Source organism: Paramisgurnus dabryanus, chromosome 13, assembly GCF_030506205.2.
Source record: "Paramisgurnus dabryanus chromosome 13, PD_genome_1.1, whole genome shotgun sequence".
Lineage (NCBI taxonomy): Eukaryota > Metazoa > Chordata > Actinopteri > Cypriniformes > Cobitidae > Paramisgurnus > Paramisgurnus dabryanus.
The window spans coordinates 7748176-7809123 of record NC_133349.1 but is presented as its reverse complement, the minus strand read 5'-3'; the positions used below and the strand labels follow the sequence as shown (position 1 = coordinate 7809123).

Below are 60948 nucleotides of genomic sequence, written 5' to 3'. Positions count from 1 at the left end.
ACACATCCAGGGGGATTTAAAAAAAATTTCAAATCATCATTACATCTCACATTATTTTAATAATTTTGACAACTGCGTTATTTCAGCGTTAGCTCAAAATAGGAATGAACCTATTGGGTTGTAATTTAACCTATGCTGGGTTATTTTAAACCATTGGGGATCAAATATAAAAAATTTTGAGGGGTAAAATTAACCCAAAAGCTGTCCCCTTATGGTTTTAATAGTGTAACAGTGTTCCTTCCTTCGGAATGCTGGGTTATGCAGGCTGCGAACTACATCAAGACTACTACAATTACTTTTTCCAAAGTATGTATTTGTATGGTGCAGTTGGGGCCAATAACTTTTCCTGATTATTGCCATTTATGGCGTTTGAGAACCTGTCAGCCCAGGTAAAAATGAAGGATACTTGAATGTACTAAAAAATACATAAATACTTTAGCAATTGAAGTACATCTTACTTGATCTTAAGTACTAAAGACCAATTATTTGTATATTAAGTACAAAACTAGCGTGTGAAAAAAGTACATTTGCTAATGGTAACAAAGTGTATTTTAGTGCACTTACAGCTGGGAGGTAATATCTCACCATGTAAATTAAATGGACACTCCACTTTTTGAAAATATGCTAATTTTCCAGCTCCCCTAGAGTTAAACATTTTATTTTTACCTTTTTGGAATCCATTCAGCTGATCTCCGGGTCTGGCGCTAGCACTTTTAGCATAGCTTAGCACAATCCATTGAATCTGATTAGACCATTAGCATCGCGCTCAAAAATAACCAAAGAGTTTCGATATTTTTCCTATTTAAAACTTGACTCTTCTGTAGTTACATTGTGTACTAAGACCAACAGGAAAATTAAAAGGTGTGATTTTCTAGGCAGATATGGCTAGGAACTATACTCTCAAACTGGCGTAATAATCAAGGACTTTGCTGATGTAACATGGCTGCAGCAGGGCGTAATGATATTACACACTGCCCGAAAATAGTCCCCTGTCATTGAAAGTTACTAAGGGGACTATTTTCGGCTGCGTAATATCATTGTGCCTCCTGCAGCCATGTTACGGCAGCAAAGTCCTTGATTATTATGCCCGAATGAGAGTATAGTCCTAGCCATATCTGCCTAGAAAACGGCAACTTTTAATTTTCTGTCGGTCTTCGTAGATGATGAAACTACAGAAGAGTCAAGTTTTAAATAGTAAAAATATCCAAACACTTTGGTTATTTTTTAAGCGCGATGCTAATGGTCTAATCAGATTCAATTCAGTGTGCTAAGCTATGCTAAAAGTGGTAGCGCCAGACCCGGAGATCAGCTGAAGGGATACCAAAACGGTAAAATTCCAAAAAAATTTAAAGCCAATTATTCAACCATTAATATTTGCACGGTGACATTATTTACAGTAATTAAACCCACTGTATTATAGTACCTTTTACTCTAAAATAGATTTTCTCAGCAAATAAAGTGAATTACAAAATGACAACTAAAATATTCAATGTGTTACCTAAAAACAAATCGTATGAAAAGAGATTAATTTTCATTTGGCTGCATACGGTATATACTTATACAAACTAAACTATAACCGACACAGATACGCAGTCGTACAAAAACAAAAACCCACTTTATTTGACAGTGTTCAGGTCTCAGTATCAATGTGCCGGGTAAAAATCAAGAGAAAGCTACAAACATCCAAGAACAGAGATAACTGAGTCTACACAAACTTTATTTTCTTAAAAATACATTACCATAAAATAAAAAGCAATAAAAGATATATATTGGGGATGGGAGGGCAGGGAATCACCCCTATCTCCTGTGATATACAGCCTGGAATATTTTGGAAGAGGAAAATCTGTGTCTGTGTATGTGTGTGTGTGCGGGCACGTGTAGTGTGGCGGGGTGGGCCGTGATGAAGAAGGGCTTGGTTCACCTGAGGAGGAAGAGGACGACAGCCTCCACACAGCAGTAATGCAGCAGTCACATGGGCACACACAAAAGAGAGATAACAGCCGTAGAAAGAAAAAGAAAAAGAAAGAGAAAAGAGGTAGTAAAGTGAGAGAGGTAGAGCGAGGCAGGGCAGCTATTCGGTTAGCACCTAAGGGAGGAGCACAAAGGGCCATCTACACCTAAAACAAGCGAAGTTCCTTCCTCCACCATTTCAGTGTGATACCTTTTCACCAACGAATGAAGTTTGCCATATGGTGCGTTCTTGTATGAAGCCAAAAAAAGGTTTGTGTGTGCGGGTACATCTCTAAAATCATAAGTTTGGTGTGTCTGCTCTTTTAGGGAAATACAGTGCTCGGGACTGGGTGAGCGGTGTAACGGCACAGTGAGGCTAACCAAGCCAAAGACCGTAAAGCAAGTCCGAGCAACGCAGTTAAACGCACACATGGAAAGCGATTGGACTGGCGAGGTAGATTCTTAGCAAGAAGAGGGTGCAAATTTAAAAGGAAGCTCTAGAAAGCCGCTGGGAACCTGTTGAAATGAATACTGCACCATAAACGCGAGGCGGTGGCGAGATCTGGTTCTTTGCGCATCACAGACCTGTGGCGAGGAACGGCTGCCGGACGGCTCTTAACTACAGTGTGTTCTCAAAGAGGGAGCTAGACCACTAAAATCACAGCAGGGCTGGTCTCAGATGGTTTAGCTTACATGAATTAGCACAATATACACATATTATTCTATCAGTCACATTACAAGGAGGAGCCGGACGGCGGCAACAAAATCCTCAAACACAGGAGCCTGTTAGCGTTAGCAGCAGAACGGTCTACGAGATCACAGAAAGAAACAGTATCCAATGCTAATACTAGCCAAGAAATCCAGAAACAACGGCACTCCTGGACTTTGCGCCCTGAGCGTGTGAGAACAACTAAGAGAGGCGAGTGCTTAGCCGGGGAAAAGGAAGCTTTAGAGATGACCCACCCATTAGCAAGGCAATCGACAGGGGGAGATAACAGCAGGTCTGTGTGTCACGTTTTTTTTTTCGATTTAAACAGTAAAAGTTGAATGCTCGATTGAATGCGTGTGTCTGTGTACGTGTGTGAGGATGGGGGAATATTTTAGTTTTCAGCAGCTCGAGAAGTGGGTGCAGATGCAGGAGGTCCCACTGGGACAGGAGGCATCCCTTCAGGCTGTGCAGGGTGAGGAGGTGGAGGACCTAGGTCTGTAGGGAGTGCAACAGAATGTGGTTTCAATAGGCTATAAAACAAAACAAAAAATAGTTTGGATAACGAAACTGAAAGCATACTCACACATGCCGTTGGGTGGTCCGGGGTGTCGAGGTCCCATCATGGGAGGCATGCCACCCTGTGGGGGGCCAATTGGAGGAGGTCCAGGCATCATCCGGCCTGGCATGGGCTGACCAGGTCCAACCATTGGTCCTGCATAAAGCAACAGGAGACATGTATTGACGTGAAAGGCCCAACACCCAAAACGAACATTCGCCAAGCTTTTCAGAAGTGCTGACCTGTCTGAGGGCCGTGATGGGGACCCATGGGGTGGTGCATGGGGGGATATCCGGGACCGGGGTGCCCAGGATGTCCTGGGTGCATGCCCGTAGGTGGGCCGTGTGGGGGAGGTCCGTGATGCCCTCCTGCGTTCTGCTGCGCGGCTGCGGCCGCCTGCTGTTCCATCTGCTGACGAGCCTTCATCTCGGCATACTTCAGCTGCTCCATGTGGAACGCCTGTCGCTCGGTCAGGAGCTGCTGTCTCTGGAGCTCCAGCTAAAGACGGAAAGATCAAACTTGAGTTTAAAAGCCAGATCGTGATGGAACGTGACATTAAAATATTTGATTGGACTGCATACAAAGCTATTGACTCTAGTCAACATCTGGATATTTACATTGGATGCTACAGTAATGAAAAAACTCAGGAAATGCATGGAGCAAACAGCTAATAGTCTAACAGCTTAAAATCAGAGGGACATTCAGTGAATTTGTGGACACTGGAAGAAAATAAAAATGCCACTGTGCTTGGCTATACAGAGACACGTCCTTCATGCACTATGAGGCTGTTTACACTTGGCATTAACATGCGTTTTCGCCGATCGGATCACAAGTGGACGACGTTAATGCCAGGTGTAAACTGTGTTCAAAACGTTTTGAACGCGTCCACTTTCGACCACTTTCAACCACATCCAGAGGTAGTCGAAACCACTTTCGATTGGATCGCTTTGAAGTTGCGGAACGCAAATGTGGTTGAATGTGTTCGAACAGCCACACGCGACCGCCTTCTCTCCGCCCATTTATCTAATCTGAGGTATTAAACACAAGTTTTACGTCTTTTTTTGACTTCTGGCGTTAACATACGGTGAACAGCGCTATTTTTAGCCTTTCATTGATAAAACTACTGCAGGTGTTCTCCGTAGTTTCGTTTTGAAAGCGTGAAAGTTGCGCGATCCTATTTCATCAATTGCGCTGAAAATTCAGAGAAAGCTCCAACATATAAACGTACAAAACACTGTGCAGCATGTATACTTGCTAAACAAGCAGCGGACTCCGACATAAAATTAGTTTGCGTCCATATAAACTCATAATTACTCCCGCTCGCGTTTGAATGACAGCAGAGAGATTCGCCCACCTTCTCACGGACCATCCCCTCACAGTATTCAGGACAGAAGCGGTCGAAAGTGGACAAAAGAGACCGATTTAAATACCAGGTGTAAACGTAATGTGTCTCTCTCGTCCACTTGTGATCCGATCGATGAAATCACATCTTACTACCAAGTGTAAACAGCCCCTATTTATTGTGGTTAAATTGGGTTACTATATTTGCTTAAGCATTCTGTGGGGCTCTTGGGTGTTTTGCGGAGAACGCCCCTGGTGTGCAGAGACAAGACTGCAGGATACAAATAAAATTCAGATGCTATTTTCGCACCAATTAATTTTATGTGTACGATTTTCACTAACTCTGATTAAATGGCAATAAAAATCATCTTTTTCCCAGAATGCTCTTTACTGTCACTATTAAAACTGCATCACAAAACAATGAGGGTGTAACTCACAACTAATTAGCAGCTTCTGCACCACTGCTTGACACAGAAAGACAATTTATTGGCAGTATTGTTTAAAGAAAAAAAAGGTTTTATTTTACGACCATTTAGATTTCTTTCAACTGATATTTGTGCCGTATTCACGACAATCAAGTCTCTTAAAAAAAAAGAATTTGATATTAGAGCAAAAATGACTTGTTCAAAAAAGCTTTCTCACCGCTTCCTTCTCACGGTCCATGATGGTCTCCAGCTCCTCAAAGTGTCGGAGTTTGATCTCCAGCTTCTTCATCTGAGTCTCTACCAGCAGGGCCACGAGAGACTTGATCTTCCTCTCCTCCACTGCAGCCAAGTGCTGAGACACAGAGAGACGATGAATGAAATTAACTTGACTGTCATGATAAAAAATTATAGACTGAAACCAGCAGCATAAAGCTCGCAAATCAAAAAATTTCCTCCGGCAGTCCGAGGTGCTCTCGGATTAAATGCTGTACCTTTGCTTTGGTTGCAGCAGATGCCAGGGCAGCTGCAGCAGCGGTGGCGATGTTGCCCTCTCCGATATCCAGCTCCAGCTTCTTTCTTTCCTCCTGCTCCTGCTCGTCTTCTTCATCCTTTCCTTCCTCTGTGGTCTCCATGGCCTCCTCTTTGTCTTTTTCTAAAATGGCAGTCATTTAAAAAGTCACCTTCCACACAATGCAATTTTATTTAAGCCAGGCTTTTTTATATTGAGTATGTACTGTTCATTACATGTCAATGTGACATTTTGTTTATCAGGTCTTAAAGGGATGTTCATCTGTTTTCTAGACATGACAAACTAAGCAGCAGACGAGCCTATTGGCGCTTTTCCATTGCATAGTACCTCACGGTTTGGTTTGGGTCAGCTTACTTTTGGGGGCTTTTCCACTGGATACTTTGAGTACCTCCTCGGTTCCAAATGACCCAAGCTGATACCAAAACGTGACGTGAAAACACTGTAGATCACTGATTGGTCTGAGAGAATCGTCACTACCAGCGTCATTGCTATAATTTAATAGTTTAGCTTTACCTTCATGCTAGCTCGCGCTGTCTCGAGGAAACATGTTGTCATCTGTGCTCTGCTGTAAGTTCCCAAACTCCCTTTTAGCGATGAAAAACATCCACAGGTTGTGAATCAGGAACACCATAACAGTGTTTTCCCAGACTTGCAGTTTGTGGTGGCACATTCGCGACGCGCACGTCCGCATATATGCTTAAATGCAACTTCAATGAGGCTTAGTGGAGCGCGTCGACTGACGCCACGGGTGTTTGTACAGAAACTGTCATGTAAGACAGAGGTAGTGATAAACGTGATCTATTTGTGGTGGTCAACATTAATTTTGTGGTGGACTGAAAGAATAAATGAATGTATGGGAATGTACAACGACACTCTCATGATGTCACAGCATTAGGCAGCGCAAATATAACGACACGCCTATAATCCCTCTCACTTCCAAGTGTTACTAAACTCGATGAAAAAGCCAACCAAGCCAAAGTGAGGTGAGCTGACCCAATCTGACCCAAACCAAACCGTGGGGTACTATGCAATGGAAAGCACCAAATGAGAATCCAGAACTGATTTGGCTGCCAGTATCTGTACCTGCTGTCTTGGTTTCTCCCCCATCACTCTCTTCCTCATCCTGCGGCTCAGTCTTTTCTGTTGTTTCTTTCTTTTCATTTTCTCCCTCTGCTGGCTTCTCTTCAGACTCGCTAGGTTTCTCGACTTCATCTTTAGACTCCGTCTAAATCAGAAATCAAACGTTTAGGTGACTGTATAACAAGAAGCACAGTATCCTAGAATTTGGCTGCTAAGTCCAAAGCTGACCTTTTCGGGTTGCTGGGAGTCCGAGTCTGTTTCCGTCTTCTCAGTCTCTGTTGTCTCTGTAAAGAAAATAAAATCATTATTAAAATACATTTCAAATGGTGGAAAGCACCACACATATGAAATCAGGAAAGTGTAAAATAAGTTCAGCAACAATGCAAGTAAAGCATAAATAAAGAAATATAGGGGTGGTTTCCCAGACAGGGACTATACTAGTCCTAGACTAAAATAAATGAAAGAGCTGTCCAAACTATAAACAACTTGCACTGACATATCTTTAAATACATCAGTGCCCTTTGTTTCACTTAAAAACGCATACAAGTAATTAGTGATGCACCGATGTATCGGCCATCGATATTTATCGGCCGATTTTTTATGAATTTGAAACCATCGGCATATCGGCAATAGCACAAGAAAGGCCGATACCGATTGTTTATTAATTAACTGCATAAAGAAATCCATTCTATGTAAAAAAAATTGTTAATGTTGTTAATAAAATAAATGCTGAATAGCAAAAACCACCTTTGAAGGTTGTCATGCTGTCTTATTATATTTGTTTTAGCTTAATTTGTGCCTCTCTTAGTATGTTGGTCAGTTGAATGTTAATCAGATCCAATCCATGTTCAGTAAAAATAATTTGATGCAGAAATAAACTAGCTAATAGACCAACTGTATAGTATTGTATACAAGTGTTTAATATCGGCATCGGCCAGAAGTTGTCTGTTTAAATCGGTATCGGCCCAAAAAATCCTATCGGTGCATCCCTACAAGTAATGTTTTTTTAGGAAGGCATATTTGTTAGACCTAGTTATATTTCCTAATCAAACTAAGGCCTAGTCCTGATTTAAGCTAATCCCTGACCGGGAAACCACCCCATAAACAATAAAAATTTTCAGTCATTTCAGTCGAAAACAACTGATTGACAGGGAATAAAATCAGATTTCGAGCCCGTAAAGTTAATGGTGCTATGATGAGCTTCGGGCATACAGGGGTCAACTATCAGCGAGCGATCATAGCTACGCATAAGAACACACTGTGCCAGGCCTACGTCGCCCGAATACGCTGAACTATAAAGCACCTGACAGTGCACACAACAAAGGAAAACCGCCAGCCATTAGATAAGAAACCACAGCATGACATAGTGGAACGTGACGACCTTACGAACAAACAGAGCATTGTGACTAAATAAGGAAAATAGACGCATATGAAAAAAGAAATGGAAGCTTAAGTGTGCCGTTTTGTGAGCTTGTAGTGATAAGGGGTGTGTGTGTAGCAAAGCCAATGCTGGCACACAGTGTCACACTAGGTCAAACTTAACTGACCCAGTTTCAACCCCTCCCAAGTCTGCGCCCCATCTGCCAGCGCTGCATTGAGCCATGGGCAACCATTGTATTCAGATGCACAAATATAACACGAAATGTGTTTATACATAAAACTATCCAGGTGTGTGCATGGGATAAAGCTTTCCACCAGCACATATCCTTCATTTGTCTCAATCCTATATCTCCATTACGACATACCCATTCATGTCTGATCAGGGTCAATGAGTTCTTCACAAACCCTGTTGTATCTGCTGGTGCACAAATGTACCGATTTGATGCCACCTGGTGGCAGTGGATAAAATGACACGATGCTGCCACACTGACTTCAGCCTAATATTCTTCAATTCTGCTTGTATTGAACAAAATTATGATATGACTATTAATGATGGCCCTAAAATCAGGGTTCCCACACCTTAGTTAACTTCAAATTCAAGGACCTTTCAATGACTTTCCAGGTCCAATACCCTCAAATTCAAGGACTTAATGTGGGGACACATTTCAAGTGAGAGCGAGGTTACATTGTGTTACCTTTTAAGATACATTGTTACAGTTCCCTTTCGAGGGAACTCGCGCTGCGTCACTGTGGTGACACTTTGGGGACGCCTCCAGGGGTAAGTGCGTCTGAATGTGTATATCAAAATCAACCATTGGTGAGGCTAAACGACAAAGACAGGGTGACACGGGAGCCAGGAAGTATATCGCTATCTGAAATATTGCCAAAGATGGCGTTATAGGGACGCAGGAAGTATGGCAAGGGTGACGTAGCGTCTTGTTCCCTTCTCAGGGAACAACAGTTACATACGTAACCCGAGACGTTTTCATGTGTCAAACACAACTATGCAAAAAAGCATTTTGGTATGAATCAACATTCACATACAGAAGATAAAAGCATTTAAACGGAACAGTTTAGCACGTGTGCTTAAAAAGTCTAGAATTTTTATATTATCATCCTACACTACACAGGGAATAATATGGATTTTATTTTTCAGAAAACTTCTTGCATAAAATATATTCAAGCACTTTCAATGACCTGTATCTATGCATGTTTATTTGCAAAAACTTCCCAGGGCCTTGAATTTTTCCCCCAGATTTACAAACTTTCAAGGACCCGTGTAAAATCTATACCCAGACTTTAATATTGGAAAGTAGTAACCTGTCTTTTCGGGCTCATCAGGGGCGGTGCCAGCAATACCACTGCTCTCAAGACCAAACGAGGGGTCCACTTTTCCCGTGCTGCGTGCTGCCTCCTGGACTTTCTTCACGTGAGCCTCAACCAGCTCCATTGGCACCTCCTCACGTACACGTGAGAACTCCTCTGCAAACACAATAGCCAAGATTAACATTAAAACACATTTAGAAATGCGACATACAGTGCATTACAAGGTATACACTGCGACATCTGGGATCAAACCCGTGACCTTTTGCACAGATAACGAATAATATAGTGCTTTTACCCAATGATTGCTGTCATCTGCTATGAGCACCAATAGAAAGCTTAAGTGTTTATGAAAGGGTCAAAAACAAGACACACATACCTAGAGCTGCTTTGGCAGCAGCTGCTGCCACACGCGGGTCCACCACAGAGGCGAGGAATGCAACGGTGCTCATGACAGGATTTCCCGATTGGCTGAAAGGAATTGGTTGGTAGGCCAGAGGGCCTAGTGATGCCTCCGAACTCTCCAGGTATGGATCTTCTATTGGCAGCCGCAGGAAGTGCAAGATGCATTCGTCCTGCGTGCGGCTGCCAACGTGCTCCGAAACCTTATTCCAGTCATCTTTGTACATCTCCAGAGCCTGGAAACACAAAGAGAGGTTTAATATTAGAAAATTGTACAAAGAAAGAAAGATAAAAAGATGGTGGTGCCACACATTTGATCTTACCTCTAGCAAAAGCAAAGTTTCTTGCTCAGTCCACTCTCTGCCACCAGCAGTTCCCTTAACCTGTAAATAAAACATAGCAAATCACATCTTGAGCTATGAAATAGAGTAAATGTCACAGCAGCAACCATCAACAGGGGCCACTTGCCTTGGGGTTTTTCTTTGAGTATATATCTGCACGAAGACCAAAATTCTGCAGGTCGATTGGCTTCTCTTTGCCCTTTTCTGGGAAATTCATCATCTGTTGGGCAGGAGGAACCTGCAGAAAACACAGACTTTATGATATTGCACAATGGCACATGTAACATTGAGGTTTAAACATCAGTTTAGTACCAACATGAGAGAGAGTAAATTACAAAATTTTCATTTTTGGGTGAACTATCCATTTCATCAACTGACAGGACCATAAGATGCTTTGGATGGTCATTCAGCCTCACCTGCGGGGGGCGGTGGTGCAGCGGTACCAAACCAGAGGGAGTATCAGCTAGCACAGTGAAATGTGGGGTTGGTGGTGGGCCCATAGGGAGGGGTCTACTCTCTGCATCAACCTGGTAGTTCACCAATCCCCACTGCTCCAGGAAGGCATGAGCCCTGGGAGAAACAGACCGGTAAATACCACAAACCTAAACAACCAGCACAACAGACCACGAATGCGAATTCTCACCTCATGACCGCGCAAACATCTCCAGTGAGGTTCCTCCTGCAGGAGGTGGAGGTCAGGTACTCCTGAGGATTCAGCCGGTACGTGTCAATCATGAAGTTACGATAGGCAAGATATCTAATGAAAATTTGAAAAATAAAGAAATAACAGTCAGGGCGGTTATAAACATTCATGAGTATAAAACTGGGTCATCATGGGCTATTTAATGTGGTACTCATATAAAGTCACACTTATGTTTTGAGGAAAGTTTAAAGAAGCAGTGAATTAAGGAATACATTTTAACTTGAGCTTTTGTTATGTATGATATATGATGTCGTACTTGAACATCCTGTAAGCTTTAGAACTGAAAAAAGTCCTTGTTACTGAAATATGAACGGTTATTGACACTAAACTCATAAAACACCAGGTTCTGGAATGTACCTAGTTATGAAATAGTAGGCGATTTTTTAAACACCGCCTCCACATAACTTTTACTTTGGTAGCCCAGTCTACTGGTTCATGCAAACCAAATAGCGCCTAAACAACAAACATGCCGTTGAAGACTGTAAAAAAATTTCACAGTGCCTGGTTGTGGAAGAACACAGTCGCTACATAACCTTCCCTCGGAACCTAATATTAGGGAATGCATGGTTAAGGTTTATTTTTAAAGAAGTTCCAGCTCACGTGGGTAAAACATTGAGTGAATAAGTCACAGAAAGACTCTATAGGTGGCGCAGAGAGACCAACATCCATAGCCAACAGCCACCAAACGCCACCAGTAGAAGAGATCGCCTCAAACTTAAAGCGCGCTTCCTGCTTTGGCATTCACGCTAATAGTGTTGTAAATAACGTTCAGTTTCTTGCAAAAACTGATTGATTTGCTTCACAAGACGTCAATATGTCACACGGAGTTATGGGGGATTACTTTTGTATTGGATATATATGCTTTAGCTCTTAGAGTGTGCGGATCGGTTGACTTGCATGACGAAGCACTGGGGTTTCTGCAAAATATCTTCTTTTTTTGTTCTGCTGATGAAAAAACATATTGGATGGTGAAAGTGTTATAAATAAACTTGATTTTGAAAGTATGGTACCGTTTTAATACAGTTAGTTGAATTTTGTTTATTTATTTTCGTTTTTTTACTTAAATAGCCTACCCTTTACGTTGTCAGTATTTACTATGCTGCTAATTTCTGATACGGGAATGTTTGTTTGTTAGAAAAATGTTAGGCTACCTTATTAAAAGTATTGCTCTTGTGTTTTGTTTCACTAATGCAGTTCTCGCAGGACGCGTGACAGGCACGCCGCTTACGGCTTGCGCGGTTCTGTAGTATTTTTAAAGTTTATTAATTCTAAACGTGTCACATGTCCATATTGCACTACACTCCCTTGGGTCCGCAGCAACACATCCGCCACATAATAAAACTGTAGACAGACAGACACACACATACATACAGAGATTCCTGCCTTTATTAAAGAGAAAAATATGTTCAGCCCCTCCTTCCGAAGCTTCAAATATTCGATTTGATTTCTACTAGAGCTTCGAAGCTCAAAAAAATGGTTTTCGGAAGAGCCCTATCAGTGAGCCTTTGTTTAATTTACTGACACAGCCCAGTATGGTAAAATAATTATTACAATGTTTTCCTAATAACCCCCCCCCCCCACACACACACACACACACACACGTTTTCTGCATACTGACATGGTTCGAAATCTACATTAATTTGATTTTGTTTTACTGATGTAATAAAAATCACATATGTATAAGCAAGGAAAAAAAATTTTTCTTGGGGTGCATGCCCTACAAAATACATATTTGGACCTTGGCATTTATAAAATGTTTGCGAGTAAAATATTTTAGTACTATGTATCACTATTGCTTTGTTAGAGATTGCTTGATATGTCCTGGTTGTGTGTAACATCCGTGTCTAACCACAAAGTTAGTGATAAGGACTTACCACGTTGCCACACACTATGGCATCCTTGGCATTACGGTGTCTGTGGTCAAGACAGCTGTGGTTTTTGAAAACACAGTCAAGCGATTTCGATTCTCATGCACGCTTACAGTGTCATTTATGGTAATTTCTAGCTCCATCACATTTGAAGATTTGTTATTTGCTAGTTCACCCATACGCATTGTTATTTATGTGTATCATGTCGACTTAGAACATGAGTAAATAGAACATCATACGGCTTGAACATATACTGGTCAATCCCTCCATTTTCCACATTGGAAGTTTTCAAAACAATTCCCCATGTAATGACGGAGAAGTTGAGATAGTTTCTTTCTTTCCTTTTAAACACCATACCAGCTTCTGAGGCTATATTCATGGCGGGAATAAAGTGTAATTTAAAAAAGTGAGACTAGAAAAGAGGTTTAAAAACCTTAGAACTATGTTTGGATTCACTTGATTAAAAACTTTTTCAAAAGTATTAATAGAAGAAAAAGGTTTAGTTGAGCTAGTTTGCTACGAAAAACTTATCCAATCATAGCAGTGGGCATTAACTTCAAAAACTAGTGTATAAAATAGCCTATAACATATTGCTTTTAATGTTTTTGAATGTAAAAACCAAGCGAACGTAATAAGTAGACCTCAGACAACAGATTTACTGCACCTTTAGATCAAAAAGTATTAACTTACATCTCTGGAGTCTTAGATTTGTTTTTGCCGTTGAAGAATTCTGGCAGGGCACGTCTTTCAATTTCATGTATACTGCAAGAGAATATCAATAACTGCTTTAAAACATAGTCTTAACTAGTAAATAGATTTAAAATAAACATATTTAACTTCTGTAATGGGGATACGCAATAAAAATTAATTTAAGGAGGAACTTAATTTTGTCAGATTAGAACTGGATTGTTAGCTATGCTATTATTGGTGAATTTTACCTGTTGTAGTCGAACCAGGCGGCATAGCTGGGGATAACAATGTGATGGGTTTGCTCAGTCACGTTGTCCTCAGAGTCGATCAGACGATTGATCTCCATTTTGCCTTGTTCGTCATCCTCCTGTCACATATAAATTGCAAACAATCTTAACTCACTAGCAATGGTCTAAAATACATTTATATTTGCTTAGAGTATTTTACAAATAATGTATTGATTAAAGGCACAGGCTGTTTTTTCTCTTTTCTTTTAAACGCCATGTTATTGTCGAGAAATAGATGTATTTATATAAAATAAAAATAAAATAAGAAACTGTACCTTGCCACCAGATGCTACTGAATCCTCTTCCTGGTCATCTAAGACAAAAAGCAAATGTTTTTATTTACAGTGCCTTAAGCAATACATGTTACATTTATGTCAGCAATAAACAGTACAAAATAAATACCCAAATCTGTGACTGTTCCCCCTTTTACTGGTGTATTCTCATTGTCTTTTTTCTGATTGACTGCAGACAGAAAGACAAAAACGGTGATGTCAGAAACAATTTAAAAACATTTTAAAGCTTTTAGTGTCAAGTAGGACAAAGTATAAGTTGCCAGGTGCCCTTAAAAAGGCAAGCCGCTTCAGTTTTTTGCCCACCAAACGAATGGCATGTCATAGATAAGCAAATAAATAATGAAACACCAAGACACTATCATTTATCAGCAATCTCACTAGGGACAATAAAGCCCAACACTAATCCCTAATAAATAACAATGACTGACCATTTTTTGGCAATGCAACCTCCTCCATTCCTGGCACAGGGGAGGGATCTTCCAGGTCCTTCGTGAGGTCTTCATCTTGCTCGTCATCATTTTGATGTCCACGACGCCTCCACTGCCCAGGATTACTAATTTAAAAAAAAAGATAGTTGGCATCTAAAACTAATGAGGGCATACTTGGCCCTAAAACTTGAATCGAGTGATTATTTTTCAGATTAATCGACCAATCGGATAAAAACATAAATATTTACTCAATTAGATTTTAAATAAGGCACTAAATAAGGGTTTTCACATGTAGAAGTGTACTTTAAAAGTGCAAAAGCTACACACTACTACAGAGTTTTACTAATTTCCTGTCAGGGTTGCCAGATCCATGTAACAACCATCCCAATGGCCATTCAAAATTAGTTCAAAAGCATCAAATACCAACAACTAATAAACAAAATCCTTCCATCTCTGACCCGCAGAAAAACATCAACATGCAAAAACAGTTTAAAGGTTGCCAGAGGATCTGGCAACGCTGCCTTGCTTTAAACCAAGATGGTCGCACGGTGAGAAGCGCCTGATAAACGTGCAGCTCGCGTTTTATGAAGAAACCGTTAATGACTGAGCAGGCAGCTCGACAGCGGTGTTTTAACAGATACAGCAATACATTGGTCTTAGTAAGCAAACTTACCCTTTCTTTCCCTTCTTGCGAGATTCCGCAGGGGTGCTGGGTGGGGACGGAGAGCGTCTCCTCTTCTTACCACCAACCAGAGACTTGCGGTCCTTACGATCGGGTGTACGGGAAGACTGATCAGAACCATGGAGGGGTGAAGGATGAGAGAAAGAGCGAGAGAATGAGAGAATGGAACGAACTTACACACAAGGGGGAGGGGAGTGCTGAGGGAATATGCGGGAGGGTGAGGCACATGAGGGTGAGGTAGCAAGGAAAAGCTTGAGAGGATGACTGACAGACAATGACACTTCAATGACAATGACGAGACCTACCACTTCTTCCCCTGGGAAGATCCGCTGCCGGAAACTCAAGGACTTCTTGTTCTCATCCACTTCATAATCTTCCTCGTTCATCCACTCGTTGAAGGCATCTGTGTCCATGACCCACTTAGCATGCACCTAAGGGCATCAAACAGAATGTACAGAGCAAATTCTGGGATATTTAATCGCTTACAATACAAATAGCAAAAGTCACATTGTATGGTGTCTTTTAACTCAACAATGCAATGTTTACTGAAACAAGCTTCTCACCCGCCATGGTTTCTCAGAGCTCGGTGGATCCTCAACATCTGCATCAACATCACTTGTTGATACCCATGTGTCATAGCTGCAAGGATTATGTGAATAAATTAAATACAAAACACAGCACTTCACAAAATTTTGGTCTGCACAGTTATTATATGATTTTATACATTTACATTCATTCATTACTACTAACGTGCATTACTACTAACCTGTCAGGGTAATAACCCCAGTGAACCAACACCTGCTTGTCTTTGCGCATAACAGGACGCAGCCACTCCTCTTAAAGGGAGAGACGAAATTTACATGGTTAGGTGGTACATGAAATACCAAATATTAGATCAAATCAAAATAAAGAAGACAGTCATTGATATTCATATTAAGGAACTTTGCCAACCTTCTTCCTGCTGAGCTGGGGACGGGTAGATAATATGGGTGGCCTTTGACTTATCTTCAGTGATTGTTCCCTAAGGATGGGAATGAAACAAGACATTCAAAACCCGGATTGATAGACTGTAACTCTAACAAACCTGACTAAAATTATTTTACCTGATGCCTCTTGATGATGTCTTTAAGCTTAGTGGCTTGCTTTTGCTCCACATCAGACATGATGTACACAATAGGTCGAGTCAAACTGTTGTTCTGCAAAAAACAATGAGATATGAATTAAGTGCATGCAGAAACAGTCTGTATTTAACACATTAAGGCCTGTAATAAACACAAAAGGATCTCTACCTGAACAAGAGTCTTCTCAATAGTCATAAACATCTCCACATTTCTGTCCATTCTGGATGGGTTCTGCAGATCAAACCTCCTCCTGAAAGAACACAAAGGAATTTATATTACAGGTAACATTTTGGATTATTTTCCAATCCCAGTTTTCACCAATATCCTACTAAGATTCAACTCACCAGCCCTGCTCACTCTTGAACTTGTATGCCGACCCAAGAATGTGACAAAGAGCTCCACCAGGTTTGAAATCCAGAAAGCTCTTAGCCTAGAATGGCAATGAACAAAAAAGGCACATTTAATATGGAATAGTGACATGTATGTTACATAGTAAAACCACACAATCTCTGTTAATTTAGGCAGATGAACATATTTGTAACAGCATAACATACATGACGTGCTCACTTTGCGTCCAAATACCCACACTCGCAGTCTTGGCCACTCGAGAGCGCGTGCATGCGACAGGAAATAAGTGCGCAAGACTGTGTCTTATGTCTTAAAACTGGCAAAGTGCAGTGCCCTTAACCCACACTCGAATTCGGAGTGTTATTCAAGGCTAAGCATATCCCATCATGTTCTGGAAATAAATAGTGAGACTTTTACCCAAACCTCGCGAAATGTCACCAAAACATTTAATTGTAAGTTAATAAATGGATATTACAGATTTTGGTAGTAAAACTGAAAATGTTGCACATTTCATTGATGCAAACATTGTTATCTATTTTGTAAAACATTTGTTACTGCTTTTATCACATCATTAGAAACAACATTTAATTGTGTCGCTTATTCAGGGACTTCTGAATAAACAAGACCAATTTTGTGTTCGCAAACAGAGATGACGTTTTTTGTGGGCGGAGCCAAACTGGTTGCAGAAAGTGACTGCTCCGCAGTAGGGTTGTGAAGTGTTTAAGCATTAAACCGTGATTTTTATGGATCCGGTGTTCTGTCGAAGTCTGATTCCCCTATGTTTCCCTTTAGTGCAATGTTTCTTATAGCATTTTAATCACGTTAAGTTTATTTTTTAGATAGATAAAAAGTTGGCTTGGCTACTGATATGCATGTATGTAATGTATATGTATTGTTCTTTTTTGCTAAATCAATTATTTTTACAGTCTGAATTGCTAAAGTACATATAAAAGCAAGACTATCATGTATTATATATAATAGTGTTTATTAAATATTTCATAATTTTCCTGTTTTCTATTATTTCTTCCTTACATTTATCTTACGTGTTTGTTCTAAAACTATTATAAAAGTATTATGTTTAAACAAACATTAAAAAGGCCTGTTTATATATTAATAACACTTTACATCATGTGTGTGTGTGTGTGTGTGTGTGCTATATTTATATATTTATTAAGTATGTAAACATAATAATTTTAGAACAAACAGGAAGAAGACATAAGCTAAGATATAAGGAAATAAAAAGAAATAATAGAAAACTAAAAAAGTATGAAATATTTTTAAAAAATTGTGATATTATTGCTTTTTCAGTATAAAAAAACATTTATTCTGAATAAATTATAATTGTTACGTGATAAAAACGCTATAAGAAAAAGATGGAGGGAACAGACTTCGACAGAACAACGGACATCTTCTCTACTTATTTTCTATTCTAATTTTTAAAAGATTTCCAGATGATTTCCTCGCTCCATTCTGTCCGTTTAAGGGCTTATTGTAATCATAAACATCTACGTTTATCTTCAAATGATGTCTTCGACAATGGTATTTTACAAAAATGAAAGCCATCTTTTTTGGCATTCTTATTCTGACACTTAACAGCACAACAGGACATTTTCTAGTGAGTTATCTTGCTCTTTTCACTCGTGTCTAATTCATTTCCACTGTTTTTCTGCAACCGCATTGCGCGCGCAGCTTGCAGTGACGTAACTGTGACATCTACTCTAAATTGGTCTATAAACTTTAAAGCTGCATGCACAAAATTTTAGTTTACAGGTGCAAAGAAATCTGCTTCTGAAAGTTTCAGATAAGTGTTTAGCTAAGCAAATGTTAATTTCAGAGTATTTATGTGTTCACTTTATATAATAAACCTCAAACATATATTTTATATTTTTTGTTTTAGTGAAAACTGCTGCCACTACATGGATTGATTTTTTACACTTGCTAATGCCAAGTAACTTCAATCGGATGAATACTTCTACATGCACGCTTGGGATCTTCACACCCACTAGAACAGAACACTTGAGCAAAATACAGAAAATATGCCATGCAAGTAGTCAAGTACGCAAGCGTGGGTATTTGGAGGCATCCACTGACTTACTGGTAGCTTGGTAAGGGCAGGATTGCTGACTCTACGCCCAAATGCATCCTCTTGAAACTGCAGCAACTGTACCACCAACGCAGCCAAAGATTTGCACGTAGGAGAGTCGGTTTGGACATACTGCAAAATAAAACACACACTCAACAATAGCATCATCATCTATAACAGTCATTACAATCAAATCAAAATGATGGAAGTGATGCATAAGCCTCATCCACAAACTGCCAAGAGATCAATAACCCAACAAATATTATTAGCAAGCAAAATCTGCCTTGTTTAAAAATTATCCAGGACTAGCACGCAAATGTTTATTTAACCACGTGTATTTGTTTTGTTTTTGTTTGGCAGAAGACTACAGCATCAATAATAACACAAATATCGTTTTGGGAACATACTACGTAAATACCACTGTTTTCCTCATGCAAATTGGCAAAAATGTGTAAATGTAGTATATTATTATGGTAATCAGTCAGTATCTAACTTGTATAATTATGTAATTACCATAGTATTATAATTTGAGAACATTGTACGCTGTGCTGGGGAACAACTGTGTATTTTACAAGGGACACATCAGGGTTCACCTTACCTAAATTCTTACGACTGCTAGCTTGTAGACTATTCATTTTATTTAAATAGTGAAAACCCTGACAACATAGAGAACACACTAAGAGAACACACTAGATTTTGAGTTAACGTTAGCCTACATCATGGCAGCTCGCGCATCTCAATCACTACTAATGTTAGCATGATAGCTAACTGAACAGCCCAAAACATTGCCACTCAGATAATCCAAACAACCAAACTTTTCCGTAATAAGGCCAGCTTTGGGCCTACACGTTAACTTTACAACCAATTTGGTTAAACACTATCGGAAAATCGACTCCTAAGAGGAATAAACTATAAACAAGCGCGGGTACTGTTCCTTGTAGCCATTGTGTGATGCGCGCGCGCTCCCCCATTCAACCGACGCCGCACGAGCTGCAGACCTTTTTATAATGTTTCCCGATCCACAGCCGAACCGTCTCCAGTTGAGACACCGTTTCTGAACTCTCCCAATATTTGGAAGACGGTCCTCCGTCTTTCTTCCGTCCAATCGAAGATCCGGCGCCTGCTTGGCCGGCTGATGGTCCTCCGGATCCCGTTCCGCCCGCTGCAGTCGCCGCTGTCGCCATTGTTTCTTTATTAGCGAGACAGGCTAGACTGAGGAAAATGTTTTAAAACAACACTGCGCCTGCGCAACGGTCGACACTGGAGTCGTTGGCTGGAGGAAATCTCGCGATATGGCAAAGTGTTTAGAAACGAGACAAAAACGGATGCACGGTATTTCTCTTTTTCAAAATACATAAAGGGGTGTACAACTTCAACAGATTACTTCATTTTAATAAATTAATATTATATATAATATTGAAATAATTTTGTAAATAATGAATAAATTAAAATAGTAAAATATTAACATTTTAATAATTAATTAAAATCATTTTATTCAAAATTGCAAAACGTAAAGTTTAAAAAGTCATATTTAAATTAATTTAAATAAAATCTAAAATGAAGGACAGAATCAAAAAAGACCCCACCCATCCTCATGGTTTGTTTTCTCTGCTGCTCTCTTTACATTTAAAAAAAAAAAAACAATTTGAGTAAATTGCATGAATAAACACTAAGAGTGAAAGTCAATGATCACACAGACACACTGTCAACAGAATTTTCTTTGTCTGAATTTAATATATTCTATAGAATAGGCTCTCACTCCCTGGTGCCAGAAGTTTAAACCGAGAGCCCCATTTACAAGGTTGAGCACATATTTATAGTAAGATACTGAAAAACACAGTCATCCCATCTCTGCCCATGATCCAAAGATCTCATCTTAGTTCCAGCGTCACTTCGAAAATAAACCTTCAGTTTAATTTCAGTCAAATAGAAGAAATAATTTTGTTCTCAGTGAAACTCTACCGTTTACTGAGTTTTTTCACTTGTTCATCATTTGTTACTTATCTCATTCACTAGCCCCCCTTTATCTTATCTGGTAAGACTTTTCATAATGTCCTAGTCTTTGGACTTTTTACTACTGAACCGATGTAAAGAACAGAAATCTTTCACTAGAACAGAAGAACAGGATTTTGCATTAAACAATTATAAGTTCATAAACTATAATAAAAATAAAAAATCTTCCACTACAAACATTAACAGAGACTTTGAATGTATTTAAACCACCAAATATTAAAATATAATTTGAACACAAAATTAATCCTCAACCTATGTCACATTGCTGTAATTTTGTAAAAACTATGCATAAATCTTAAAGAACGATTACAGGATGCCTTAAAAAGGTACTTGAATAAGGGCACTAAATCATGTTCACGCACATTTTCCTTCACTACTCCCTGCTCCCTATACTGTTTGACGTGTTTAGATAAAGCGGCTGATCAAACGACCTGACAAAGTTGCAATGTATTTATAGCTATAATGATTTTAAGACATAAACAGACTTTGCATGTATTTAAACCACCAAATATTAAAATATTATTTGAATCTTAATGAATCCTCAACCTATGTCACATTGCTGTAATATTGTAAAAACTATGCATAAATCTTAAAGTACAGATCAGTATTTTTTACCGGCATTTAGCAAATGCTTTAATCTAAACCAGGTCACAACAATAACACCTGGACTGATATGACAAGATTCAATGGACTGCTGGGAAATCATACATCTAATTTTTCAGAATGCACGGTGCGTTATCTTAAAGGGCACTAAATCATGTTCACACACATTTTCCTTCACTACTCTCTGCTTCATATACTGTTGCCAGTAAATAACATACATTTAAATCTACAGTAAGTTACTGGCAAACAGCTGCCCCTAATACTGTAATTTCTACAGAAATGTTTTACAGTGTATGTCAATTGTTCTTTTTTATACTAAACTCACATAACAATCCTCAATCCTATACATAACTGTAAAGTAAGTGGTTCTTATTGTTAATTTAGTCTTTTAGCAGATGCTTTAACCCAAAGCCACTTAAAAAGGGGAACATCAAAGTGAATAATCCTAGAAAGCATTAATATAAAAATTGCTATGATACAAGATTTCAACAATTGTTACAGCTACAGACTTTTTTATTTTTTTTATCATTTTACAGTTGATAAAGTTGACAGGTTCCTGGACAAGTTTATATATCTCAGATAACGTGTTAAGATAAAGCGGCTGATCAAGCGACCTGACAAAGTTGCAGTGTATTTATAGCTGGCCTGTTGTGTTTCTTGTAAATAACATAGTGAGGAGCACCTTTAACATTTTACTGCATATATCATTGAAACAACTTCACTTTGTGTTAGATATACTGGTGAGTTAAACTTATGTAATTTCTGTAATTAGTAATAATTTTATACAACTATTTTTTCAATACTTGCCTGCAATATGAATATCACATTTTTAACTATATTACGTATTTATTAAATTGACTTAGAATGGGAGAAAAAAACATTTACATCCTGTTAAATCCAATGAACAAACCTATATCGTTGTAATTATGCAAATTTTATATTTTGACATGTAGGACCATGGAAATGCACATGTGGATCCTCTTCTGCATATTTGCAATGACTTATATTACAGACACAACTGCTGTTCAAGGTACTGTAATTACACATGGCAATGCAATGATGCACATATTCATTACAATACACAATATAAATTGTTTGTAGTTTGTCAAAGATAAGATTTTTTACTTAAAAAGATTTAACCAGTTATATGAGAGACCAGGGCTAATTGTAATAATAATGTATTGGGGATAATAATGTATAGTAAACGCAGAATTCACATTAAGATTAATAAATGTTGTAGAAATATAGCTCATTGTATAGCGCATTAACTAATATTAACAAATACAACCTTTAATTTTTACAATACACACACTGAATGTATAAAGCCCGCGTTTACTGATATTTTAGCACAGTAACCACAGGCGTAGTTCATCGCATTCATTAGAGATCTGATGATCATGATCTCCAAACAGTTAAAGATAAATAGTTCATTCAAATCTCAGTATTCCTTTGGTAACCATGCACTTTTGTTTTTGTACAGAATATGAAAATGTGGCTTTAAGAGGAGTAGCTACACAGGCTTCGCTGTATGGGCATGCCACTGCACCTAGAGCCATCGATGGAAATAGAGAAAGTAATTTCCATCTTGGATCGTGTTCCAGCACTGATTCTGTCCTCAGTCCTTGGTGGAGACTGGACCTACTCCAAAAATACATAATACAAACAGTGTCAATTACAAACAGGGGAGATGATGCTCCTGAAAGGATAAATGGGGCTGAAATCAGATTTGGAAGCAATCTGGGGAACAATGGCAATAGTAATGCCAGGTAAATTACTTCAAATAATCTGCAGAGATTAACCAAACTGTGTTTTGAACATGAAAGTAAGGAGTTTCTTAAGAAACACACAACTTTCTCTCTCTCTTTATGTCTCCAGATGTGCTGTGATCAATTCCATTCCTGCTGGTGCTACCAGCTCCTTTAACTGTAGTGGGTGGATGGGACGCTATGTCAATGTAGTAATACCTGGACGAGTTGAATATCTTACACTTTGTGAGGTTGAGGTGTATGGATCACCGGTTTGAAAAACACCTTGAAAAGTCTTGAAAGCTGTTAATATTCATTACCCAACAACAGATTTAGTTGATCCTTAACAAGGAAACTTGACAGACCATATGAAACAATTAAACAACTTAACAATATGGCATCCACTATATGCAAAAAATAAAATCCCTGATTTTCCATTTTGCGTCTGACCCTTTACTGAGTGTACAAAATGAATGATCCAGGAACATCTTGAAAAATGTTAAAATAATGTAATGATCTAATTACAAAGAAAAGTAGCATAAAGGTTGTAGATAAACAAGATATGATAAAAATTAATAAAGTTGGAATTGTTAGGACGACAAATTGTTATTCTAAATAAGCTACTGTCTTGACAAAAGCCATTATTTTATTATGTAATTTTATTTATTTATTATAACCTGGATCTCACAAAACACCTGCTGTTTTTGGCTTTTAAGTTTTCCAGTATTTCAGATCAGATCAGATTGATCATTTAAAGTCTTATAGAACTTCAGAAGCATTAACTTTAGGTTTTGGTTATCATCTGAAATCTTAACTAGATTAGTTTCACATATTTCTTATATGTGTACAACAGCCATGGATTGTATTATTTTACAAAATTGTATTTAAAGCTAATCTAAATAAATAATGTTTCCTGATTTATTTGTTCAGAAAAAATATAGCCACTGCCTTCCAAATCAGTCCAATTGACAATAAAGAGGGCAAAAATGAAAAAAAAAAAACCTTAGCACTGTATACGTAAAAAAATCTTAATTGAAAAGGCTTACATTTATCATTTAGTTCAATTTTATTTATTTTTTTAAATAAGGGTAAAATATGACTTGGACATTTCTTTAGTTTTTGTGGGAACCACTATATACACTCACCTAAAGGATTATTAGGAACACCTGTTCAATTTCTCATTAATGCAATGGTGTGGGGGATGTTTTCTTGGCACACTTTAGGCCCCTTAGTGCCAATTGGGCATCGTTTAAATGCCACGGCCTACCTGAGCATTGTTTCTGACCATGTCCAACCCTTTATGACCACAATGTACCCATCCTCTGATGGCTACATCCAGCAGGATAATGCACGTCACAAAACTCGAATCATTTCAATTTTGTTTTTTTTTATCATGACAATGAGTTCACTGTACTAAAATGGCTCCCACAGTCACCAGATCTCAACCCAATAGAGCATCTTTGGGATGTGGTGGAACGGGAGCTTCGTGCCCTGGATGTGCATCCCACAAATCCCCATTAACTGCAAAATGCTATCCTATTAATATGGGCCAACATTTCTAAAGAATGCTTTTTTGAGCACCTTGTTGAATCAATGCCACCTAGAATTAAGGCAGTTCTGAAGGCGAAGGGGGGTCAAACACATTATTAGTATGGTGTTCCTAATAATCCTTTAGGTGAGTGTATTACAGACTACATTACCCAGAATGTCTTTCTCGTAGGTCATAAGTAGTGGCTACCTACTAAAATATGTCAGTCTTTAGCAGAACACATTTCATTTTGAGATATTAGGTAAACGTAAACAAAGATGTATCATAAATCATGCTAATTATCTGATGGTTTTGCTATTCAACAAGACATTGTAGAATTTGGATCAGTCTTTGTATCTAATTTTGACCTTATTACTTTGCATTTATTAATAGCCTGTTAAACTGTACACTGAATGGAACAGAAGCCATGTTGCATATTTAATAACACTTTAAAAATCAGATCAAATAAAAACAACAGTTAAACTTTGAACAATCAAGTAAAACAAGTGCATTAATCCATTTATCCGCTTATGCTAATTATTTGTTATTTTTCTATCACCTTGGAGCAGTGATAAACATTTTAAACATGACACTGTACCCTGACTTTGTGATAAAGTTAGTTTTCAGAAGGGTTATAAAGCTACGTAAATACAAAGGGGATTAAACAAACTATTTAAATATCTGTATTGCATTCCTAATCATTTTTTGTTATCTCCTTATCTATCTTATAATTCTAATAATGCAAATATTTGTGTATGTGTGTAGGTAGGTGAGCTTTTATTACTTTCATTTACAACCAATCGAGAAACAACTGTACAAGGAAAGAAACTGTAAATAAAAACATTAATCTCACAAATACATTAAATACAGATTACAACCAGATTTATATCATACATAAAAAATCCATATACTCCAGGTGAATCTCAGAATAATTTCTGATTTAACCATTTACACAGCTTTACACAAGTCAAGATTGTTTCAGTTTATTTAATACCTCTTGGACAAGCCTTTTGCTATACCTATTTACTTTATGATGCCCTGGCATCCAGCCAAGAAGAAAGCGATGAAAGTCTGTCCAAGCGAAAGCAAACATACTTCGCCATTCTTTCTCCAGCTCTGGAAAGCTGGCCTTCGTGCCCACCGATATCCGTAACTCTGAAAAATAGTAATCTAGAAGACCAGGCACTTTCTTTTCACACTCTCTCTCATCCATACAGCTGCCCAAAAAATAAATAACATCCTTCATGCCACACCCTCCACCAACATACTGAAAATCGACAGCGGCGACCTGTAGACCATCCTTGGAGAAGCAGAAATTAGCTAATTTTGCATCGCCATGGAGAATTGTTTTAAACGTGCAGTTGTTGAGGACGTTGTCTATCTCGGCAGCAGCTGCTTTGAGTTTTTGATCTGACATGACCTCCAATTCTTCGGGTCTTGTTGCTAAATGCCAATAAGTTCCTACGTGCCAAAGTCCTTCTGGGGCCACATCCAGAAAGAGGCCGTGAAAGTTGGCAATCCAGCTGAGGCATGCCTTCATTTCAGCCTCGTTAATATTCGTTTTTCTTTTTGGGAATCCTGCGATATTAAGATCTTCCAAAACAATCAACTGCTCATCTCCAAATGACTGGGTTGCCAGGCAGGTGGGAACTCGACATCGTTCATTGGTAGTGTAGTTTTGGTACCAATGGCTTTCTACTTGATAGGATCGAACTTTGCGCTGGTGAGATAGGTCTGTGTTACAACCCCCTGGATGTTTCAGGTTTTGGGGAAACATCACATGCTTGACAACAACAGAGGGTCTGTCACATCCCTGCAAGTGGACTCTTACTATTTCACCATAACCGCTCCACAACGTCTGAATCTTTGCACCAATCTGAAGAGACTTTGCTCCACATGCTTTCAAAATAAGCTCCTCGTGTTCCCTCTTCATTCTAGAGACGTAGATCGGCAGAAAATATTTACACGTGCATTTGTAAGTATAATCAGTTGCACCTAGAAATACAATGATTATGACTGAAAACATATTGATATTGTTACCATAAACATTTAATTACAAAGTTTTTAAGAATATGGGCCATAACTGCAACTGGAGTAACTTAGGAAAGGGTCCAGCTACAGTTTAACAGGCTAGTCATGAATGAATGAAAAATAATGTCAAATTAAATGTAGACATTGATGCAAATCGTGCAATGTCGAGTGTCGATTAGCAAATGTAACCACCGGATAACTAGCAAGAATTTGGCTTTGATCTTTGTTTATATTTACCTGATATCTCGAAGTGAAATGTTTTCGCCTAAAGACGGACGTTTTATTTACCACGTACTACTTCCGGCATACGTAGTGATGGTCGTTTTCGAAGCACTGCTTCATGAGGCTTCGAAACATTTACGAATCTTTTGTTTCGGAGCGTGTTTCAAACTGGCCCAAGTCACGTGATTTCAGCAAACAAAGCTTCATTACGTCATAACTGTTTCGAAAATCCGATGGTTCACCACTAGGGGGAGTTGATCACAAATGACCAGTGTCTAATATGTTTAAGTGAACTCGGGTCAGTTTTATTATGCAAGTTCATAAAACATTTATCCTTCTGACTAATAACACTACCTTTTTGTCTACTTTTTGTTTATACACAGATTTAATGACAAAAAATTGCATAATTAAAAGGGTAGTTAGTTTTAATGATTTGTTTTCCCTTAATAAAACTAAAACACATAATACACTTTTAACTATGTCTTAATTAAGTTAAAACCTTTTTTAAACGTATTTTAATGAAAATCTTGCTATTATTTTGTAAAAAAAAAAAAGTGTAAAATGTGTGGACATATCTGCTTTTACACTCTTTTGACCAGGAGGGGTCGCCAGCGTGTGTGGTGTTTCGAACTGCTTCGAAAAACTGAATCAATTTTCGAAGGAATTGGTTCAATTGATTCGAAGCTTCGAAAAGCTTCGTTTCTCCCATCACTAGGCATACGAAAATGGCATTCTGGGAAATGTAGTCTGTAAATGAGCGCTTATCGCGAAAGCTGAAAAGAAATCATTGTTTACAAAAATATTATTATAAAATGATATTTTAAAAAATCTAACCCTATTTTATTACTAATAATTTTATAATCACTAAATAAATACTCGTGCAGACGTGCAATAAATCTACCCCCACCATGGATAATCTCTACCTTCTGAGTGGAGGAACAAGAGTGCCGCAGGATGACGTTTTTTTTGTAGGCCAACCCGGAAGTTAGCTGGACAGTGGTTCTGAATTTTGAAGTGTAAATGCATTTACTAAAAATATAAAAAGCCGAATTTTCACTTTAACATTTATAAAAGTTGTGTTCATCTGGGAAGACAAACACCTAAGTGTCAGAAACTTATGTTAAACACAGCGCAAATAATTGGGCTTTTTTTACGATGGAACTAGAATCTTGCCAACTTCCGGGTTGGCCTACAAAATACGTCATCCCTGCGGATTCCCATCGATGGCGTTGCCCTCTCCTGGCCAAGAGTGATCAACCAAGTCTGATGTCTAGTCTGTCCATTATAAAGCAAGTTTTGAGCTGATATCAAAAGCATTGAACGTATATAGCATGTAGTTCAGAATAATAGGTTAATTATAGGATTTAGCGAAAAACTGGGATTTTCTTTTTGCAATAAAAATGGGTTAATGAATGGGGAGACCTGGCATTACTCTAAACTTGTAAGTTACATCTTTAGTTCTTCACTTGCTTACACAATCTGAGGATAGACCAACACATCTAAACTTTCCCTTAAAACCTTATGAGGCATATCTTTTTAACAACTTTCCAATTTGACCCTGGTCTCTCCCATAACATATAAAATCTTTGAGTAAAAATCTTAATATCTTTTATAGACTATACAATTTTGTTGTGTATTGTGATGAATATGTCATCACTGCATTGCCATGTGTAGTTTACAGAACCTTTAGCAGCGGTTGTGCCTGTAATACAAATCATTGCAAATATACAGAAGAGGACCCACATGTGCATTTCCATGGTCTTACATGTTGAAATATCAAGGTTTGGATTATTATTAGATTACCTTTATACTCATAATCATCATATATTACCTTTAGTTTTTGGATCAATTTATTTGTGTTATTTTTTTACAATGAATTTACTCAACCCGACTCAGAAGGCAGGAAGAGAAACGTTGGCAATGGCATAAGGGACAAATTTGAATACCATTGAAGCAGCATTACAGACTTGCCAAACATGGCAGAACTTTGTACTTGTTTTTTATTTTTATTTTTTGCAGTCTATTGTTTTTTTGCTTCTCAACTGTGCAACAACTACATGGAAAGGTCTGAGTTCAGTTGGCAGCTTGTGGAGGTCCCTCAGGGATGAGAGAAGTGAAAAAAGTGCTGATGAACGACCATGCGGCCGACAGGAAGCCCGCCTGATGCGGACCACCGTTCGTGGGATCTTCGGGACCTTCCTCTCCACTGTCCCCCTCATCGTCTTCCATCCCCTCATCCATCATTCGTTCCTATGGTGGAAATGTTTTTAAAAATTTTGGACATGGCTAGGTTTGCTTAACAACTACTGCTTTGGCTCATGAGTGCTGCTTTGGCTCATAAGTAAGTTAGTAAAGTAATTCATACAAACAACTTTAATCAAGTGTGTACCATCTCTTGCATATCATGATTTTGCTCAGCCTCATCTTGTGGACCGTCTTCAGCTCCTGGATTCTGCTGATCTGCTCTAAATGGAAACCATCCTGCCTGGTGCCTGGGGTATAGAAAAAAACCCTGGGTATTAATGCGGTGCATTTAATAAAAGTGCTAACAGTAGCTTCTCCTATAATAAGTTGCTTCGTCTGGAATGTGACCTACAGATAAACCAGCAGCATGGCACCGATCACCATGATGAAGCGTCCGAAAGAGGAATAGAAGTAGACAATGCTAAGCAGGATGGCGGCACGTGACACTGTGTACATCCAGTCCAGCCAGTCCCGGTTTAACTCGTCGTCGTTCAACATGGCTCCTCCCTGAGCGTTCAGCTGGATGTTGGGGTTGCCAGGGCGATCCTCTGGGGCAGGGTTTGGCCCCATAGGGGCTGCAGGTTGGTTAGGCTGAGCTGGCTGAGTGGGAGGGCCAGTGCTGGGAGTCGGAGAAGAGGCTGCGCTAGATGCTCGAGACGCTGCCATGGCTGCTTGACTTGAGGAAGATGAGATTATTGGAAATCAAAACATAGGCAAACATCTTAAACATAACCAGATAACGTATGTAACATATTTAGCTGGAAAACTAGTAGGATGGGATGCATCTATCAGCATTTTATATACAGTATATGTATAAAGTAACTGTTATATATGTTATACATATACTGCAACTGAACCCAGAAAATGACCTAGACTTAATCACTAACATCTTAAGCACTCCAATTGCAGCCTATCCACATGTTTTTAAACGACTAGAAAGTGGTTACTTACTATTGCACGTAATAATGGCGAGCATACATCTGCTGCCACCAAAAAATTTGCATCGGCATGTACATAGGGTGGGCAGGGAAGCCTACAGAGGGACCACCTTGCATGGGAAGAGGCATTCCTTCAGGCCTGAGTCAGATAAATAAGTATTACAAACAAAGACCTCAAAACTAGTCTCATCTTGTGCAGGATGGTGATACTGGTGTGACTACCTCTGGATCACACCAGGGGGGGATGGATTTAAGCCGTGTGTGTGTGCCGGGTTCCCTCTGTGCCGAAGACCGTCAAAGACTGCTGGGCTACCTGGACCATCCTGACTGGGGGTCGAGGCTGAGGAGGATGGGCCAGCACTGTCTGAAATCTGAAACAAACACTTACATTAATGTATTCGACAGATGCACCCAAGTAACCTATATAGTGCATATGGCACTTACTGAAGAACTTGAATCAGAGGTGTTGGTCACAGGGCTGGCGAGAATGGGAGATAAAGGGGGACTTCGTGAAGCACACACCAGGTGGACCATGTGATATTCATCTTGCTGTTGAGGTTAAAGAAATCCAGTGATTAGAATAAAGTCTTATGCTTTGGTCAAATGCATAAAAATACAATTCTTCATCAGCCGTGTTGCAAAAGTATACATATATAGCAAAGTTAGTTTGGTGTATGAAACAAGATCAGAAGAGTACCTTTCTCAGCACATCCCTTAACTGCAAGTGATCCTGCAAGAGCCGTCCAGAATAGACAAGTCTCTGGTCCTTGGATAACTGGAAGAGGGATTATAAACATGGACGTAATGAAGCTTGTCTAAATTTGAATAAAGACATGAATAAGACATGGCTTGATCATCAGTTACCATGAGAAAGATTATTATAGACTATTCAGTGATGGTAGTAGTGATAATACATAAGGCATTGAAAGATCTGGACTGCCCAGATCTCCATGTGACTCTTAGGCAAAATACCAATGATGCCACACATTCCTGTAAAGCAGGTGGCATCTAGCTTCCATCTCCTAAACTCAGCAAACAATTTAAAGGCTTGCAATAAAAAGAAATCCCTTCTCTGTTGTGTTAACCAGGTTGTTTCAAAGTGATTCAAATCCTTCACTCCTTTCAATTTTCCAATGAAAAATTCTGTCATCATTTATTTTCTCATCCTCATGTTCTAAACCTGTATTAATAAATTTTTTTCTGATGAACACACAAGAAGATATTTTGATAAATGATGGTAAGCACACAGCAGATTGTAACCATTGACTTAAATGCCCACTCTTAAGGGGGTCGCACACCGGATGCGCAGCTCAGCACCGCGCCGCGTCGCGTATAGGACAACTAGGAAATTATCGTAAACCAGAAGTGCACATTAAATAGCGCGAGCTTCCTCAGATAGTGTCTACTTAAAATTGCAAAAAATATGTTAGCAACCAATGTTAATCGTTAATGATCTGGGACAAATACTATGTTATTTAATGTTAAACTATGTGAGTGGCGCGACAGGGATTTGAGGAACTTCCTGAGTCGTAGCTGGGCGGCGCGGACAGGCGCCACCTGTCGGCTAGGGCTGCACGATTCAAGCTAAAATGTGAATCACGATTTTTTCCATGGGAATTGAGATCCCGATTCTCTCACCCGATTCTCTTTTTTTTTTACAAAAACATTTATTATGCACTTAATTAAAAAAAACGTGCTACAGGACTTTCAGTTATAATAACATGTCTTAAAAGTCTCTTTCTTATTTTAGACCCCTTAAAATTTAGAGTAATTTAACATTTGTTAACGTTAGCTGTTAAATTGCACCTGTGCTTTTTGTACTATCAAACTGGCCAACCTTAAAACTTTAAAAACACTAACGTTAAACCTTTAAAAGACTAAACGATCAACATTTTGAGGCATCAGAGAGAAACGCAGACATGTAACAATGTTCCCCTCATGCTAAAAACCCTTTCTAATGGAGAACTTGTGGCGGTGACACAGAGGCCGTTTCTCAATCTGAAGGCTGCAGCCTCTATGGAGGTCGCATTTCTAAACTGCGCATCATAATTTCAGAATATTAACAATTAACGTTATAAAGATGACTAATATTTTCAGTTAATAATAAATTGTTGAAGTATGTTTATGACTTGCGAATGTAATGCTCCGTTAACTCAAATGAACCAGGCTTGATGACGTATACAGCATGCATATGCGACCTCCGGAGGTTCCAGCCTTCCGATTTAGGTAGGTCCTGAGGTAAATAATTTCCTTGCCTTCTTGCATCTTCAGTTTCTCCGTCGCCACCAGGATTTTCAACAATGACGCTCGTTAATCCTCTCTTTTTGGTGAAAATTGCCGCTCCAAATCCACCAAGTAAACGGCTGTGCTTAGGTCTGCCGCCTTGTTATACGTCACGTGAGTGACAGCGGAACGCCGCAAATGAGATGAGAGAGAGGAAAGAAACGATCGGGTCTGATTGGTGAATGAATAGTGTTTGGTTTTACCCTGTATGAGTGTGTGCTAGCAAGTTTGACTGATATTCTTGGATTGTAATCTAAATACGTGAACACGTAAACGCAGAATCTGAATACAGGGAAATACTGTATATGCAAGTGAATCGCCGTCATTTAAAATGAAGATCGCATACATGTATGAATCGAGATCGTGATTCTTTTTCGATTAATCGTGCAGCCCTACTGTCGGCGCCGGTGTCCGTTTACTTATAGAAAACAATGTGTGCGATTTTTTTAGAACGGCGCGGCGCTGAGCTGCGCGTCCGGTGTGGGACCCCCTTAAGGGCGTTGTAGGCCTTATTTATATTAGGTCATTTAAGAAGTTTTTACAAACATACATTACAAAAAACACTACAGGTGTGCATCTTGAGACAAAAAATGTCACCGATATATGTTAATATTAGTCAGGAACAGGTGTTTTAAATTTAAGCAACTCAAACATGCATTTTAGTCTTGGACTAGGATAAACCCTGTCTGGGAAGTAAAATGTCAAATTCCCAGACTTTTTCCTGATTTTCACTGACTAAAAAGCTGAATTTTGGGATGCCGTGAGCCTGGATAATGTAGTGTGTACACCTCAAATTTAGAATTTTTTTGCATAAAAACGTGAAATGAATAAACAGTGCCAATAAACAGCTGTTTAAAATGAAATCAGCGGAGGCTTGGACCCGGAAATGGTATTCCCTTACGTCACAAGTTAAGAAGTGGATTACATTTTGATAAATGGAAACTAAAATTTAAAGCAAAAAACACAAATCCCTAATATTCCAAATAATTTAATAAAATTCCCTGTCTCCTAATATGTGTGAAAAGACCTTTTAAAATTGATATTTATATGGGATTCTTGTAGGAACAACAAATACAATGGAATTCAATGGGTACCGTCAACTGTGTGCTTACCATCATTTATCAAAATATCTTCTTTATCATTTATCATAATATTTGTTTTCTTACTATGGAAGTCAATGGTTATAATCAGCTGTGTGCTTACCATCATTTATCAAAATATCTTCTTTTGTGTTTAGAACAGCATGTGGATGAAAAAACGATGACAGACAGAATTTTCATTTTTGAGTGAACTATCCCTTTAACAAACTCGTTTTACAATAAAACAATAAACATATAATTAAAATTTAAATATATACTCACCGGCTTGCTAGGATAAACGTTGGAGATGTGTTTTTTCAATTTCTCTACAGTCCAATTCAAAAAACAATAGATGGTCTGGTCATCATATTTCTGGTTGGGCGCCTTGATGACAAGAGTGACGGGGCTGTCAACTGTACCCTGGTCCATGTTTCATAATAAAACAGCTTTGATCTTTAAGATGCTGGTAATCACACAAAGCACAGCTCCTGCACAAGGCCGGAGATATTTTCCCTCATCAGATTGAATTCATGCCTGATGGCAAATTGTAAAAACGTCCTTTATATTCCTCTCCAGGCAGTTTCTGCACTCAATGACAGTCATGTAACTCTTAACTTCAGCAAGACAGACGTGACAAAGGCAAGTGGGTCCACCTTGTCAACCTAGGAGAAAAAACAGGAGAAGACGTCTGGTAAATGAAAACAGGACACTTACTCAATTATCCATATAAAACAGTTAACCAGGCCTATGTTAAAGGGGAAAAATTATGAAAATTTGACTTTTTCCATTTTCAAGTGCTATAATTGGGTCTCCAGTGCTTCCATCAACCTAGAAAATGTGAAAAAGATCAACCCAGTAACTTAGTTTTGGTAAACCATTCTGTGCAAGCATGTGAAAAAATAGGTCATTGAAATTTGGCTCCCCTTGTGATGTCAGAGGGGGATCTTATGATAATACTGCCCCTTAATCTACATTATTCAACCACAACACTGCCATTTAGTGCAAAGAGGGAGAAAATAATTTTCTAGTGATGCACCGATGTATCGGCTGCCGATATTTATCGGCCGATATTTGATGAATTTGAAACCATCGGCATATCGGCAGTAGCACGAGAAAGGCCGATACCGATTGTTTATTAATTAACTGCATAAAGAAATCCATTATATGTAAAAAAAAAATGAGTTAATAATAATGTTGTTAATAAAATAAATGCTGAATAGCAAAAACCACCTTTGAAGGTTGTCATGCTGTCTTATTATATTTTTTTTAGCTTAATTTGTGCCTCTCTTATTATGTTGGTCAGTTGAATGTTAATAAGATCCAATCCATGTTCAGTAAAAATAATTTGATGCAGAAATAAACTAGCTAATAGACCAACTGTATAGTATTGTATACAAGTGTTTAATATCGGTATCGGCATCGGCCAGAAGTTGTCTGTTTAAATCGGTATCGGCCTAAAAAAATCCTATCGGTGCATCCCTATAATTTTCAGCACAATTGAGTTTCAATTTCAACAAACTACCACACTCTCAGAAAAAAAGGTACCTAAAAGGTGCATATTGGTACCTCAAATGTACACATTGGTACCTTAAAGGTACGTACTGTTACCTGAAAAGTATATCTATACAAAAATGGTACATATTAGGACTTTTTTAAAAAGTGACAGCATTTGTACCTTTATTTCTAACCAAAAAAGCAAGTATGTACTACATATGCCACATATGTATTCAAAGCCACATAAACAATATGTAAATTATCAACTTTAGCAGCTGTATGAAAGCCACATTTAAATGTATAAAGCTGAACCTGCTTATAAAATGACATGTCGCATTTGCATGTGTAAACTTGACATGTATTTTATGTTCTTAAAAATATGCATATACAAAAATAGATCATTGATGAGGAAATAAGTCGTAACAGAATACTGTAAATAGCGTTCGTGACAGTTGTCAAATCTGATGTAAACAAATATTAAACTACCTACGACCAACATTCGTCTTAAACTTCGCCTTGGTCTAACTTATGAGAAAATTTGATAAGAAAATTTGCGTAAGCTTTATACTAAAACAATTCAGCGTTGAACTAAGTTAAATATTAAGAAAATAAACAAACAACAGGCGACCACTTAGCTCGTTAGCTACTTAATTAGCATCAGGGCAAATATTGCATACATATAAAATATAAAAGTCTGCATTATAAAAGACAGCAATTTAAATGTATGTTAAGAGAAAATAAACACTATACGCACCGGTTTACAAATTTCGCAAGCCCAAAGATTGTTATCGTGTAAAATGGAGTCGGGTGTAACTCCGGAAGTGACGTCAGAAGAACATAGCGGACAGTTCCGTGGGTCTGTACATTAGGAGATCTGGAAACACGACCCATATGAGCTGATCTGAGGTCAGTTTTGGGATTTCTATCTATTCCAGAAATAAAGATTTGAGCGGCTGTGAGGCGTTGTGAATGTTCCTAGATCAGCGTTAGAATTCCTCTGATGGCTAAAAAAATATTTAGGAAAATATCACCGATATAACGAATATGTTAACAACAACAATAATACTTTTATTTAATTAAAATAATAATAGTAAAAAAACTCCTAAATAATCATGATAACTAACATATACAGGATTACAGGTACATTTTGTAAAAAAAAGAAAAAAGAAATTACTATCAGGATTACATTTAATAAAAAAATCTTATTTTGACATAACGAAAATAGTTTTTTTCCTGTCATTGTAGTTTAAATTAGTTTAAACAGACGGACATGTACAGTATGTACAGTCATATTCTGGGCTTATCTGCTTGCCTTTACATTTGGTCTTTATTAACGCTGTCTTACTATTTTAAGCCACATTAGGCATTCTACACGTTTTAAATTATTTTAAAATGTTATTTAATGTTATGTAGTATTATCAGGCTGTTTTGTTTATGTAGTTTATACGATTTTGGCGTCTAACAACGTTTTAACGTAGATTATTAATTTACATTGTAATCATGATGATCAAGGGCAATAATAAAAATAATAAAATAATAATCATCATAATAATAAAACATGGTTTGGCAAGTCTGTAATGCTGCTTTAATGATATTCCTTCCCAGATAGCAAAATCTGCCTGGCCCACCACTGGGCCACATATTTGCTTGAGTTCTGGCCCAGTTCTGGCTGGGTCCCCGGCCCAGAACTGGTCCACACACTAAAAATGGGATCAAACTATTATATCTGGGCCAGTTGTGGCCCACACCCAGTAAAATAGATCTTACATACTGACTTGGCCCAGATTTGGCCAGCACACTGTAAAGTGACCTAAATTGTTTATTTGGCCCAGGTCTGGCTAGCACACTGTAAAGTGACTTAAATTGCTTATTTGGCCCAGGTCTGGCTAGCACACTGTAAAGTGACTTAAATTGCTTATTTGGCCCAGGTCTGGCCCAGACCCTTTGTTTTATATGGCCGACAACATCTGCATGGTCCCTGGGCCAGATGTGGCCCAGAAACTGGTAAATATTGTATATTTTTTATTTTTCAAGAAAAATACACCCATTTAAGAAGATTGAGAGCCTTTTATTAAAAAAATACACACATCACATTAATGTAAATTAATAGTTAACAAATACATAAATATGAACATGTTTTAACATGTACCAACAATTAACCAAATACATTGTAATTTTGAACATATTAATTCTTAACAAATTCAGTACACTTTACAAAAACCCAACAAATACAAACAGACATATATCTCTTACACAACACATTTTACAAGCACATAACCCACTTTATAAACAATTTAAAGAGATAGTTCACCCTTAAAATTATAATTTTCTCATAAACCACTTACCCCTGTGTCGTTCTAAACAACCAAGTGCTCTGATTGTCTTCAGAATACATTTTTAGATTTTTTTATGAAAACCAGGAGGCTTTTGTCTGTCCAATTGACTTAAGTTAGTCTCACAATCTGTTTCCCAGAAAAGAATGAAAGACATCGCCAAAAAGGTCCATGTTCCATTAGTAGTTTAATAATAATATTATAAAGTGACAAGAACACTTTGTGCAAAAAGAAAATAAAACGAACAATTTCAACAATTTGTTCTCCTCCTTATTTGTTGAAAGTGTATTCAAGACCAGACTACGGCAATGCTGCTGACATCACCTGCAGCTCACATCACTTGCTGATGTGGTTACCAATGTTTTTTTTCTATGCTCTTTTTTTAAAGCATAATGCAAACATTGTAACAACACTTAAACAGCCCAAATAAATGTACAAATTACTTGGCAGCCTATTCTGTCTGTACGCTGGCAACTACATCAGCAGGTGAAGTCAGCAGCAGGTGACGTCAGCATGATGCGCCGTAGTCTGGTCGTTAACAGGCTTTGAACGACCAAGGAGAAGAACAAACCGTTGAAAAAAAATTTCATTGAAATACTGATGGAACACTGAACTTTTTGGCAATGTCTTTCATTGTTTTCTGTGAAACGGATTGTAAAACTAACTGAAATCAATGAGACGGACAGAAGCCTCCCAGTTTTCATCAAAAATATCTAAAAACGTGTTCTAAAGACAATCTAAGCACTTGTTGGTTTAGAACGACAGAGGGGAAGTGATTTATGATAAAATTGCAATTTTGGGGTGAACTATCCCCTTAAGCAATTACAGCGAGACAACATGTAAAACAAATAAATTAACATTTAAAGAAATTAATTCTCTCTCTCACACACACCACACACACACGTTGGCATATGTGGTTTACCGGGACAATTTCATAGACACAATGCATTTTATACTGTACAAACTGTATATTCTATTTCCTTAACTAACCCCATTCCCTAAGCCCAACCATAACAAAAATCTGTTGGAAGTCTTTAATCTATGAAAAAGTATCACTTAGTATTGTGTCCCTGTAAAGCATGTTTATAGCATATTAAACATGTCATTATACACTATTCCCATATATCAACCCACCCGCACACACACATCTCACACACAAGCCAAGTAATTAAAACAAGTTAAACACATTTAACCAAAACACCACCACTCTTTTTACAGAACAAAACATTCTCATTTGCAGACACAAACACAGGCGCTAACACTAACTGCTTTTCTTTTGCTAGAGTTGTCTCTTGCACCAACCCTCTCGATCGAGCCACCTCTTCATTGTCCCCTCCACAACTGTAAGGGACCTTCTCCGAACTGCATCTTTAAAATAATTAATCCATATTGTCATTGTGAAATCTTTAACATTTAATGAGCATATAAAAAAGAAATGTCTAATTTTTATTAACAAATAATTAACAGATATATTTACCAATCACTACCTCTCTGAGTTGGAGGGTGGCAAATAAAATCTTTTCCATCCAGTTGAGGTTTTAAGCCAGGGAGTTGTCAGTCGCCCTCTTCAATGCCATGTGCAGTCTCGTACATCTGTCCCGCCAATAAGCCCCAACCAGTTAACCTGAAACAGATTTATAGTCTTAATAGTTGGTCATAGTTTCCAACCTGATCTCACGAATTTCCGTGGCATAGTCACGGAATTTTGTGCTCATTTTTCCGTGGCATTCTCACGGATCTCCGCATTTTTCCGTGGCCCTGCTACGGACTGTCTTTTTCCGTGGCATTCTCACGGATTGGTTACTCAACTGTTTTGTCCTATTTTCTTACCATTTTCGCTTCGGTTTAGGGTTAGATTTACATGAAATGACATCCCTACCCAAACCCAACTCTAACCCCAACGCCAGGTGACAATTGTTTAAAGTTTAGAAAATATAAAAGAATAAATCAGAAAAAATTATATAAACCAATAGTTAAAGTGACATACTAATGCAAACACCAAATCTAACCCTAAACCGAAGCGAAAATGGTTTGAAAATAGGAAAAAGCAGTTGAGTAACCAATCCGTGAGAATGCCACGGAAAAAGACAGTCCCTAGCAGGGCCACGGAAAAATGCGGAGATCCGTGAGAATGCCACGGAAAAATGAGCACAAAATTCCGTGACTATCCCACGGAACTTTGTGAGATCATGTTGTAGTTTCATACAGGACACAGGTCATACAGTAGTTGATTGCTTATATCAAAGAGGGGATGCATGCTATTTCTTGTGTGCTAATTTAAGAAAAGTTGTGTGCAATCCATATAAGTAAACTGTTGTGTGTTTGTTGAAGTCCAAGAAAAGAGATTTAAGTTGAAGAAGATACTGGCGTCATTGTTTACTTACACTGTAAAAAAATTCTGTAGAAATTACAGTATTACTGGGTATTACTGGCAACTAGCTGCCAGTAACTTACTGTAGATTTTACATTTATGTCATTTACTGGCAACAGTTTGTTCAAGTTAAATGAACATGAAACATTTTCAGTCTTTAACTTCTACAGTAAGTTAATTACAGATAATTTTTTACAGTGTAGGGTTTTGTACATTTGCACATCGTTCACATGTCTCTAACACTTACACATCAAAGGGTGTGTAAATTCGTGAATCTGAAAATATGTGCCCTGATGAAAAAAACAGCATACCAGCAAGACCAGCATATGTTGTGTTTTGGTGCTGGTTTGCTAGTGAACACCAGCTAAAACAGCCTCAAACCAACACCATCACCAAACCAGCATTAGCACCAGCATCCCATGCTGGTCATACCATGCAAGCCACAGCATATGTTGTGTTTTGGTGCTGTTATGCTGGTGACCACCAGCAAAGACCAGCATAATTCCCATGCTGGTTTGATGCTGGATTTTTCAGCAGGGTGCTCTTTAACTTCTTAACTACTTTAGCTCAAATAAGGTTGTGTGTACTGCTCCTTTTTATGAAGAAATGAACGTGTGTCTGAATTCTCTGCTTGATTATTAAAAACCTGTTAACCTGCACGAGGACGACGACTGGTTATTTACATCTTTCTAAATGGATTCAGCTTACTAACAACAACATTTAAGCTAACGTGATAGCTGGCTAAATGTGCAGGAAAATTCACGTTTTGAATATGTAGCAAACAATTCCTTTTCATTGTTATCATGCATTTTTAACATATAAAAACTAAATCAGTGACTTACCAGTTATTGATGATGGTGTCTGTGTCGAACGGGAGCTCAGCTTTGTGCTCTGCTTGATTCAAATCAAAACAGCAGTCGTGATGTTGCCGTTCAACAGCTAGAGGGCTGATTGCCACATCACGGAATCGGGCCGTGTACTGTATACTGTCCGTCTGAAGCATAAACATTTTTAAATTGCCGCCAAACAGCGTTACAACTGGCATGTGTCAGTTGCACTGGCATTGGGCCAAATACTGAATTTCTGACATCATACACATCTTGGCAGTATCATATCAAACCATAATCGGTCCAGGCACAATGCAATGTAGTCGGTCCGACAACACAATGCCAGATTCGGCCCGATTACACTGAGACACTACTTTAGTAGACCCGGACTTCAGCTGAGTATGCTTACACTCGGGCCAACAGCTATAAATAGTGTTTACTACTGGTATACTATTTCCTCATCTGGGCCAGTTCTGGCGCATACACTAAAAATCTGTCCGGCTTTCAGCCGACACTGGCGGAAAAAAGCCAGAATCGGGCCAGAACTGACTGCTATCTGGGTTGTGTGTAAATAATAGTAAATATTTACAGAAACTAATATATGCTTCTCATCAGGTATAGTGTAATAATTGGTAGAGCAGTTATTGTTATACCCACCAGAGGGCGCCACAGATTTAAAAACTTGCTCAACACACGTGCATATGTATCTTATGTCTTACAATAAGACAGTAAGATTTACATAAAAAATGTAAACATATATTAAGTTATTATAGATCATGTCTAGCCTAAAAAAATCTGTCAGTTTCAACTGTAAAACTAGAGTTGCTTCCATACATTTTTAATAAGGCTAATCAAATTGTCTGTTGGAGTCATTTCAGCTTGATTTTAAAATGTAAAAAAATTATTTTAAAAACCGAGTTGAATCTTCTATAAATTATAAATTAAAGTTGAAATTGTTTAAATTATTTTGTTTGAGATAATATTAAAGCATATATGTATTTTTTTATCAGTAAAATATCAATAAAAGCTGTTTTAATTTGGGATGTACGTCAAAACCCTAGAATCTCCTCTTCATATTTTTGTTTTTATTTTAACTCATTTAAAACACAATGCTTGTAACAGTGTGTATGATCTTTCTCTAATTGAATTAATTTCATTGGTATTCATATAGCTGACGTCGTTTTGACGTAACGCTTTTACTTACTAGAAAAACTTACAGGAGACTGAATTTTAGAGTTCTCTTCATTCCAGTGCTCAGCTTTTACATCCAATAATCCATCCAGTCCTATACACAGACATTGAGGTGAGATGGAGACAAAGTAGAGCATCATGCACTTCAGTGCCTTCAGAAAATCTCTAATCAAATGAAGATGGATTTTGTTGGGTTCATTGTAACAACACAATTAATTATGCATGACAGAGACATTTATTGGGCTCATTTCACCCATGCTCCACTAAGTAACTGTGCAAATCGGGTTACACTGCCTTTTCTCAAGGTAGGACAACTCTTATCAAGAGAACAGATCTCCAATGAGTGCTCTGTCTTTCAGACAATGATTTCATCGTGGCTCCGTCGTTTGTCGTTGCTTTTGTGCAAGTTTATTCTGCTTAGAGTTCTTCAGAAAGTATAAAACAGCTTTTTAGTGGAGAGCATAAACAGAGCAACAGTTCACGTAATGCTTCGATATAACACGTAATAGCATCTTCAGCAAACCCACAGCACCAACCTTTAAACTCATAAGTGGCATTCAGAAAATGTTTATTTGCTTGAAGTAGTTTGTCCGCTATTGAATAAATAAATAAAAAGAAAATAAATAAATGAAGCCTGTATCAGTTACAAAACACTTACAATTTTAACACAATCTCATGTCAATTCGTCAAGGCTATTTCTACCAGGTGGCAATAATTCATATTAATTTGTATTTCGTATGACAACATTCGTATGTTTTTGTACGCTTTGCTTTCGCACCAGTGACGTTCGTTTTTTTTTTTCGTCTAATAATCGTAATTTTTGTACGATTTACTTCGTACGAATTCATAAGAATCAGACTAGAACTCGTGAATTCCTGTGAAACCTGTATAATTTATAGTAAATTTGAAGGGAGATGTGAATGATAACATTCTGATATATAAACAAAAAAATATACAAAAGTAATATAACTCAGTGTATTTAATCAAACGTCTGAGTTTGTCAATATTTTACCGCACCATGGACTGAAACAATACAGCATTATTTGGAGTGTATGAAAATATATCACAAGCAGTGCAGAAAAAAGAAAATGTAATTTACAAAAATGGTAATTGGTGCATTTTGTAAAAGGCTTACTAAATTGTTTCAATTATTGAAATGATTTAAAAAGATCACAGAGAGGCAGAAAAAAGAAAACAAAAAACATGCAAAATTGCAAGAAATTGCATTAAATAGCTGGCAGTGTTCACTGTGTAAATTACATTCTTATTCCTCAAAATGGGTAAACTGTTCTTCTCAATTTCTTTTGCCATACCTCAGGCTGCCTCTCCCCTATCTCTTTAATCCAATCACCCTCTCACTGGATGTTATTTATTTGCTTATTTATTTATTTTCAAAGGATGTTACTGATTTTTATCATACGGTAGAAGTGCCTTTTCTTCCTGGTGAAACGGTGACTAACGACCTGCTATCGATTTTCAGGCTTCTCTATGGAAGCGATGGCTGTGTGATAGAGAGCAGCACATCCTTACATTTAAAATTACGCTACAGATTCCGCAGACATTTCTTTCCTAAAGTGTCTTTACAAACAGAATACTTCACGATAATTGGTGTCACATTGGTATCCCATTCTCATAATTTGCGTATAAATAGCACGCAGATTGAAAAGTCGTCTAATACAAACGCCAAATTCCAATTTAGCTTACATTTATACGTCAGTCAGTCCTAGTACGGCGCATCTTTTCGTGTAATTTTATATATTGGATTATCTTTTTCTGTTTTTTATATATATATTGTCGATTTGGTTTGAGATTAGAACAACCTTTTGATACATAAAATGACACCTAACCCAAACCCAAATTCTAGTAAACTCGGCGACCAGTTTAAAAACCGAAAAAAAAATCTAATAGGCCTATACATAAAACGACACAAAACATGCGCCAAAATTTGAATTTGGCGTATAAGCATTGCACGACTTTTGTTATTATGAGAATCAGGTTGGGTTAATCTAAAATAGTCAAATAAGTGTTAGGTATTTAAAGTCAAATTTCTAAAAACTAATTTATATATGCTTGCAGGTCCCCCCTATATATTTTGAAATGCCATCTGTTTCGGTGTATGAACTATTCTGTTCGTTTTATCAATTGTTTTGAATATAAAATAAAACCTTTGAGGTTATTTATTTGGTTTTAAAGCTGTACAGTAATTAAAGACGGAAGATTAATAACAGTTAGAAACGCTATGCAGAAAAATGCAGGGTTTTTCTGGTTCTGAATGATTTTTTTCAAACTTTTGATATACTGTTTTATTGCCCATTTGTTTATGAAATAATTTTAATCATGTTAAACCTGCACACCTCAATTTTACAGTAGTAGAAGTGTAAACTGCATTCCACAAAAATGAAAACCCTCTATTATACGAAAATAGCTAAATTTGCACTGTAATTATATATATATATATATATATATATATATATATATATATATATATATATATATATATATATATATATATATATATATGGATTTTTCTTAATTTCATTTGTATGTAATATATATAATTGAACAAATAGAGCATGCAATTATGAATTTGCTGATATGTAGGCTAATGCACATAAATTATACATTGTCCTAAATATACGAATACCTAACAACTTTATGTACTGTAATAATTTGATGATTAATGCCTTTACGCATTTAAATGCCGTGTTTAATGTTCAAAATCTCTCATTGAAGCCCAATCTTGTCTTGCGCACAAAATCTAAAAAATCTTGGTATATTTAAACTTTAAACCAAATTTAAAGGTGCATTGTGTAACTTTTAGAATGATATCTTAACAGAAATGCAATATAATCTACATAACTATATTATCAGTTGTGTATAAAGTCCTTACAAAATTAATGTTGTTTTTATTACCTTAGAATGAGCCGTTTTTATCTATATACACCGTGGGTCTCCTTACATGGAAGTCGCCTTCATGTTTCGACAGTAACCCTAAAAGGACAACCAGTCCTGTGGCTATACCACAGCTTCTTATTGCATATCGAAATTGAGGTTGTAATTCGCAATCTCACCGCTAGATGCCGCTAAAATACACATTATACCTTTAATGTACATTAGAATTTAAAGATTGTGCACCTCCTCAATTGTATTGTTTAATACACTGATTATAGTGAGCCACTTAAAAAGTCAACATTAAAAAAAATCACACTCTTACAACAATAGTTTGGGGTGATATATATATTTCTCCTTGTTTACAAATAACATCTATCATTGCTTCAAATATTACATTAGCCATATCATTTTCATAGAGCTGAAATAAATATATTGCACTTAAAAAAAGTCATCGAAACAAAATATTGTTAGATGTCTCCTTACGGTCAAGGTTACATTAGAATTAGAAAACACACACAAACAGAAAAAAAGAAAAGAAAACATTTGCTAATATATTGCAACTACATGTGTATAGTCTGTTCATAACAAATCAAAGGCTTGAAATGGTGGGTCATGAAAAGACAGGGACTTTTAAAATGATGCAGTTTCATCTTAATGGCTCATTATAACATCACACTTCATATGCACATTAAATCTGAATAACAAGCCCTGTAACCATGAAATCTGTCAGTATTTTTACTTTGTGGCACCATCTTTGTTTTGAAAATACTGTCAATAAAATAAAATAAAAACTTGTGCCAACATGAGCATGAGTGTGTATTGTTGTGGTTCAAATGGGTTTCAGTGTAAATATTATTATTATTTTATACAAATAACTTTCACACGCACACACCCACACTTTATTTCCTTCATCTGTCCATTATCGCTAAAACAGTTCCTCTGCGATTTAGTTATGGGATGTTGATGAATTGTTGGCAGTGTGACTGTATAAACAGCATCACCTTAGCCACAAATCACCTAATTTCCCTTGTTCCCCCGGGGAAAAGCCTATTATTCAAAAGTTAACCAATTATTTACAGGTGTGGACGTCGTCTAAGCTGGCTGTCGACAGTGCAGCCTAGGGCAGACATAGATCCATTTTCAGATCCTTAAGAGATGTTTTCTTTTTCATTACACTGTTACACATCACATTCGAATTTGACAACCCGCAATCTGTGTCAACCCCTAACTAAACATTTACAGAATGAAGCGTGTATGTATTATACGTACACCGTATTATTTTGGCTTGTTGATGGTTCACAGTTGCAGTTCACCGCACTGTCAAATGTTTGTTATTTTAACAAAATCATTGACATTCGTAGTTTATCTTGTTATGTTTAGTTCAACAGAATATTAAGTAAATTTGTGCTATCAAACTAAACAACCATAGTCAAAATGTCTGGAAAACCATTTGAAATATTTTGACTATACAGATAAAACCAACAATGGCATGCCCACCATTTTTGAGTCCACAGATGAAAGTTCAGTCCAATGATGCTCTGAAAAGTTCTAAAAGCCGAGCGCCCCCTAGAGTCAACAATTTGGATATCGCTCCACAGATATCACATCAAGGAGGTTGATTGATGTTAAGGGAAACAGCAGTTGTCCAGTGTTTATCCTTGCTTTGTATAAGGTTCTTCCTCATTTAGCTCCGCCCCCTTTTCCTTTCTTGTGAAAGTTAAGGAGTGAACAAGTCATGAGATGAATCATTAAAGGTAGCATAAACATAGACAGATTTTTCCATCTCCGAGTCATATCAATGCTTTAAAAACTCATGCTTGACATTCAGGTTTACAGCTCAGAAAAAAATCCACATCCATTCTGGCTTTTCTTGTCCTGTACGACTCCGGGTTGTAAGGTAGTGTCAGTCAATGTTATTTACATGTATGACTTTCCTCATAAATATCGAGAACAAGGATGCGTTCGTGTAAGCGTGTGTTTTTTTGCGTGTATACGGGTGCCGTGTGTCTTCACATGCCAGCAATTTATCGATTTTAAATAGTAGGAATCATACGAACGGGGTCATGACTGTGGAGGAATGACGCAGTCCCTGGATGGCGGCGTAGGGCCCTTGCTGGAAATAGTGGTGGTACCGTGGCATGTGAAAGGAGGGGAAGGTCGGCCCGCTGCCCTGCATGGAGCTGGCCAGGGCAGAGGGGGTTAGAGGCATGCCCAGTCGACCGTAAGGAGGTAGAGAACCTTGGATGGGGTGAGAAAGTGGACTGGCAAGGGAGGCCGCGCTGGTTCCGATGGCAGACAGTGATTGAGGGTGTTGAAAACCCGAAAAACCGGATGTGGTGGTGACCCAGGAGCTGAGGGAGAGGTTGTCCGAAGCAGTGAATGCAGAACCTATGGAAAGCAGAGACATTTGCATAATTTGTATATGGCTGTGGCAAATTAAATAGTGCGTTGAAATGTATCCTATTTATATTGTTGTACCTCTGCTGTGTGCCGAGTGACCTTCTTCACCCAAGGGCTCTTCATCACCGGCGTAAGTCCGAATGGGTGACCGGGCGTAAGAGTGCTTGTGGATCAAGCTCTCAACACTTTCCCTACAACAAAATCAAAAGGGAATTGCCCAAAATAAATCTCTATTTATCCATAAACGGTATATATGTAAAAAATAAATGAATAGCCTATATTATCTATGCATCAACTTATTAGGACAAGGCTACACAAATTATGTAGTATCAAGAAAAATAAAATTACCCCCCAAACATAAAAATCCGTTAACACACAACAAGTGCGCGGAGACGAGCGTGTCTGCTTGCCTTGCAGTATAAGTGCATTAGCTCCTGTTAGATTAGAGGCCTCAGACAGGCCGAGATGGTCTGCATCACAAGAGCCATGCGTCCACATTAGCCTCCCAATTAGGTTAGGAAAGTGCAATATCTGTCAGCAGCGCAATACAAATATGTGTGTTTTTATCTGTGATGCGCTCTTGAGGAGAGGGGCCTTGCAGCCCTACAACTTGGGTGGCTGTTTTCAATCAGTCACCGGGCCCAATTGAATTACATTGTGTTTTAGTGCAGTGCCCGACTCCAGACTAATGCGATTTCTGCAGCTCCCTGAAGATCAATTGATCAGATCTAATTCACAGCCCTTCCAAGGAGAAGAAATAGAGAGACACCGAAAGAGAGAGAAAGAGGGATGCAGGATGCATTTTTGTCTGGTATTTTTGGCAGTGACCTGTGGGTGTACTTTTGCATGGCTCTTAAATGTTTAACTAGAATGCTTATTTTTAAATGCCTCACACAAAGTTGTTATTTCCAATTTTGGCAAATTCAATTGCGACTCTTGGGTTAAGTGACTGACACTGACAATGCCTTGTGCACCTTTAAATACGTGTTAATATCCATGTTATTGTTGTGCGTGTTATTTATACATTATTAGCAAGTAAAAAGACATCAATACTTACTTAAATATCCTAAAGTATTATTAGTGCTTTGCATTAGTTTCTCTCTCTTTGTTTTATTTAACCCACACACAGTTATCTAATGAAAAGCCACTTGTTAATGAATCTGCTAAATGTTTCCCACCATACGCCACACTACCCAGCACAGCTGCCCACCCATTCCAATCACTCATCTCAATGAAAACGCCACACGGATCAACACATCCAGCAACAGAATTCCTCATACCTCTCAATATCCGTGAGCCTTGAGGAGTCCCTGAAGCCTTTGGCAAAAGGGTTGCTGTCAATTTTCAGTTTAGTAATCTGTAGCAAACATAGAGAAAGGTTCAAATTAGTCCAGCACCTCATTTTTGTTCTGTCAAGTGATGTTTTCTTTAAAATAGGGCTGGCTTGAACAATCGGTGCCTTTCAGCAATTTTATTTAGATAATGGGTAAAAAAATCATTATTAGGTATTACTTTAGTGTAATTAAATAGCTTGCAATAGTCTTGCACTCTTAACAAATGCAGCACAGGCTTGAGAAGATAACAGTTTGTATTACAGTACATAATGCTGTTTTTAGACTCACCAGCTGATTCTGGTAGGCAGTGACTGCAGTGAAAACAGTTTCAGTGAAGACAAATGTTCGAAACTCTTCAGACTTCAGATTAAGTAGAGAGGCTGTGTGATCTTTTTTCTTGATGATATGAACTCTGGGCTGATACTTGTGCATGGAGTTAAGGATGATCTGTTGAACAAAATGTTCAGAAATATTACAAACATTAACAATTTATTTTTGTTTACATTTTCTGCTAAACATCTATGTTATATAATATAATAATTACAAATAAAAATGGTACATTTAAATTATCTGAAAAAAATATTATAGCTTTTTGGTAATGAACTTATTACAATACAGCTTGAAATAAACTTGAAATATAAATATAGCCTATGTATTTTTTAAACATATTTTTAACACATTCCATGAATAAATATGTTATTTTCTGCCTTTTATTACATTTATATGTCATTTTGTTAATTATACAATATTTTAATATCTAAGAATTATACTCTAAAATAAAAGAATTATAAAGTAATATCAGACGCTATCGTTAGTTTTTCAAGAAAAGCGCTATTGCGTCCTCTCAACATGTTTTACATCGAAATATGCTAACCCTAACGAAATGTAAATGTTTCTTAACATTTCTCTGTAAATGTCTAAATTAGCGTATTTGTACATCTCATCACTTTTGTCATATTAACAAAAAAGTGTGTTAATATTTACTAGCCCACTGGTGGGTTGGACTTAATCTTTACAGAATTTCAAACAGGCCTACCCCTTTATAAAGTGATTATTGAAATAATAGGTGGTATATCGTGTACTTCTGGTATTTAAAAAAAAAGACTTTCAAAATGTAACATTTTAGGACTTACATGTCCGTGCTGGTCCAATTCGTTGTTTGTAAGTTTCACCTTTTCGAAAGAAACCATTTGTTTTAATAGCTGTTCCCCAGTAAATGGCGAATCTGGATGTACGTACAACCTGCAAAACGAAAAAAAGCTGTAGATCGCGCTGGAATATTTAAACTGCATATTTTTAATAAATAATTACTTGACAAATACAAACAATAAAGTATAAATAAATTATAATAAAAGTGGTAAAAAATAATTACAATTTAAACCATCCCACTGTTTTTTTTTTTTTTTTTTTACAAAATTTGGGCTGTTAGAATAATCAACAGAGTTCATATTGCTTTAAAAATTGGCAGAATATAATCGGAAATTTTTACAACTTCCCGAAATATTTGAAAATTTTGAAATCGAATAAACACGATTAGCAGTTTCTGTAAAAATGATTCTCGTTTTCAGTAATAGCTGGTGTAACAATTTTGCGATGATATGTAATATGAATATTATACACAGCGAAACGAGGCATATGCAAAGCTTCCTACCTAGCAGGTAAAGGTGGATCTGCCTTTCCTGCTACAAGCCAAGATGATCTGTGGTACGCGTATCGATATCTCTTATTGTCCACTGGAACTATGTCCATTAATACAATATATTTGGCGTCCGGATCCACTCCGGAAAATGATACACGAATAGTCGGAAACATTCGTCTGTTGAGATAAAAGTACAAAAGAAGCATGTTAATAAATATAACAATATGATTAAATATAAATTCGATTTTTAAAAGTTAATCAGATTGAGACAATAATTAATTAAAATATACTATTTGCTAAATTAACTATTTAATAATCATATAGCCTATTTTTGGTTAGCTACTGTCAACATAAAACACATCAGATAGTTGAGGTAAAATATTTTCTTCTTGCTTGCCAATACGCCCTGTGATTAATTTAAACGTATGCTGAATGAAAATAACCAAATAAATAAATATCTCACAAATGACTCTTCTGTAGCCTCTTAAAAACGCAAGTCATATCTCTTTTTACCTTCCAGATTTTGTGATAATCATTTCCGTGCCGAGATCGTGAAATTTATCCCATAGCTCTTTAGTCTCGAGGCTGCATGAGATTTTGGCCATCTCCTCGCTGGGCACGCCGGGGGTCGTAGGAATTAACGGCTCGGTGCATAACGGAGGAGCACTGCCGCTGAAGTCGCCGTGGGTTTCCAGAACCGGGAGGTCCGCGAGATTTTGATTGCATGATGACTTTTCCACGAATTGTTCTACAATAAAATAAAATAAAATAACATAATGCAAGACAATGAATGAAATATAAGCGCACATCTTTTTTTGCATTAGTTATTATGATTACAAAATGGTTAAAATCTGGAAGTAACATTTAGGTCATTTAAATCACATAACGTAAATATACAAATAGCATAATATCGTTTACATTAATAGCAATAACAGCGTTGTGTAATGACACTGTCTAGTACTATTAATACAGTAAAATAACTGCATAGTAACAATTTATAATACCATTAAACACTAAGCCCTCCAACAACAAAAACGAAAACATTAAAATTATATAAATTATTTAAAATAACTCATTGTAGAAATGTATTTTATTATACAAGCATTGATTGCTGAGAAGGATTCTGTTTTAAAATGTAAATATTGATAAATTGCACAGAAGTACCCCCAACATTTAACATTTTTGTAAAAACAAATATTGCCTTAATTCTTCCGGTCTTACAGTCACTGCTATGCCTTAATTCTTCAATTTGAACTTTGTTGTGTGAATGTAACGGGCAGACTGATGAACTTTCGTCTCAGATGGTAGCCTACACCTTTAAAATTAAAGATAAAATTGTATAGATCTTTCTTTCCCAAGCACAAACACAAAGTGGCCTACATTTTCTTTTTATCTATATTCTCATTTATTACAGTTTTTAACTGGATGGTATAACTGGCCATATTTACAAAGAAGCTGCTATTTTATTCCATTCATAATGCACTTGCACGACCACGCGAGACAAACCCTATAACTCAACTTAAATAGGCTTACTAATTTAAATAATATATGCTCCATATTGTTTAATGTCTAGGAAATCCCTGATGTCGAATCAGACGCCATATTTATATTTTTAGGGCATTTTCTTTTGTGAAACAGTCGCTTTCAAAACTTCCACCCGTATGTTAAAGGCTCGTGCTCTTACCCAGCGGTTTGATCGTATTTTCTTCCGAATCCTTGTCCTTGGGTTTCCCACTTGACATGAGAGCGGCTATTGAGAAAGCGTTCGCCCTGGATGAGAGCTGAGGTTTTGGGGAAGAGGTGTACTCCATGACGCCAATGCGCAAAACTACTCTCGAAACCAGAAATGTCCAGATGTGACCTCAACGCGACTTTAAAACGAGACGATATTTTCAGTCAGGGCTAGGAGGATTAAATGCTACACAGGCTGTTGCGTTCGTTACTTCCAAATCGTCTGGGACATCGTGCGTGTAGTGCTCCAGTCACCCCTGAGTTTTCATTGTAAATGTTGGACACTTACAAGTACCCCTAATTTCAGGAGCCTCTCAGTAGGAATCGGCCACGACCAATCGCTGTATTGCTGTAAGATCATTGGCTCTTCGACGTCATCTGCAATGTACTATGCGCACATTTGCCTGTCCTACTACGCCGAAGGCTTAGCTTCCGAATATCTTATACGCAAAAGGAAAAAGGCGTGGCTTATTAATATTAATCAACTTGTTGACTGGACGTCAACGTCACCATCGCATTATTTACGTAGAGAAACTGTTAACAAAGCAAAAATATAAATAAACTTCATCATATTTTTGCAGCTGTCAATACAACGATTATTTATAAGCTTCAACTATTTCAAGAAGACTAGAGAGAATACTAACATCTGTAAAACCTCCTCAAGATGGGCAGTCTTTTTATCAACTGAAACTGAATCCTATAGGTTCTATTTAATCATGTATGATGAAAGTGAAAAATAACAATTAATAGTAACAGTAAATAAGCAGGCTAATTTCAGTCTTTTTGTACAACAGAAACAAAACCTTTGTTTGCTTACCTCATATATTTATATATTTCCAGAAACCTGCTTATAAACTAAATAAAGTATAATTTTATACTCGGAAATAAACGTGTTTTAAAAAATGGTAGGCTATTGTGTAATAAAAAAACACAACTAGCAACAAGTAGCCTATTAGCTTAAAATTGAAAATAATTTGTATACTGTTTTTTTATTAATATTTTTATCTGCATACAGTTACGGGATACATTTCTCTTGTTTTTTTCTGGATTATCCATTTAAAACTGATAAGTAGCCTACAAATCCTGTCTAGACGCCACCTCAAGCCGCTGTTCTCCCTTAATGCCAAAAGTGAGACACAGGCCTTTTGTCCAGTCAAACACTTTAGGGCGCGTTCAAAACGGGATATTTTCCCCTCTGAAGCGTACTTCAGGAAGTGGATGCGACATAAACAATCGCTACGGATAAAGAGAAAATGACGATGTTTTTAATTACTCTGTTCGCCAAGTGTATTTTAATCGGCAACGATATGGGACAGAATTGCGCAACTCCCTCTAGAGTTTACGCATCAAAAAGTTTTGATCTTCTAAGGGAATAGGGCATAGAATTCGCCATGATGCCCAAGAAACTTGAGATCATTCCTGCAGCTTTAAATTGCAGCTCCTGCAGCACCTCCCCGTGCTTGACAGAGAGTAGGCCATGTAGGCTATATAAATATATAGGTCTTTCTTAAAAGTGCCGAGTCGTTTGTTTTTCCGCTTGAAGAATAACCTCTTATCCTCAATGTCACTCTCCCTGAAACCCCACAACTACAGAGCTTAAACACATTAGGGCGACACTCAAATGCAAATCCAATGCTGCGGATATTTTATAAGGGACCCTGGCTGGGAAAAATTAGATTACTGTGCAATTGCCAGCGGATAATGTGCTAAAAGCTTTCCCACTTAGCGTAACTCCTTACTGAATATTATTCACACTTTCCGGGCCGATGTGCCAATCGACCAAAAGCGTATTTTTAAAGATAGCCTACACCAGCACCCAAAACCTAGCCTATGTCAGTTTATTTTAATTGGGAAAAACAGGAACCTAAAACAGGGGAACTTAAAGGTCCTAATCTAAATGTGCACACCTGTCCTAAGAGGTTTGGGATGCATAAAAGCATTCATTTCTACAAACGACTGTTGCTTTATATATTTTCGCACTAGGGAACAATCAAAAAGAGTGAGCCAGATTTACACAATTAATCTGAAAAAAAAAAACATATACATTTGATGCTCAAAATTATATTTAGGACGTCGCATAATTCATAATTTATGAAATATAGGCCTATAACTTAATTTTGATTATTCATATTTGTAGACCTATATATTTGTTTATTATTTAAAGGTCTGGGAGACTTTGGGTGACGGACAAATTGTCGGCTATTATGTGCTGTCTAAACCGTGATGTTTTTATTGTGAATATGACAATAAATCTATTGAATCCATAGAAAGGTGCATCCCACAAAAAACATTTATGTCAAGTGTTATTTGACCCCGTAAAATGTAATGCCGTTAATTTGAATGCCATGCATACCGTAAATCAAAGACGGCAAATTAATCAAGTTTGTAATTTTTAAACTTCGAAACATAGATGGAGGCTTAATTAACATGGCATCTAAATGCTTAATTTTTTTTTATTTATTTTACATTAATGCTTTTAAATCAGAAATTCGTTAAACTAATAATCCGTCAATATTAAAGTTATATCCCCATTTATGTACAGATAAACTATGTAAAATTCCATATTCCTGTTTTTTTTTTTAATCCTAAATGACTATGAAAATGCATTTAATTTCGTAATATTTTTTTCAGGGGAACTTACACGATTTCTTGTGCTTTCAGGTTTTTTTTACATTTGGGTGATTTAACAACTTAGATAATTGCTTTGTTTTTATGTCCATAGCAGAAATTGTAGTTTATATTTACTTTATAGCATGTAACAGTGCAGTCTTCGTACAATTTTTATTCATTAGTATAGCCTTCTTGATGTGCTAAAATACACAGAAATATCTGCATATATTCAATACTCATTATAATGGTTTATTTTTATTCTAATATAGTGCAATTTATTTTATCAGTATAAGCAATCCTATTATATTAAGTGGATTTATTATATTCAGGATTAATCCAGAGGCGTGAAACACAACAGTCATCCACTATAATGCAATGTTGCCATAGTTAGTAATGATCTTAAAATTCTAGAGGAGAAAAGTAATTCCAGAAAAGCATTTTGACTTCCCCCATATTCCCCTTCCAAGTGAAGACAAGCTATTCCCAAAATGTAGTCCAGTCAGACAGGCATGCAGTGGCCGAACCAGTGCCTCTGTTCATATGACTAATTAGACGAGCTTCATGCTGTGCTGTTCTTTTTGATGCTGAGCCCTGGTGATAATTACCACGTCCGTCATGGGGCACAGCAAGGTTAAGTTCAAATGCAGTGCCGACTTGCTGCACTCCCCTACCTGCCCCTCTCCTCAACCCTTTTCAGCCCTGCTCAATGCTGGTTGGGGACAGGCTTGGGATCAGTAAATGTGGATGGATAAGTGTTGGAGGGGAGGGGGGTGTAGAGAGAGTGTCAGCCCTTAGATTAGTCTCATTAAGGAATGAAACATGAACAAGGTGTCGGGGTCTTTGCTTAAGCAGGCTAAATCAAGCCAGGAAGTTGGAGTCTGACCTTTTACCTTCTCATCACCTCAATCCCTTCTATTCTTCCAAAGTGTGTCAGTAATTTTTACTGGGACCATCGGAGGGGGTGTGCAGAACCAAGTGAGAGTGAAAGTGGCTTAAAGTCATTAGTCTTGTGTTAGAGAACTTGTCGGAGTGAAGCTTGTAGTTTGGTTAAGGGCGGGTGCGGTGTCGCACGTAAACAGAGTGCCAATAATACTGATGGATGTGGTTTGTCTGTTTTGTGGTGACCTTTAACACCAATTTGTCTTCAGTTTACTCCACCAAGACCTTCTGCTGTGGTCAATGCTTTGCTTTAAGTTAAATTAACAATGCCGATAATAATTTTGCATAAGAAAAAAAAGTTTTATACCATCAATGTCACAAATCAATAATCTTTCAGTGAACCCTTAAATGATGGATTTGAATTGATATTCAATAACATTTATTTTAGTAGTGGACCATCTTGTTATTGTCCTTCAAAAGAGTGTTTGTTTGATGTGGGACAGAATAAAGAGCAAGTGTGTGATAAAAGCCTTGGCACGGGCAACCCAGTGTCTCCATGGGCACGGCGGTCATCAAGTGTCAACCTTCAAAGGTCCCCGTCAGGGATGTGATTGGATCTCTCTCCCTGCCTCAATTTCTCAACTCTCTTTATCTCTTAACCTCCCTCACTCACGTCCACAATAGGAGTCGCCAGGAAAAACGACAGAGCGTCATCCTTCCCTCCATCTTATCTGGGATGCTCTCCTGTCTGTACATAAATATCGGACATTCTCCTGGTCAAACAAGTGTAAAATCTTTAAATGGGAATGTTTGACTTTGCCATGAGCATGAATAATTGAGAAGCCTGGTGGTTTAAAACTGTACTAATGTGGTTTAACAGACATGTGTGAAAGGGGGATATAAGCGGTCCGTCCCACAGGGAGAAGGGTGTGATGGAACACGCTGGAGAGAGAAGATGGTTGCGATGCTGAAAGCCTTTTTGCAGCATCACACCGATGTTGTTGGGGTTTTAGCAGTGAACGTGCAGTGATAAAAGCCAACAAGAGTAGCAGGTTTCCAGTAACACAACACTGCCAACTGCAGAGGGACCAAATCTCACAAATATCTCTTGAAGAAGCACTTTAATTGGGTTTCTACTTGGCCGCCTTTGTCCCGTCCCCTTGTGCATCTCCATTGGTGATCACATTTCCAAACAAGACCAAAGTGGTTATGCTTTTTAACACTCTAAATGGTGACCGTTTACTTGGTTTCCTTTCATTATTTTGACCTCTGCTTATGATGTCCTCTCTACTTCCACAGATTTTGACTATCACAGATCCAGGATTGTTTCAACAGTGCCTACAGGATAAGTCTGCACTTTGCATTTCAAGGCAACCACAATAATGCAATAAAGACGGTTAAAGCAGCACTTATTTTGACAACAGGTGTGATGCACATAGGATCACTCGACGCGCCGAACACATTAACATTTTGTTATTTAGCAGACGCTTTTGTCCAAAGCGACTTACAAGTGAGGTAAACAATAGAAGCAATTATGGCAACACAAGAACAGCAATACATAAGTGCACTGGAAATAGTCTCATCAAGTCCAACACAATATACATAGCCAAGGGTATGTTAGTAATTTTTTTTATATAGATAAAGAGGAAGGTAAATAAAGAAAGAGATAAAGAGAAGGGTAACTAAAGAAAGATAGTAAATCTGTAATTAGGAAGTGAGGTAATGGCGGAAAAGATGGGTTTTTAGCCGAGTCTTAAAGACAGCTACAGTGTCAGCAGATTGTGTCACGACGGGCAGATCATTCCACAGTTGTGGAACAGTACCTGAGAACATATATTTTGAAATTACGAACCACACACATGACAGGCTACATACATTTTGTTTCCTCAAAAAAAGAAGTCACCGGCCGCCACTGATGGCAGATGACTTGTGTAAAGCAGCCCTTTGAAACAGCCGCTAATGTGTCATCTATGCATTTATATCTATGGTGGTATAGACCACAACTTTAGTCAAGCTTTTTTCATTCTACACTGTGAAATTTATTAGTTGACTTTACTTAAAGTGACACTTTGTAGTTTTCAACCTTCATAATATATTTTCAAGACCCTTGTGATGGTACATCGACTTAAAATAGGTTGAATGACATGTCTACCATAGCCTGACGGGGTCTGTATCGCTTTTACTCATACTTTTTAACTTGGGGTTTCGGGTAGTAACCAGAGCACAAAAAGAACTACAAAAATCTTCTTTACGGCATATGTCTCTTCCTCCACTTCTTCAAATTAGGACGTGAGGACGCAGCTATATAAAGGAATTTTTTTATATAAACTTTAACCAAGCGACCACCGTTACAATTGGCTTGTAAACGTGAGCTACACGACCTTTTGGCATTTGAAAAAAATTAAACCCATGAAATTATATTCAGATGACATGTTGGAAGGCACACTTTGTGACCTGGAGAGTTTTCTTTTTTTCCTTTGCGACAGTGCTGCAGTGCTTGTGGCCTCTAGGGACACTAGACGTGAAAAATACAAATCTAGCACCCCCAGTGGCCAAAAAGTTCTGCGGTGTGCTTTAAAAAAAGTTAGGGATGGAACGCCCTCTGGCTTTTGGATGTAGCGCCATTTCACCATAGTTAAGTGAAAAGCATAGCAAGCATCATCGGCAATTTATCGGCCCATTCTTATAAAATAGAGGAAACCTGTTGCATTAAAAAATTAAGCAATTTCCATACTGTTACGTATCTTCTGGTACGTAATGTTGTTTTGACGTATGCTGTTGCATACTAGAGAATAAGTAACCGTATGTAAATTGCTTACTTAATTTTTCTAAGTAGCAGGTTTCCTCAATTTTTTACTTCTTGTATCTTTTCGTTAACAGTCGGGGAAATTAATTATGCATTTTACATTTGTATACATTTTATAAAGAAAGTGATTATCAGAGATTGAAATCCATGGTATTATGTATTTGTGATTTCACACTCAACACATTATAAACCATATTAAGTTTAGAGCTGTTAGGGATAATTCATTTTGAGCTTAGTCTAAATTTACGTAGGCTTTTTGCTATGTGATGGATTGAGTCACTAGGACTACGTAGATTATCCACCATGTGCATAACACGAATAGAATTAGTGCAACACTAAAATAACATTTTAGAAACTAAGACCTCAGCCAGATGCTAATAAAGGCCCATTGTTTTCCTGTGTTGTTACTGACTGACGTCACTCTCGTTCAGAATCCCCTTAAAGAAACATGACTTAATCTAAGAGAGATAAGCTGTAGCCTTAATATGCCTTACAGGGTCCGATACAGCACAATGTGAGTGTTGATGGCACAAAAACAATTTCAGGCTTTTTAAGGCATTAGTACAAAGTTAACTCCTTTAGCAGTTGTGCTTTGTGTTCAGAGCCTTTTTCTTTCTAAGATTGAGACTAAGAGAGAAGGTGTGAAACAGATAGCGGTTTCAAAACCATGTTACTTTAAAAAACATATTCGTCATTAAGTGGATGCAGACCTGTTAGGAGTGTAACATCGAGACCATTTCCTTGAAATCCCCTGCTGAGCCGTTTCTCAGGACGGGAAATCTTGCTGATTAGTCACTGATTGAGGTTTTTGTGAAGAGTGGCAGATCCCAAAACTCAGATGATAAGACAAGCAGATGGAGAGAGGGTGCCATGGGGACGAGGAGACAGGGAGGGAGGGGTGGTGAGTCGAAGGTACAGGAGAGCTTCCTCGTGCCTCCACTGGAGCAGAAAATCTCCTTTAAATTGGTTATGGCGACGGCGGCCTTCAGGAGCCAACTTAACAGGGGGCTCGTGGAGGGGTCATCACAGAATCTCCACCCTTAGCACGCCCCCCCGGGTAGCGTCCATTACCACCATGGTTATATGGCGTGTCGAGCATTGCTGCTTTCTCTACGTCCCCAGTGTGGCCCGTTTAGCTGTCAAATACTCTGGCTGCATTAGCACTTCACAGAAGGCGCAGAGGGAGACTTTCAGCATTACATACTGCTAGATGCCTCTTACTTTTCTTATCTTGTTTTTTTTTTTTTTAAATAAGACTGTTCATGTGGTGCCATCAAGCCGAGGCTTTTTATACCATTGCAAGTAATTTAAATACAGAAGGATATATTATTTCTTAAAATACCATGACGTCTAGCATAAAAAGTATTGGGAGCTCACATGCTGAGGATGAAACACAATTTTAGAATCACTAATGATAGATGTTTTTGTTAATATTCCATAGCAGTGATCCAAAATATATTTAGACACTTAAAACTGTATAAATGTCATTGTTAGATTTTAAAATCTATAACAAAATGGCACTTAATTTAACGATACTACAAGCTCGATTTTCAATTGAAACATTTTAGAAAAGGTTAGGTTTCCGTTCTAAAAAATAAAGAGTTCTAAGTTAAGATAAAGTTTAAAATAGACAAATTGTATTTTGACACGTTTCATGGCAAAATTAGTAAATCATGCCCATAGTTGTTGTACTACACCTGTTACTCTGCACTCTTAAGGGGTTGCACACCGAACGTGCAGCTCCGCGTCGCGTCTAGGACAACTCGGAGGTCCTGTACACCAGAAGTGCGACCCTCTTTAGGGGCCGATCACACAGAACATGTTTATGGCAGTGGGAGGCGGCTTTTTTGGGGAGTTTTTTATGAGTTATGCATGCTGTTTATGCACATCAAACACCTTGCATTTTTATCGCATGCCGCGCCACTTGTTTGGAGGAGCTCTCTGAGCGACTGAAGTTGAAAAAGTTAACTCATTGACGTTTTTTTTTATTGTCCAAGCGGATGTGGGGAGAGGTGGGCCTTATGTGGAAATAAATCGGATATGAATCGGATGCATGCATTCGTGTCCGCTATGTAAGCAGACAGATCGGATACTCCAATGTCATAGTCATGTGTCATTAAAAATGCGACCCTGGCAAATGAGGTCAACTCAGGTGGACACCACCCGCGATCACACAACTCTTTTTTGCAGCCTAATAGAGGACAACAGCTTCACTTAGTGGAGTAATTTTAAAGTTTTATGTCTTGTTACAGAAAATAAGCTCTATAATCTTGTAAAATCATTCTGTGTTTATTGCATATCGCAACATTTTCTTTCGTCTGTGGTTTAAGCTGTTCCGGGTCAGTATGTCTACCTTGAATTGTTTTGCCAAGTGTTTAGTGTAAATGCTGATGTTGGATAAGAGTCACTTTTAAAAGATGATGTAGGCAAGCTGTCAAAAATATCAGATACAGGAAACAAATCGGAATTAGGCATCAAGATTTGCAGTGTAATCCTGCCTTTAAAATAAAGGTTCTAGAAGGGTTCTTAGCAGCAATGCCATAGAAGAATCATTTTGAGTCCAAAGTTCCTATAAGACACATTTTTGGAAAAACTTTAACATTTAAATACACACATAAAACTTGCGTCTTGGAGGGTAACTTTGTTATTTCAGTCTCTTCTGATCCGAGCAACCATATAGCGGACTTGCTTCGTGTTGCTTCAGCCATTGTCTCAGTGTAAATTGTCTATTGTGCTTCATTCACATTGAAGCTTTCTTGCTTTAAAAGACATATCACAACTAAAACAGGAGTTTTAATTGCATGAAGCATGATCAAATAAGTCCATTGCTGCCTTAAGTATATATTATTAAACAATTATACATGCTAGCATGAAGTATCACATATGTGTTAAACTTCAAAGGTCTTGAGCAACTTTGAGCTCAAGACCAAATTTTGCCATTTTTTTTATTTATTTATTCAAACATATTGGTGGGGTGAGCATGAACTTTCAAAAATTGAAATATAAGGACCACCAATATCTGTACCTAAATGGTAAGGGTGCAATCCCAGTGACAGCTCTTGCACTTGTTTTTCTGAGAGTGTAACAACATTTTATACAGTTCATACAGCCCAACAAAGACCATTTTTGGAAACTTTATAGAAGTGTGCTTGGAGTTAAAGTTATTTATTGACTAAATGTAGTTGGTATATTCTGTTTGATATTTTGTAATAGTAA

The 60948-nt window shown here is 37.7% G+C and overlaps 5 protein-coding genes and 1 long non-coding RNA gene across 8 annotated transcripts; 1 reads left to right on the top strand and 5 right to left on the bottom strand.

Moving 5' to 3' along the window:
- Positions 1-1596: 1596 nt before the first annotated feature.
- On the bottom strand, positions 1597-19771 carry smarcc1a (SWI/SNF related BAF chromatin remodeling complex subunit C1a). Of its 2 annotated transcripts, none has more exons than XM_065298629.2 (28): positions 19538-19771; positions 18552-18671; positions 16453-16538; positions 16277-16358; positions 16091-16183; positions 15939-16008; positions 15754-15823; positions 15551-15626; positions 15293-15418; positions 14979-15094; positions 14306-14430; positions 13987-14046; positions 13860-13897; positions 13546-13664; positions 13298-13369; positions 10680-10793; positions 10453-10606; positions 10164-10274; positions 10019-10078; positions 9673-9931; positions 9291-9452; positions 6819-6874; positions 6594-6735; positions 5473-5633; positions 5199-5333; positions 3458-3713; positions 3243-3371; positions 1597-3154 (listed from the first exon to the last, which is right to left on the bottom strand). In XM_065298629.2, the coding sequence occupies exons 1-28, from the start codon at positions 19721-19723 to the stop codon at positions 3051-3053; spliced, it is 3282 nt and encodes a 1093-aa protein (XP_065154701.1). In that variant the 5' UTR covers positions 19724-19771; the 3' UTR covers positions 1597-3050. The 2 variants fall into 2 exon arrangements, with proteins under 2 accessions (XP_065154701.1, XP_065154702.1); XM_065298630.2 differs by having other exon boundaries at positions 14979-15070.
- A 2335-nt stretch (positions 19772-22106) lies between these two features.
- On the top strand, positions 22107-23285 carry LOC135789091 (fucolectin). Its single transcript, XM_065298706.2, has 3 exons — positions 22107-22185; positions 22636-22921; positions 23031-23285. Exons 1-3 carry the CDS (start codon positions 22113-22115, stop codon positions 23176-23178), a joined length of 507 nt encoding a protein of 168 aa, XP_065154778.1. The 5' UTR covers positions 22107-22112; the 3' UTR covers positions 23179-23285.
- A 1903-nt stretch (positions 23286-25188) lies between these two features.
- On the bottom strand, positions 25189-26911 carry pkdc (protein kinase-like domain containing). 2 transcript variants are annotated; one of them, XM_065298688.2, is made up of 2 exons: positions 26697-26911; positions 25189-26423 (listed from the first exon to the last, which is right to left on the bottom strand). In XM_065298688.2, the coding sequence occupies exon 2, from the start codon at positions 26359-26361 to the stop codon at positions 25396-25398; it is 966 nt and encodes a 321-aa protein (XP_065154760.1). In that variant the 5' UTR covers positions 26362-26423; positions 26697-26911; the 3' UTR covers positions 25189-25395. The 2 variants fall into 2 exon arrangements, with proteins under 2 accessions (XP_065154760.1, XP_065154758.1); XM_065298686.2 differs by having other exon boundaries at positions 25189-26362; positions 26697-26908.
- Positions 26912-28513: 1602 nt separating this feature from the next.
- Positions 28514-35556, bottom strand: herpud2 (HERPUD family member 2). The gene is made up of 9 exons (XM_065298675.1): positions 35474-35556; positions 33508-33887; positions 30561-30638; positions 30308-30412; positions 30086-30234; positions 29877-30002; positions 29278-29601; positions 29071-29173; positions 28514-28931 (listed from the first exon to the last, which is right to left on the bottom strand). Exons 2-9 carry the CDS (start codon positions 33652-33654, stop codon positions 28755-28757), a joined length of 1209 nt encoding a protein of 402 aa, XP_065154747.1. The 5' UTR covers positions 33655-33887; positions 35474-35556; the 3' UTR covers positions 28514-28754.
- A 1910-nt stretch (positions 35557-37466) lies between these two features.
- On the bottom strand, positions 37467-40806 carry LOC135789096 (uncharacterized). The gene is made up of 3 exons (XR_010547488.2): positions 40266-40806; positions 38530-38676; positions 37467-38420 (listed from the first exon to the last, which is right to left on the bottom strand). It is a non-coding gene; the product is annotated as an uncharacterized lncRNA (long non-coding RNA).
- Positions 40807-44675: 3869 nt separating this feature from the next.
- Positions 44676-51675, bottom strand: tbx20 (T-box transcription factor 20). Its single transcript, XM_065298666.2, has 8 exons — positions 51391-51675; positions 50220-50454; positions 49719-49883; positions 49201-49309; positions 48356-48514; positions 48014-48090; positions 46812-46924; positions 44676-46721 (listed from the first exon to the last, which is right to left on the bottom strand). Exons 1-8 carry the CDS (start codon positions 51515-51517, stop codon positions 46381-46383), a joined length of 1326 nt encoding a protein of 441 aa, XP_065154738.1. The 5' UTR covers positions 51518-51675; the 3' UTR covers positions 44676-46380.
- Positions 51676-60948: the final 9273 nt, after the last annotated feature.

Bases quoted from the DNA above. Each gene is read 5' to 3' on its own strand.
- smarcc1a (XM_065298629.2), bottom strand. From the start codon at position 19,723: ATGGCGACAGCGGCGACTGCAGCGGGCGGAACGGGATCCGGAGGACCA. The intron at 14,047-14,305 runs GTCAGTCATTGT...TTCTGTCTGCAG, and splicing joins GGTTGCATTGCCAAAAAATG to TCAATCAGAAAAAAGACAAT. The intron at 10,079-10,163 runs GCAAGTGGCCCC...TTTTATTTACAG, and splicing joins ACTCAAAGAAAAACCCCAAG to GTTAAGGGAACTGCTGGTGG.
- tbx20 (XM_065298666.2), bottom strand. From the start codon at position 51,517: ATGGAGTACACCTCTTCCCCAAAACCTCAGCTCTCATCCAGGGCGAAC. The intron at 48,515-49,200 runs GTAAGTCCTAAA...TTTGTTCAACAG, and splicing joins AATTGGACCAGCACGGACAT to ATCATCCTTAACTCCATGCA. The intron at 48,091-48,355 runs GTGAGTCTAAAA...TGTTTGCTACAG, and splicing joins CTGCCTACCAGAATCAGCTG to ATTACTAAACTGAAAATTGA.
- pkdc (XM_065298688.2), bottom strand. From the start codon at position 26,361: ATGAAGAGGGAACACGAGGAGCTTATTTTGAAAGCATGTGGAGCAAAG.
- herpud2 (XM_065298675.1), bottom strand. From the start codon at position 33,654: ATGGACCAGGGTACAGTTGACAGCCCCGTCACTCTTGTCATCAAGGCG. The intron at 30,639-33,507 runs GTGAGTATATAT...TCCCTCTTCCAG, and splicing joins ACGTTTATCCTAGCAAGCCG to TTATCCAAGGACCAGAGACT. The intron at 29,602-29,876 runs GTAAGTAACCAC...ATCTTCCTCAAG, and splicing joins CGCCATTATTACGTGCAATA to TCAAGCAGCCATGGCAGCGT.
- LOC135789091 (XM_065298706.2), top strand. From the start codon at position 22,113: ATGGAAATGCACATGTGGATCCTCTTCTGCATATTTGCAATGACTTAT. The intron at 22,186-22,635 runs GTACTGTAATTA...GTTTTTGTACAG, and splicing joins AGACACAACTGCTGTTCAAG to AATATGAAAATGTGGCTTTA. The intron at 22,922-23,030 runs GTAAATTACTTC...TTATGTCTCCAG, and splicing joins AATGGCAATAGTAATGCCAG to ATGTGCTGTGATCAATTCCA.